The sequence below is a fragment of the Catharus ustulatus genome, chromosome 10 (assembly GCF_009819885.2).
Source record: "Catharus ustulatus isolate bCatUst1 chromosome 10, bCatUst1.pri.v2, whole genome shotgun sequence".
Lineage (NCBI taxonomy): Eukaryota > Metazoa > Chordata > Aves > Passeriformes > Turdidae > Catharus > Catharus ustulatus.
The window spans coordinates 23,834,557-23,906,645 of NC_046230.1; the positions used below are offsets into that span (position 1 = coordinate 23,834,557).

At 41.0% G+C, this 72,089-nt stretch overlaps 1 protein-coding gene across 1 annotated transcript; it reads left to right on the forward strand.

The window, feature by feature from the left end:
• The first annotated feature begins 7,596 nt into the window (after positions 1-7,596).
• Positions 7,597-55,894, forward strand: SI (sucrase-isomaltase). The gene is made up of 48 exons (XM_033068707.1): positions 7,597-7,832; positions 9,329-9,449; positions 10,649-10,722; positions 14,801-14,921; positions 15,850-15,959; positions 16,986-17,137; positions 19,012-19,183; positions 21,056-21,155; positions 21,789-21,901; positions 22,866-22,991; positions 24,543-24,674; positions 24,835-24,954; positions 25,551-25,664; positions 26,054-26,138; positions 26,726-26,843; positions 28,035-28,206; positions 28,757-28,873; positions 29,342-29,496; positions 29,771-29,855; positions 30,538-30,594; positions 30,966-31,090; positions 31,438-31,526; positions 32,749-32,798; positions 34,071-34,241; positions 34,688-34,831; positions 36,033-36,239; positions 37,442-37,596; positions 39,201-39,369; positions 40,234-40,330; positions 40,728-40,840; positions 40,927-41,052; positions 41,758-41,886; positions 41,990-42,097; positions 42,191-42,253; positions 42,500-42,631; positions 43,242-43,326; positions 44,225-44,363; positions 47,440-47,573; positions 48,481-48,515; positions 48,607-48,723; positions 49,912-50,060; positions 50,573-50,657; positions 50,747-50,803; positions 51,402-51,526; positions 51,731-51,819; positions 52,739-52,788; positions 53,997-54,167; positions 55,376-55,894. Exons 2-48 carry the CDS (start codon positions 9,329-9,331, stop codon positions 55,436-55,438), a joined length of 5,421 nt encoding a protein of 1,806 aa, XP_032924598.1. The 5' UTR covers positions 7,597-7,832; the 3' UTR covers positions 55,439-55,894.
• Positions 55,895-72,089: the final 16,195 nt, after the last annotated feature.

The window sequence follows — 72,089 nt, forward strand, 5'->3', positions numbered from 1 at the left end:
GCATCTTATACAGGAATAAAGGATCCTAGCAAAGTTACTGTTTGTCTTGGAGGAAATAATTGTGGCACATTAGTCTGGTTTAATTGCTGTGGTAATTGAAGTGACTTGTGTGTCTTTGCTGTAATTATGGTGTCACTAAAGCTGCAAATCCTATAGAAAAATAAGGAAATGGTGTTTTATTGAAGCAGCAGTTTAGGTAATTATGGTGATGCTCACACTGGAGAGCAGTGGGATTTAATCAGGGCAAGTTTCTGACACATTTTGTGTTTGGGTTTTGCTGTAGTGATTCAGGGTGCAAAGGGATTGGAGCAGAAGTGCATCCACACCAGTCAGAAAAAGGTGAAAAGGTGTTTGTATCCCTGGTGGAGCAACAAGGAAGCATAGATTCCCATGAATTGAGTGATATACTTAATAATTTGAGAAATAGAGTTAATTGTTGAATGTGCATTATTTATGTGACCATCAGAACACCAATGGAAAGGAAAATAAAAGGAATTATTTTTCCTGCCAGGTGTGAGGGAGTTCAGTCTCTCTGGAATATCTTCCAAGCTAATGAGTTATTCCTTCCACTTATTTACCTTGATGCTGTGCATGAGTTTATTCCAATCAGATAATTTTTAACTTTCAGTTTTATCTGTGGCCTCTTCAAAGACTCAGAATATGAGCTGTGTCTTCCCTGGATGTATTTTAACCATATTCCAGGAATCACAACCAGAAAGGAGCAAGGGTGAGCCCAAATTAAGGTTTTGTGCCCACAGAGGGGCTGCTCTGGGATTTGGACACTCAAAAAAAGCAAGTTCTAACTTTGCTTTCACTGAATCCAGCTCTACACATTTTCCTCTCTGTGCCATTTGGATTTCAATGAGCTACAGCAGGGCTAAAATGGAGATTTTATGGCAAACACACGTCAAGAAACAGAACTGACCTCGCTGCTCTCAGCCCTAATTGCCCATAATTATACAACAAATGAGAAAATGGGCCAGTGTAATAAGATGCTGAAGTGAGACTCAGGAATTTCTGTGCTCTGCACGTTTGTCCCCATCAGATATTGTATTTCTGCTAAAAGGAGAGGGAAATAATTGCCTAAATGTAAGCTAAGGACTGGAGTGGAGAAAGCTGTAAAACAAGATAACTGGGAAAATTTAAAAAAGGGAAACAGCACTTCTGTTGCAGGGAAAGCTTCAGGTCTAGCAGAGTGGAGCTATTTAGATGGCAAATATCTAATGGATTAAAGTCTCCTTTTCAAAGGCAGCTGCTTTATCTGGCAGCACACACCTTCCACAGGGCTGTGCAAGCCTTCAAAATGCAGATTCAGGGTTATCATGGTGCTTCCAGTCTTTCCCCATTTGCCAAGGTATTGTTCCATGCATTTAATAAAGATTTGAGGCTCTCCTGACACCAGTGCTGGGTGCCTGGGCTCTTGCTGCCAGTCTGGGAGCAGAGGGTGATGGACCCTGGGACGTGCCACACCTTGGGGACACTCTGCATCCAACATTTTTACTGTGCTCCCCTGGGTTTTTATCAGCTTTTCCCTTTTTAGTTCCATTCTTATTATTTTTAGTGTTGCTCTCTCCATGATCAGAGAATCCATAAATGGAGGAGTTTCAATAATTTGTCGAAGCGACATTTCCGTGGTCTCAGCCCCAAATCTCTGCATGGATTTCCACCCTCATGGTTCAAACCTGACCAGGGCATCTCCATGATAAAGGACTCCTAAAGGAAGCTCAAATAAATGTATATAACTGCTTTTACATAAATAAATGTGTACAAATATTGAGGAGGTGTCACTCCTATGGAGAATCTTCCAGTTAGGAACAATTCCAGTTGGAACCTGCTGGCCCCAAGGCTTTGTTCAGAGTCTGACACTGTTTGATGCTTTCATTCCCACTCAAATTATAAGGAAAAATGTCATTAAAAACCCTCAAACAAAGACATCTTCCAGCTGTTGTGTTTGGAGAGAAAATCTTGGAAGCAGTGTGGTCGGAATCTGTAAGGATTTGTGTAAAACAAAGACATCTAATGGCACAGTTTAACATTTTTCCATGGAGGATTGGAATCCTTCATCCCAGTGATACAAAAATTACCAGTGGGTGCAAGTTTAGAGGTTTTCCCACATTTTGGATGGTTTTGGGATGAGCTGTTCTGTATTAGGAGTGTCCTAACCCAGAGCAGCCTCCTGGGCAGAGCTCCCTGAATTTCCACACACAAACAGGTGTAAGCAAAACACTTTCCTGGCACTGATGCTGTTTGCATCTCTCTGTTGTTATTACAAATATCTGAATATTAAACATGCACCCAAAGCTCCTAAGCCTTTAATCCTTTTGTTTTTCTACAATAACCACCTATTATTTTTTTTCCTGGTAAGAAATGCGAAGCTGAATGATATCCAGCAGTATCATGTCTAAATAAGCAAAAAGCTGGCTGGGAATCAAGAGATAATAACGGTGGCTTTGCTTTGTTTCCTGCTCAGGAGCAGCAAGGAACACAGGAATTGGCTGTTGGACCATCTGCAGCAAGGACAGGCAAAGTCATGGGAGCAGCAGAAAAGCTCTGACAAAAAAACTGCAAAGGGTCAAAGCCCTGATTTCATTAAGCAGCTCCTTTCAGAATTATCTTTTCCTCTCTCCAAAAGCTGGGGCATAATCTGTCATTTCAGCTGTTGTTCAGTAAAAATGTGAAAAATCCCAACGGAATAGGGTAGGAATGGTGGATAATGAAGTTAGGACTTCATAAGGTGCATTTTGAGTGTTATTTACTAACTGGAAGTTTTTATTCCTTTTAGGTTGTTGTCATCATTGCAGATCTGTAATTTCACCTTAAAATGCTTTCTTTTAATTATTATTATTATTATTGTAATTATTAGCCTAGATATTAACCTTCATTAAAAAAAAAACCCTAAAATTTCTGGTTTTTCTGGCCGCAAAAATATACAGTTTTGCAAGGCAAGAATATAAAAGTCCCCAATTTATTGCTTTTTTTTCTTAACTAGCATTACAAAATCCATCCCAGGGTATTTTGCACGTGCTTGATGTATGACTCAAGGATCTTTGGAGCTGGCAGACTCCTGGGTGTCCTGGTGGTCTGTGCATATGTGTCTCCAACCTGGCATGAAGAGGTGCTTGTGTCAATATTTATTTTATGTTCAGGAGTCTTTGGTCAGCCTAAATACAGAGGGGTGATTTGGGCTCTTAAATCCATTTGTCCATATTTGAATTATTGAAGAGTCTCTGCTTTACTTAAGCACATCACATTTGAGTTTAACCTTTTCTAGAAGGCACAAAATTAATGATGTGCCTTGGGATGTTTAAGAGCTTTCCCTGGTTTTAAGGAATCAAAGGAGAAGGAAGGACAGTTTTTAAAAGGATTTAAAACCTGATACATCCTTTCTTAGCCAATTCTTCAACTTTTCACCAGTTAGGTTTCTTAGGAAGCAATGCCCAATTTTTTTGTTCAAAATTTTATTCAAATTTAATTTGCATATTCACCTTGATATGTCCCTATGCAGAAAATCTCTGATGTTTCTAGGTGTGCCAGCAGGAGTGAAAATTCCTTTCTGCTGGTACATTCCAGGTCAGAAGGAACATGGAAAAAAAAATCTGGGAAAAGGAAGATTTGAGAGTAAAACCTGACAGTTGTTCCCAGCAAAAGGACCCCAAAACCAGCACCCACGGTGGGCTTGATCTGAAAAATCAACAAATTGTGAATTCAAATATTTGAGGAGGATGGATAATTACTAATGGATTAAATTTCTTTCTGCTTTTTTTGGGATTTTTTCAGCTTTTCTGTTGTCGTGTTTTCATCCAACTGCAAATGAAGAATTCCTTTCTCTCCATTTTGCCCAAAACAGAGCTGGGGAGATGCAGCTGAGAGTCACTTTCAACTTGGAGCATCATCTGGAACCAGCAATTAGCTGGAAGCAAAAATTAATTGTCCTTTTCCCCTTGATTTACAGGCAGTGAACTCTATCCTGGAGTGAAGATTGTCAGCTACAAATGCCAGGTTCAAATCTCCTGCTCGTAGGATATTTCCATTTTGGAATATCCCTGATGTTCTCTTATTACAGCTTAAAAAAAATCAAAGAGTAGATGATAGATTTCAATCAAGTAATAATGTCAGGCACATTTTGATATTCCCACATATTTATGCACGAATAGCCAAAGGAAAAATATTCCCTTTTTTTGTGCAATCTTGTAATTTCTTTGTCAGTTGAGAAGGTAGATAATAAATATTGGCAATACATAAGACTTGGCTCCACTAAGAGCTACCCTTTGCTATCTTGAGCAGCAGCAGTTATTAATTTTCAGACATAATCAAGTGATTTATATTCATGATTATGGTTCAAACCATCCTGACACTTGTTCCTTCTACATCAGACACCTTCTCGCTTCGTGCTTTTTGTGTTCAGCAGCGATTAAAATAAGAATGAGAGGGTTTGGGGTTTTTCAGGAGTATTGTTGTAACATTTCTCCTCTCATTTCAGGTCTTACCCACTGAGTCATCACCTGAGCAGTGTGTTCTGCACAGACTCTCAGTAATTATTTTTGTGTTTTAGAGACTCCCAGCAAGTCATTTCCTCGTTTGCACTGAGAATTGAAAAATGTATTCCTCTTTCTGTATGCCACAGACCCATTGGAATTCTTATCTTTGCCATCATTATCATGATCACCAACCTCTAATTATCACTGGTCTCTAATTTGACCTAATAAAAATTCATCAATAACACTGGCATTCAATTTTAATGTTCATTGCCTCTGTCATACTTTGCTGTATCAGAAGTGGTATTGGAATGAGGATAAAGATCCATTGTTAAGATGTAAAGAAGCATATTTATCTAGAAAAATAGTTTCTGTGCAATGTCTATTTGCATTTCTTTGAGAACTGCACATACTTCAAAAATGAACTTCAAATATGTTCTGCTTTTCCACTGCAGCGAAATGACTCAGTTGATATTATTTCTCCGTCTGTTTGGTAAACAAAATCAAAATATTTTGGTTGTCAATTACTATAAAATGAAAACTGCTTTTGTCTGAGATGGAGCTCACAGCATCTGATCCTGAATTGTGATGTGCTTTGGGAAAATGACACAACATGGGATGAATCCAAATTCGTTCTCTCCAGAGTCTCTTTGGGGGAAAATCTGTTTCCAATGCATTGGTGAGGCTTCACAGCTCCTTGCCTGGCTCAGCTGAATGTCTGGAGGAAACTCTGGAAATCCTTGGATGCTGCCAGAGGTACCCTGGAGAGTTCCCAGTTTGGGTCCAGCCGTGCAAAGGAGGAATGTGGGAATTGCAGGACTGTGTTCCCACTGGATCTGTGCCAAACATCCTTCCCTCACACAATTCTGTTCCTGGCTGGACTGGTAGTGTGCCAACAGATTCTTACAGAAATTAAGGGCTGTAACTCTAACTTCTATTAAATATTTGACACTGAAACAGTGAAAAAGCAAATCTTATTAAACTGTAGACAAAGCATAAGCCATTTCTATTTCCTAGCATGGTCCTGTAGCTGCAACCCCAATTTTTAGCCCAGCTGACTGAAAGGATGCCAGGGAGCTCACTCTGCCCAGCTAACGAGCTTTGCAAGTTGTGTGTGCTTTAATTAAAAATGGACCTGTTCAAAGCAGAGATAAATGTCTCTTTTTCAATTACTGGATTTTTAACAGTACTCATTTCCTAGATTGCTTTCCTGTGCCATTCTCTACAGCCTAGCCTGTACCCCTGGGGTTCCAGCAATTCTTCTTCCAAGCTTTTTGTCAGAAAAGAATCAGCTCTGAATTCCTGGAAACCAAAGCAGGAGCCAGCAGAGACCACGCTGCCCCAGCTCTTCCCTTAATGGAATTCTTGTTGTTTTTATGACCTCTCAGTGTCCCTGACAGAGGAACCCTCCTCCTTGGAGTTTGATCTCACACCTTGCCCTGGGAGGTCTGATCTTTGTGGAGCAATGAAAGCGCACTCAGCTGGGAATCCTGCTGGGAAACCCTCCCTGGAGAGCTTTGTGCTGCCTGCTTTTGTGCTCTGGAGCAGCAGGGAAAGCGTTCCCTGGGTGATGGATAACAGAGCTCTGTGGCACTGCCAGCTCAGGGAAGCACTTAAGCAAATGGTTTTATTGATGGCAGGGAGATTGTTAAATGGAACCCATGGAATACGCTGCGCTGGGCCCAGCGCTTTCCTGGAACAGTCAAATGAAACAAATAAACTTTGGAAAACAAATATCCATCAAACAAACCCTTCAGGCTTCCCCAGCCATTATCATCCTCATAATCCACATGAAATCCACATTTTGTTTTTTTAATACACATGCATAAAGCAGCATTTTAAGCAATTTTTAGCAATTTTTCCAGATTTTTTTGGACATGGCCGTTGTTCCCATGTCAATGAGAGGTGAGGTTTGTTTGGAAATTCTGCCTGTTGTTCATCTGAGTGCAGGGGAGATGGATGGATGGATGGACAGGGATGGATGGATGGATGGACAGGGATGGATGGATGGATGATGGATGGATGGATGGATGGATGGATGGATGGATGGATGGATGGATGGATGGACAGGGATGGATGATGGATGGATGGATGGATGATGGATGGATGGATGGATGGATGGATGGATGATGGATGGATGGATGGATGGATGATGGATGGATGGGTGGATGGATGATGGATGGATGGGTGGATGGATGGATGGACAGGGATGGATGGATGATGGATGGATGGATGGATGGATGGATGATGGATGGATGGACAGGGATGGAAAGGAAGGAAGGAAGGAAGGAAGGAAGGAAGGAAGGAAGGAAGGAAGGAAGGAAGGAAGGAAGGAAGGAAGGAAGGAAGGAAGGAAGGAAGGAAAGGAGGCAGAGCCCCAGTCCTCTGTGTGTACCATTGATTTTCTGTCCTTAAAGTGCTGACTGAGGAAAAGGGGCCCATCCCCTCTGTGATTCATCAGGAAATATTCCAAGTTTCTAATTCCTGGGGCTCCACAGGCAGAGCTGAGGGATGGAGGAATTGGAGTAAATTCATGAGCATTACAAAAAACACAAGTTGCTCTTCTCAGCCATTTCTTTATTATTGAAAAACACTTGTAATTATAATTACAATAATATTAATTGAAAGCTTTCCTTTGGAAAATGCATATTTAATGTTAGAATCCCATCTATCATTTGTGAGAAAAAGACAAAAAACAGCTAGGTGTGAAGGATTCATATAAAGGTTATGATTGAAGCCTCTTTGCTATAAAATTTTAACATTTCTGCGTTAATCTTTCATCTTTTTCATCTGCTTTTGACATTTATTATTGGCGTCTCCTGAAATCTGTTTATATTGATTTAAGATTAATATTTTATAGTTAATTCCAATAAAAATTTTAATGGTCATAAATTTAATTCTCCCCTGCAATGTGTTGAACAGCTATTTCCCTCATTTGGGAGTGTTTAACGACTTCTTTTGAGGTAATAATACAGAAATAATGCACGAGGAATGTGAGGTTTCGATGAAGGTTAAAGTAACAAAGATATGCAGAAAGCAGAGATTAAAAAACCCCCAGTCATGCACCTAGAAGGGCTGATTGGCATTTCATAGCTGCTTTTCTCTCGATTGCAGAACCTGATGCTTCACATTGAAACAAAATATTATCAATGAGCCAGCAATCCCTGGACTGCAATAATCCCAGTGTTTAGTCCAAAGAGTGTCTGTAATCTGCCTGCAACTCTGGCTGTGCCTGCCATTGGCCCAGGGCTTTGCAAACACAACTGAGAACTGATAACAGCAGCTCATAAAGCCCCAGGTTTGATGTTGAACTTCAGAGTCAGGAGCAGCAGATGAAGGAGCCACAGAAACTTTAAGGTAAGGTTTTCATTTTATTGCTTCCGAGGCTCTGCAGAGCTTTGCCTTGCTGGTGAATGCTCGCCACATCACAGAATTCAGATTTATAAATTATAAGGACTTATTTCCAATGTTTTGAGGTTTGGAGGGTGACCAGGAGAAGCAAGAACTGAAATTCAATGAGATAGAAGGCTTTAATGACAAGAACTTGAATAAAATCTCACTTTTCGGAAAAATTAACGTTAGTTTTTTAAGTTTTAGGATGATATTATTTGGGGCAACACAGCAAAAGGGGATTTTAGGTTGTGATGGGCTAAAAAGGGCAGCAGGAGCGTGCAACAACTTCAACTGTTATTTCACATCTAGAATAGTTAATTTTAAAATATTTTCCACTCCTGAGCATCATCACTAGAACATGCAAAAGTGTTCTGATGTGCCAGTGCAATGCACGTGTGCTCCCACACTTCCTTAACTAAACAGAACCAATTTCTCTGTGTTTAACTCTGTTTTGTGAGGTTAAATGCCATTAACCACAAGCTAAATGCAGTGGTAGCTGCCAGTGTGTATTGATCTGGCTGCTGAGATTCGTTTTAATTAGTTTTAACTAGTTTTAATCAGTTTGATTGTTGGTGCACAGTTCAGTGGTGATGGCTCTGGGTTGTTCTCTGAGCCAGCAAAGTGTGACTTTCTTACCAAAAAAATTCAAAAGGAATTTGGGGAAACCTCGTGTTTTTCACAGGTTTTTAAGGCACTGACTCCACTGAGTTATTTCCCATATTTCAGTTGTGATTCCAGCAGCAACCACTGTGCCATTGTACACAATCTGTTCTCCCACTGTACAAATAAGCAATTTACCTCTGCCTTCCCCACGTGTCCTGGACACCTTCAGAATTTATTCCAGCTTTTCTCAGGTCTATTTTTAACAAATCAGGTTCCTCCTTTTTAAATGAATAGACTTGTGTTTGCTGTAAAGGAGAAAAGCGAGTTTAGAAAAGGAAAAAAGGGGAAGAAGATTTTATTTGTTTTGTTTCAGGAGTTTTAGCAACCTGTGGGAAACTCCATGGTTAAAGTAAATTTTTCTATGTTACATGATTTTCAGGGAGAAAAATACATTTCTCATTAATTATTATAATAGTAGTATATAGACTACTGTTATACATATATAATAGTAATATATATACTATATTATATTAACACGCTATCTACTACTATATATACTACTATACTAGTAGGATATGTACTACTATATATACTACTATTATAATAGTAAAATAATTTCATAATCTACACTGAGTGAATTATCCTCAACTGGAGACTTATTGCTTGTAGTCCAGCATTTTATTTAAGCCTCAGGATTAGGTGATGTGGCTTAAAACCGGAATAATTTACAAATTTCGCTAATTTAATAAATTGGGAATGTGATTTGTAGCGGTGCCAATTTAATAAATTTGGAATGTGATGTGCAGCATTTTTTTTAGTGTTTTGCTGTGCCTGATGGAGTTTCTCTGGGTTTCTAGATGGGCAGGAAGTTCAGTGGGCTGGAGCTCAGCCTGATTGTCCTGGTCACCGTGCTGACTGCGGTGGCTTGTGTCCTCATCGGGCTGTTTGCCACGGGGCAGACCGGGCTGAAATCTCCAGGTGAGTGCTTCCCATGGCTTTGGGGAGCAGAAGATGTGCTCAGCTCTGACTCAGGGCTCCTGTCCTTATCTACATGCTCATATCATTATCCAAAGGTGAATCGAGGCCAGTCCATGCAATCAGAGTTCCCCGTTATGAATGCAATAAAGGAATGAGCTGGGATTTATTGTCCTGGAAAATCTTTTATCTCTCCCTCTGCTGGTTGGACTTTCTTTAGGAGCACAGAGCTCAGATCATTTCCATTTTCTGAGTATAAAAAAAGGATAACACTGAAAGAAATCTTCCTCATCCCTATGTGGGTGTGGCCAAATTGTGTGGAACGTTATTATAATCCTAAAATCCCACAGTGTTTCTTGCTAATGCACTGATAAATCAGGAAACCCTTGTGTTCCAGGGGTGTGAGCAGAGCACCTGCTTCACTTCCATTTCCATTTTTCTGGGTAATTCCATTCCTGAAGGAAGCAAAAAGCCTGGAGGTGAGAAGGGCAGAAAAATAAAAATTATTGCTTATTCAAGGGAAATACCTCTGTGTTTTAGTAAAACTGCCCATCCAGACTCATAGCTGCATTTTTTTCCTGTTTCTGTCAAGAGTAAGAGTTTTCTTGAGCAAAAAGCTCAAGTGAAGATGAAGCAAAGAGGCAAATCTGGGGGTGTGTGTTCCATCTCAGCCCAGGGCACATCCCTGCACTGCAGAGTTCCACTCATAAACAATTCCCAAACACAGAAATTAACCTTCAGTGTTCCCTTTAATCAGCTAAAGCTGCCCACCTGAAATTCAGTGCCTCCAACCTGAAATCTAAAGGAGCACTTTAAAGGAGCTTTAGGCTGCTTTTCCCTGGTGCTCCTGTGGAAAACTCTGGCTCAGGAGAAGGAGCATCATAACAGCCCAGTTTAAGAAAAGTTCCTCCAATTTTAATTTTTCATGTATTTACAATGAAGCAGAGCACATTGAACCATAGGAGTCGCAGAAAAGTGGACTCATGAAATAAAATTGTGAAATCTTCACTGTAAATTTTTGAACCTAGGGGTAATTTCGATATCTGAAATAATCATGTGAAATTTTCCAAAGGTAAAATTAAATCACAGAAGCAATGGTTGGTAGTGAGTTAAATCTCTGCAATTGTTAGGGAAGCAGGTGCTGAGTTCAGAAGGAATCAAATTATTCCTGGTGCTAACCCATTCCTTTATTTCCCTGCCAGACTTTTACCCACAATGTCAGAACATACCAGTAGCAGAGAGGATTGACTGTATCCCGGATCAATTAGCAACAAAGGTCTGGTAACCTTCTGGAAAATATTTGACAAATAGATTTCATCCCATAAAACCTCCTGTTTATTTATAAAAATGTGATTTGTCTCTGCTAAGTCAGGTGTTTCCTTAAGATGTTTAAATCTGTGGTTGTCCCAATGTTTGCAGGGGAGTTCTGCTCCTGCACAACATTTCAGAGGTGGCAAAAATTTTGGTCAGACATCAAGCAGTTAAAAAAGTCATTCTTGGTTTTTAACAACTTTTTCTGAACGGTTTCATTTGGTGTGATGGTCAGAAAATGGCGTTTACAATAATTCAGAAATGATGGGCTTTACTGAGATGTGCAATTTTACAATTCCAAGATGTGGGCAGAATTTCCTTTCAGACCCAGCTGGGATCTCAGAGCCTCCCTCTCCTGGCTGGGGTGTCTGAGAGAGCAGAGCATGGAAAAAACCCTTTGGCTGAAGAATCTCTGAGTTAAAATTCCCAGTGAAAAGCATCACATCAGGCTGGATGAGGCTTGGAGCTGGTGGAAGGAATTGGAATGAGAGGAGCTTTGAGATCTCTTCCTGTCCAAACCCTCCCATGATTTTATGATGCCCTTTATTTTTCAGTGCATTCACACTGAGAACATTCTTGTAATAGTTACTCTTGAAAGACTATTTTTATTGTAATTATTATTGTTCATCTTTGTAATGGATTTTCTTGTTTTCTGGTGGATCCCCTTGATCTGGGGAGGGGCAGCTTAGGAGAAAAAAACCAGTGTGATGTGGGCTACTTCTGTCTTTTACAGAGGTATAAAAATTGTGAACGAGCCGTCTGAACCTCGGTGGAAATTCCCACCTAATTCCAGAGCTGGTGTTGTCAAAGCCTCTCAGGCCTTGGGATTTGTTATGATTTGCAGTTCAATAAAGCCCTGCAGGGGATGGGTTAGGAAAGGTCCAAATCCCAGCCTGTTCCTCCACTCTTCAGGCTCCTTCCCTGCCCCAGGAGCAGGCACAGCCCTGCAGGAGAAGCCATGCAGATCATTTAAATGTGCAATTGCTGCCTGTGAACCATCACCCCACGTGCAGGGAGGGAAGCAGTGCTGCTCTGCTTGCTGCTGCAAGGCTGCTGGAAGGAGAGAATTACAAACAAATCAGAGCTTCCAGCAGAAAAGTTGATGCAGATTGCAACTCTGAGGGTGCCTGATCTGGAATTAGAGGTAAAAGAAATGATTCCTGAATATCAGTGAAGACCAGGCAGCAGATTTGACAGGGTTAGAGATAAATATCACCTTCACTCCATGAGGAAAGCCAGAATCCCATCCCAGTGATTCCAGTCTCTCCTGTGCACATTTTCCCCTGGAAGTGATTTGGGTGTGTCAGGCTGCACTAATGCAGGTAAAACTGCAGTTACCTGCATCACTCTTCTGCTGGGCTTTGTGTTAATGGTCTTCAGAATAAACAGCAGTTGGGAGAATGATTTGGCTAAGCTGGTCCAGAAGGTTTAGTATCTGCCTTGATTAATCAGTGAAGATGTCCAGGATGGAGCCAGAAAATGAGTAGGATTGCAGAAAATAGAAGTAAAGGGAAGAAAGAAAATGAAGGAAAAAGAAAGAGGAAAGAAGGAAAAAAAAAGAAGAGGAAGGCAGGAAGAAATGAGAAGAGAAGAGAAGAGAAGAGAAGAGAAGAGAAGAGAAGAGAAGAGAAGAGAAGAGAAGAGAAGAGAAGAGAAGAGAAGAGAAGAGAAGAGAAGAGAAGAGAAGAGAAGAGAAGAGAAGAGAAGAGAAGAGAAGAGAAGAGAAGAGAAGAGAAGAGAAGAGAAGAGAAGAGAAGAGAAGAGAAGAGAAGAGAAGAGAAGGAAGAAAAGATGAAGGAAGGAAGAGAAAGGAAGAGGAGGGAAGGAAGAGATGCATGAAAGAGAAAGGAAGAAAAGAAGAAAGAAAATAGATTTTTTTTTAATCTGATCATGTGGTTGGTGAGGCTAGAGATGATGGAAGAAAGAAGGCATTTAGGAGCTATTCACTGCTGTAGAAAACTGCCAGGAGGTCTGATCAGACAAGCAGAACACCCCAGTAAAACAAGGATTCCGCTGAGCAGAGCTCATTTAGGCCAGGCTGACACCTCTGAAAGCTCAGGGCAGGGGGAATTGTTGGTTTGGGCTTGGTTTCTGTGCTTTTCTTCCCAACACACCCTGCTGGTGGAGGCCTGTGTGGATGCACATTTTAGCCCAGCACGTGGCCACGCTGCTGTTGGAGCCCTTGGTGCTCAGTTCATGCTGTACCCAGTGTAAACAGCCTCATTCCTAATTAAGCTTTGGATGCTGCTATCTATTGTGCTGCTTTTACAGCTCACAGGCTGGCATCACATCTTTATTTATGGCAGATGATTGCTTTTACAGCAGGCTCCCCAGTGTCTGTGGTGAACTCTGCTCCTTCCCCTGTGCCAGGCACAGCCAACCCTCAACTCCTGTGTTTACTTCCTTGTGCAGAAAGCTCAACATGCCACAAAAACACAAATCTGCCAGGATAAGGTCCAGCTGGAAAAATAGCACTGGGCTGTGAAGGGACTGCTGAAAATAGTAGAGAAGAATTCAGGAGAAATAGCTGGGGAAAAGAAAAAGATGCTTAGGAAGCTGGGATGCGGATGCCTGAACTGACAGGTTTTAGGAAAATCAGTTTATTCTGTTTTTTATGGGATGGTCACTGGTCTGGGAAGGGATGAGAAGATGGAAGGAGCAAATCTGTTCTTGTATTTAGGATATTTCCTTATATATGAAGGAAATGAAGTGAGGGACTAAAGCTGTGATCTCTGCAGCCTTGGAGGGCTTGGTGCTGCCTCTCCTTTAGGAACTCTGCAATAATTCCTAAATGGGAAATGGGGAGTTCTCCTGGTGGGGTCTGGGGCAGTGGGAAGTGAGCCTGGGCTTTTCCCAGCCTTACAAAGGCTTTGTGTGTCAAAGGAGGGAAAATCAATCCCTACATCTCTCCTCCTACCCTTATTTTTGGCTTGGAACCTGATGGAAATGACAGTAAATGTTTTCTGATGGGATGAATCCACAACAGAGAGAAAAACATTTCTGTGTGTGTTCAATCTGGGGTTGATTTGGGGTGATTTTGAGTGTAAAACTAAAAAAAATTTAAAAATCAAATAAATTCTCTGAGACTTCTCCAGCTGCACTGACCAGTTTGGGCTCCCAGACCCCAAAACAAGGAGAGCAGAAATGAAGGTTTTGGGTCACATCCACCTATTCCAACTGCAGAATATTTTAATTATTTATTACAAACACGAAAAGCATTTGGGCACAATCAGATGGAGGCAGAAAGAGCTTCTGGCAGTGGACAGGTGGAAAGAGGATTTTGGAATTGGACACCTGAGATCGCTGATGGGCATCACCCTTTGCCCTCAGTGAGAGTTGTTTGGCCACTGTCCTTTGCCCTGAGTAATGAATGGGGGTTTAAGGAGAGAAAATGGGTGGGAATTTAGTGATTAATTGCTCCAATCTTATCTCCAAACATAAACTTCACACACACAGCATATGAACAAGTTAATTTTTAACGGCAAAGCAAAGGAATTTTGGCTTTTTGGGGAATTGTGTGTGAAGGTTGATGCCACTACACTGAGACAGTGGCTTGAACCAATAGTTGTTGTTTGATTTTTTAAAAAAATTACCTCAATTTGGGGTTGTGCAGATGCAATCTGAATATTTCAGATATTGGAAAATTACATTAAAATTATTGCACACAATGTTCAATTCTGCATATATAGATGCTCATTAGATGTAAATACCACAATAAATTTCACACCCTCTTGGTCAGACCCTGCTGTATCTGTCACAGCTCAAAAGCTTCAATAATTCTTTTAAAATGTGTATTTCACCTGTGGATCTTGTGGTTTTAAGAAAGAATGCATATCCAATCAGCAATCTGAATCCACAAAAAAATCCTTTTTGGTGCTTTCTGTGCCACTGAGCTCACTCAATAATTTTTCAAGGGAGGGCTTGACCCGAGCGTAGGAATTACCAAAGTTTCTGGTGTTTGGGGTGAAATGTGCACTTCAGCTGGTGCAGAAGGGATTTATTTGTGCCAGCCCAGCTGATGTGTGCCCTCCTGCCTTGCTCAGAGCACCTGCTCCAGCCGTGGCTGCTGCTGGAACCCCCAGAATGACTCCAGCGTGCCCTGGTGCTACTTCTCCACCAAGCACGGCTACCAAGTGCAGGGCTCCCAGAGATCCACCCAGGCAGGTAAGCTCTGAGCAGCTGGGACATCTTCTCATGTTTATAGCGTTTATTTCATAGAATTATTTTAGCTTTCTAATAGAAAACTGGGTGCCTTCACCCAAAGTGTGTGCTGTGTTCATTATGGCGCACATTGCTGGGCAATCTTACTGATGTGTAAAACTTCAGAGTGGGTGAAGAGGGAGGCAGGATCCTTGCAGTGGTGTCCATTTTATCAGGATTTGGGGGGGGTATTCTTTAGGATTTTTGGGGGGATTTTTTGGGGAGGGTGGGACTGGGAAAAATGGGATTGGGAAAATGGGAATTTTATTGTATTTTGGGGTTTTTGGGGGGGATTTATGGGGTTTTTTGGGTTTTTTTGGGGGAGGCAGGATCAGGGATAAGGGATAAGGGATAAGGGATAAGGGATAAGGGATAAGGGATAAGGGATAAGGGATAAGGGATAAGGGATAAGGGATAAGGGATAAGGGATAAGGGACAGGGACAAGGACCTGTTCCTTATTCCTGTTCCCTGTCTCTGTTCCCTGTCCCTTATCCCTTATCCCTGATCCTGTCCTTTATCCCTGTCCATGTCCCTTTTCCCTGTCATGTCCCTTATCCCTGTCCATATCCCTTATCCCTGACCCTGCCCCTTTTTTTCTGTCCCTTATCCCTTATCCCTGTCCATGCCCCTTATCCGTGACCCTGTCCCTTATACCTTATCCCTGATTCCTGTCCTTTATCCCTGACCCTGTCCCTTTTCCCTGTCCCTTTTCCCTGTTCCTTTTCCCTGTCCCTTATCCCTGTCCCTTATCCATTATCCCTGACCCTGTCCCTTTTCCCTGTCCCTTATCCCTTTCCCTGTCCCTTTTCCCTGTCCCATATCCCTGGCTGCCCATTCCCACCCCCTGGTGTCCCATCCATCCCACACAACCCCTCCTGCTTGTCTCCCAAGGGTTTGAGGCCACGTTGAAGAGGCTGCCATCGCCTTCCCTCTTTGGGAAGGACCTGCAGACCGTGCTGCTCGTGGCAGAGTACCAGACACGGACCCGCTTCCGATTCAAGGTCAGCCCGGGTCCCCTCCTGCCCCAGCTCTGTGCTCCCCGTGAGCTCTGGGGCTGCCTGAGTGGGAAATGGATTTGTAGGGAGTTCTCAGGGGCTGGCAGGAGGCTCACACATCTGTGTGAAAGCTTGGAGATGAGAAATGCTGACTTAGGAATGCCATGGAATGGGATAGATGCTGTTGAGCTAGGAAAAAGTTTCAAAGGATGGTCTTGCAAATCAGCCTGGATACTTTGGAGAAATAGAACTATGATGTAGTAGAACCCATGAGGGGTGACTTTAGATGATTGGCTTTAAGGCATTTTACAGCATGGATAGGCAAAGAAACACTGATAATATACTGTAATTAGGAAATAGCTGGCTTGTGACTGTGATGGTGTGAATTATAACATCTGTATTGTCTCATCCTTCATATGAGACTGGAAATGGAATTAAAGTTTTTTAAAACACCTCTCAGTTGCCCCATCTAAAGTCAGAAAAGGGCAAAACCCCACAGCCTATGCAGGATTGATGCCTCTGGAGCACTCTCATGATTCCCACTGAAGTTCTCTCCTGCTATTGCAAAGCCTCAGGTTAACAGGCACGGTGGGAATTCTGCAGGAAAAATCACTGAGACCTTTGAAAAGCTCAGCTTTTCTACTGTCTACCATTTGTCCTCATCACAGGAAGATTTGGGGGATAAGTGTATTTACTTACTTTTTGTTTATGGCCCAGTCACCTCTCTCAATCATTTTGACAGACAGTATTAGCTTTTCCAATGGTTTGTTTTCTATGGAGAGCTCAAGAGTCTGTGCCATGGAAGTGGGGATTGAGAACCTTCTGTGGAGGGTTTTTGCTGAGCCAGGGAAAAACACAGAGTTGAATATTCTGAAGAAAATGTCTGAAAATAAGTAATTAAACTTGGAAGTGAATAACAATAAAAGCAGCAGAAGAGACTGGGCTAGAACTGAGCCAGATGATGCTGGAAAATGTCAGTATCAGGGGTTAATCTGCAAAGGGCCAACACCTGTGCTGTGTGGATGTGTGCAGATCACTGACCCCAAGGCACAGAGGTTCGAGGTGCCCCACGAGCACGTGAAGCCGTTCCAGGGCTCGGCAGCCTCCGAGCGCAGCTACGAGGTGGAGCTGAAGCAGAACCCCTTCGGGCTGGTGCTGAGGAGGAGGAGCAATGGCAGAGTGCTGTAAGTCCTGCTGATAGCACAGGGTTAGAAATGTTTCTAAAATCGTGGGAATTGTGTACAACGGATTCAGGGGTGGAAAGAAAGGTTGGGGCTGGTAGGGCTGGGAAAGGGAACCAGGCCTGGGAATGAATGTTGAGCTTTGTCTTTATTGGATCATGTGAAACTGCACCTGTGGAATCATCATGTGATAGATAATATGATTGTTAAAAATAATAATTGTTTGATAATTCAATATATTATTGTTTAATCATAATAAGGATCATGAGAAGCGATGCAGTGGTAACAAGAACCATGAGAAAGGATGTTTGGGGACCTGATGGAAATCACAAGGATCCCTGCTTGGATAAGATCAATGTGTACAATAGAACAATATGGGTTTAGTAATTCATTTCTATAGTTACATAACAAAAGGGTATAAAAACCTGTCCCTCTGGAATCCATGTGGAGTCAGGTTTGGGTTTGTGCCCCTGATTCCCAGAGCTCTGCAATAAAAGCCCTGCAGATCCTCATCCTGGGATGATGTTTCTACACCAACACTGCTGGGGCTCCCTCCGTGCACAAATGGCCCTAAAGCCAGATGCCACCTGTGAGCTGTGTCCCCTTGGACACAGACTCTACTCCTTCCCTTCTCTTGACTCTTGGGATGACTTTGGCAGCAGAGTCTGAGGTGGGGAGCTCTGTCTGAAAGGTTTCAGCTGTGGCTCTCTGATCATGTTCCTGGGGAAATCTCTATATGAGGATTTTTTTATTATCTGAGGGATTCTTTGCCAGTGCTTTAAATCATATGGGAAAACTCTTGATTGCCCCTTTTATCTTCTTGATTACACTTGTGCTGAACCACAAAAACCAGGCTGCCCTTTAGACCTGTGATGCCCAAGGGCAGCTGGTCGTGTAAGGCTGTGTGTGAAATATTTATTGAATTTGAACACTGAATTCTCTCACCCCATTTATTTTCATTTTTAATACTTATTTTAAATATTAAAATTAAATATAAAATTATAAATTAATATTTTAATATTTATTTATATTTTAAAAACCCTTTAAAAAAATTTATTTAAAAATAAATAAATAAAACGAAACCCACCAACCCACAGCTGTCCCAGAGCCCTCAGAGAGGGGCAGTGCCAGGATGAAGGTGCTCATTAAATCAGCCAGCAATGATTACCTGTCACAGGGCTGGCCCACTTGGATTAGCAAGGCTTCAGTTTCATTAATTAAGGGTTGTTTTTTGCTCTTATTAGAGTTGTTTTCTTGCTTAGAATCCTCTGTCATGATTGATTTGCAATTAGAGAGGGCACAGAAGATGGACCTGGCAGTCAGCAGTGCCTGACTGATTAAACAGGTACAGGGAGAGGGATCAGACACCTGTGGGGCCACATTGAATCCATTCTCTGGAATATTGTCTAAATTTCCTTAGACCTTTGTTTAATTTCATCAAAGTGTTTGCATTTGGGTCTCAAGAGAAAAAGTGACAGTGATGTTGGACTCTGAGATCTCAAAGAAAGATGTTGCTACCATGGGATAAGGGAAGACCTCAGAGATGAAATCCTGATAAATTTATTTGCACAAGGTCATAATTTTCCCCAACTCTTAAACAGTTCAACAAAACAGAAACCTCTTTATAAAAGAACAATGTATTACAGTTCATCACCAAAATCCTGATTATTCTGATGAAGTCCACCATCATTTGTTCCACTTGAGGCCCCAAAATAGAGTTCTGATCCCAACAGCAACTGGAAGAAAACCTGAAAGGTTTGGGTGCAGATCTGACTCTGCCCTCCAGCTCCAGCTGAAAGGAGCAGAAACAATCCTTGCGACAGCTCTTGGTAAAATTCTTCCTTTTTCTCTGTTTTTTTTTGGCATGTTTTCACCAGGTTTGACACGACCATAGGGCCCCTGCAGTTCGCTGACCAGTTCCTGCAGCTCTCCATCAAACTGCCCAGCAGCAACATCTACGGCGTGGGCGAGCACGTGCACAAGCAGTACAGGCACGACGTCAACTGGAAAACCTGGCCCATCTTCAGCAGGGACACTGGGCCCTCTGCTGTGAGTTTGGGCTGATTCCCCTCCTTCTTTGCAGCTCTGTGACCCAAATGATTTACCAAAATATGAGTGTTGGTCTAACACTGATACTCAACTGTGATGGACCAAAGGCTCTCTAGCAATTTAAAGTTACAAAGTGAATGTTCATTCAGCCCTGGGCAGCAGTGTGGGGTAACCCTCTAACACACACTGCAAATTACAGGTGGTCACAGAGTCTGTTTATTGATAAAGGACTCAAACAAATTCATATTCATAATAACAACCCCTCCCATCCCTGCTTCCCATGGTAATTAGCTGGAATGGCAATTAAGCAGCGTGGTTGCCTTCTTGAATTAAGTCTGGGCTCATTTTAGTGGGGAGGGGTCTTAGAAGGAGGAAGCAAGGTGAGTCTTCCTCACCCTGACCTTTTCTATCAATGACAATACAAATGGCTTTTGGGGCAACTCCAGTTTTGCAAAGAATGAGTTTCTGGTTGCAATTGTTTGTGTTCTTTGGACCTACCTGCTGGTTTCATCCTTTCCCATTGTGAGCACAGCTGAGCAAGCATAAATTGACAGGAATCAATTATTAAGTTTCAGGTAACTGTCTCAAACCGAGTTTCTTCTAACTTTTGACTAAAATCCTAATTTCTCTAAGATTAGTGTTTCACAAACCTCTGGGGCCGTGAGCACATTTGTGTATCCACTGGATTTTCTGGTTTTCCTTTTCCAGGCACTGCAGGTTGTTGCTCTGTGGTACTGATGGATGCTCTCTGATTTTTGTGTTGGTGTGCAGTGGACAAACCTTAGTGGATGAGGCTTCAGTTTCTACTGATAATCAGAATAAATAACATCTTGATAAATAGCAATGTGCTTTGCAGGGTTCAGTTCAGGCAGCCCAGGCTGCTCCAGCAACATCCTTGGAGCCCAAATTATGGACAAATTCTCCTTTACAACTGTTTCTTTCCAAGATAAAAATATGTCTGTCAGCTGTTATTTGTTTCTAGAGTTTTCTGGCTGTCCCTTTATGAAACAATTTCTGTGACACTCATCTTTTGATAAGATTATTTTCACCATTGCATCACCTTCATAAAGCAACTCATTGCTTTGAGAGAGAACTTTTGTTCCACTGCAATGGGAAATTTATGAACTGAAACCTGAGGGTGAACTGGCTGTATGTGGTTAATTAATAATCTGGAATTTGTACTCACTGAGATTCCTTCTCACTCTTCTCTCTGGTTTGGAGATATGGCTCCATTGAGTGTAGACTCATGAAGATAAAATAACACTGAAAACTAACACCAAGTTAGGCTGATTTCAAATTGCTCAGGTTCTGGTTCTTGTTCATTTGAACAGAATTTGCTTTTTTGGGAAAAAAACCCACAACTATTGCAACAATTGTTAGCATTTCTGAGGGGTTATGTTGCTAATAATAACAACAGAAATAAAAATAGGAATTAGAAAGGAAATGAAAAAGTAACAAGGCACTCTCTTATTTCCATAGATTAGACATCAAAATTATTGCCTTGTAGGATGAATAGAAATACAGATTAGATGTAAAACCTAATCTATGGTGAGAAGGGATGGAAGCTCCTCTCAGGTTCTCCTTGATGAGCATTTTTATTCCCCAGAAATGGAGCTGCAATAGCTGCCAGCCTTCCTGGAGATCAATCAGATCTGTTACCTCTTTATTGGGTAGATTCTTGTTTTAATGGAAAATAAAGGAGAATAACACCAGGAAAAACAGAACATATAAAGCAGGGAAGTGGTTTTAAGGACTTAAATTTCTGCTCCATTTCGATATGTTTTGAGTTCCACCTGTGATATATTTTTAAATGTTCCAGAACAGATCCTGTTATTAGACGTTAATCACCTTGCCTGTTCTCTTTGTTTTTAGGCAATGGATAACTTGTATGGAGCCCAAACTTTCTTCCTGTGTTTGGAAGACAACACTGGAGCCTCCTTTGGTGTTTTCCTGATGAACAGCAATGCCATGGGTAAGAAACCTTTCTCTGTGGCTCTGAGCAGTGCTGTTGAATTTCTTTAGAAATGATCTTTTGGATTGCATCAAAAACTGAGCTGATGTGAGTGTCCCTTCTTAAAAACATCCCGAACATCTGAGGGCAGTCATTAACTTGTGTCTAACAATATTTCAAATACAAGCAGTGAGTAGCTCCCAATTAACTGGAGAATTTTGATGTAAATCTGAGGGTCAGGAATTTACCCAAAGGCTGCACAGGTCTGCACTGGAATAAGAAACTAAAATTGCAGTGAACAGCACTTGGAAGCAAATGTCCTTTAGTCCCTTCAGATAAGTTTATTTATATTTTTGTTTACTGGGCTCTGCACCTCTTTGGGCTGGGAAGTTGTACTAAAAATTCAGAGATAAAAGGTGGAACCATTGTATTTCTTCTGAGTCTCTTCTCTGTAGGGTGTAAAGGAATGGAAATAGGGACATCTGAAGAGTTGTCTGATTTCCCCTCCTTTGCAAGTTCAATGAATGATTTAGTGTTCTTTAGGCATTTTGTTTTTCACTTCAGTAAGTTCTCTACTCAAAAATTAGAAAATGGCAAAGTTATTTTAGAATTCCCCACCCCTCAGGACTGTTTTTGTGCACTCTTGTGTGGCAGAGTTTGTGGTGCAGCCTGCTCCAGCAGTGACCTACAGAACCATTGGAGGCATCCTGGATTTCTACATCTTCCTGGGGGACACTCCAGAGCAAGTAGTCCAGGAGTACCTGCAGGTACCTTCACTTACAGGACTTATGCATTAAATAGGTTTTTTCAAAGTGTAAATATTATTTTATAATATTCTTTTTCTCTGGGGGCTGGAGAACAGACCATGCTCGAGACCCAAGAGCTCCAAAATTCATTAATCTGTGATTTATACCTGGTCATTAGGGCTGGAGATGGTCTCTAGAATAATTTATGTTTCCTTGCTCCTGTCATGAGGACAAATTCCTGTTCATATGGCAATATTATGGGATAGAGAGTGTGTGTACAGGATGTGTGGATTTTATGATCACAAGATCACTGAGTGTCTTTTGCACTTCTTGAGATCTGCCTTGGTTCCAGGGACACCTTAAAGAATGGGCATTGTCCCAAAATACCAATATTTATTAAAATCAATAAATAATAGGGAAAAAAATTGTATTTAGGAGTGGGCTGCAATTTAGTGTGTGCTGTTGGAGTAGATTTCAGAAATTTGGTGATGCCTTATTGAGACTGCCTGAAAACAGAGGCCAGACAGAATTAAGGGAATAAAAATCAGTTCTATTTATTGAATTATTCAGGTACATTTAGGGCAGACAAAACCCCCAGGGGCTGCACCCAAGATGGACAATGGGTTTCACACTTTATAAGTTTGGCCCATTTGCACATTGGGGTTAATCTCCCAATTACAACTCCAGGTGATGAAGCCATTTACCCCAAATTTCCCCCCCAAGTCACTTTTGTTCCCATCTCTGGCCCTGAGGCAGTGAGGTGTCCTTGATTCCCAGCCTGGAGAGGAATTCTTGTGTCTGCCCCAAATGGGAGAGCAGCAATGACACTGGATGGAGTTTAGAGTTACACACTGAAGAGCTGCAGGGTCACAAATAGATGGAAATATAAAAACTAAAATGCTAATGCATCAGTGGGTTCAGGGAACGGGGCTGAGGTGGCACAAGGTGTCAAGCAGCACTTGGGGTTTTTGTTTTCCCCTTTCAGCTCGTGGGACTGCCAGCACTGCCCTCCTATTGGAGCCTGGGGTTCCAGCTCAGCCGCTACGGATACACCTCCCTGGACGAGGTGAAGGAAATCGTGCAGAGGAACAGAGCCATCGGGCTGCCCTACGTGAGTGTGGGCTTGGGACACACATCCTGCACACAGATCTGGGTGGGACACACATCCTGCACACAGATCTGGGCACACACACATCCTACACACAGATCTGGGCACACACACATCCTACACACAGATCTGGGCACACACACATCCTACACACAGCTCTGGGCAGGACACACATCCTACAGCCAGCTCTGGGCAGGACACACATCCTACACACAGCTCTGGGCAGGACACACATCCTACACACAGCTCTGGGCAGGACACACATCCTACACACAGATCTGGGGAGGACACACATCCTACAGACAGATCTGGGCAGGACACACATCCTACACACAGATCTGGGCAGGACACACATCCTACACACAGATCTGGGCAGGACACACATCCTACACACAGATCTGGGGAGGACACACATCCTACACACAGCTCTGGGCAGGACACACATCCTACACACAGATCTGGGCACACACACATCCTACACACAGCTCTGGGCAGGACACACATCCTACACACAGCTCTGGGCACACACACATCCTACAGACAACTCTCGGCAGGACACACATCCTACACACAGCTCTGGGCACACACACATCCTACACACAGCTCTGGGCAGGACACACATCCTACACACAGCTCTGGGCACACACACATCCTACACACAGCTCTGGGCACACACACATCCTACAGACAGATCTGGGCAGGACACACATCCTACACACAGCTCTGGGCAGGACACACACATCCTACACACAGCTCTGGGCAGGACACACACATCCTACACACAGCTCTGGGCACACACACATCCTACAGACAGATCTGGGCACACACACATCCTACACACAGCTCTGGGCAGGACACACATCCTACACACAGATCTGGGCACACACACATCCTACAGACAGATCTGGGCACACACACATCCTACACACAGCTCTGGGCAGGACACACACATCCTACACACAGCTCTGGGCACACACACATCCTACACACAGCTCTGGGCACACACACATCCTACACACAGCTCTGGGCACACACACATCCTACACACAGATCTGGGTGGGACACACATCCTACAGCCAGATCTGGGCACACACACATCCTGCACACAGCTCTGGGCAGGACACACATCCTACAAACAGGTCCTTTTCCATGGATTTGGATTGGGAAACGTGTGGTGTCAAAGGTGGTTGTGCATTTTGATGTTTGACCCGTTATCAGAATGTTGGGTGGCTTAACTGCACTTAGGTTTATTCAAATTCTTTATTGTAATAATTTTTTCTTTAATTTTTTTCCAATTTCCAAAACTCTATCCGTTTTTCTGCTCTTGAATTTTTTTAAATTGTCCTATGGAGAGTAATGGAACCATATATTATTCTTAATTGACAGTCAAAGGCAAAGTGCATTTAACTTTTAAAACTAGGTTTTATAGGACATGAACCTGATGTCTTCAATAGAATAAAAATAATATTAAGCTAATATTTGGGAAGAAAATGGACTAATAAAAATCTTTACCTATCACTTCTCATGGAAAAGCTGAACTCCCTTCTCTTTCAGGATGCCCAAGTCATTGATATTGATTGTATGGAGCAAAGGAAAGATTTTACTTATGACAAAGAGAAGTTTAAAGATCTCCCTCAATTTGCAGCTTATTTGCATGGGTATGGACTAAAATATATCATCATCTTGGTAAGCATTTAATTCCTCTTTTTTCCCCCTTGTGAGCACTTTGATTACATTTTTTTATTATTATTCTTTACTTATTCTATGTAATTCTTGCATTTACAGCTGTAATAATGGATGGAATATCCTGATTTCTTCTTTTTTTGTTGTTTTTTAATTTCTTTAGGATGCTGCTATTAGCACCCAAAATATGCTTGATGGAACTCCCTACGGAAGCTACACCAGGGGATTAGAAAAAGGTGTCTGGGTGAACGAGTCAGATGGAAAAACACCATTGCATGGGGAGGTAAGCATGGTTTTACGCATTTGAATTTGATCTGTTGTCACTTTATGATTTCATTCAGCTCAGGGAATTATCTACCAGGGAGAGCAAGGTTTGTAAGGTCTCTTGTGGTCTATGGTAATTCTCAACCTTTCTTAACCCTTTTTTTCAATTGTTTATATTAAAAGGTATTTTTAAAATAATTATGCATCAAAATGAATATTAAAAAAAATAAAAGAAAAATAGAACTAGAATAGCAATTAAAATTACACTTGTTCACATTAACCCTACTTTTTTTCACATTACTAAATATTTTTGCATTAAAGGACAGTTTGAAGGCTCAAAGGACATTTCATCAGCCAGCTCTTATTTATTTCCAGTAATGTTGAAGATCCCACATTATCCCTCTAATTTCTAACCTTAACTTCTATTGAGAATTTTCTCAGCTGTATTGTTCCTTGTAGAACTCACAAGAAAAGTAATTGAAAAATTCAAAGTTAACAAATTCATACTCTTTGTGTTCTCCAAGCTCCCATCCAACCTGAGCAGGTTTGTGACCCTGTGAGCCCATTTTAATCTCATTCAAAATTTCATTAATTATTTTCCTTTGAATATTCCAGGTGTGGCCAGGGGAAACTGTGTTCCCAGACTTCACCAGCTCCAAGGGCACAGACTGGTGGGTGGAAGAGTGCAGATTGTTTCATGACGTGGTGCCCTATGATGGAATATGGATTGTGAGTGATTCAGGATTTTTTTTTTAATTTTAATTTTAATTTTAATTTTTATTTTTATTTTTATTTTTATTTTTATTTTTATTTTTATTTTTATTTTTATTTTTATTTTTATTTTTAATTTTATTTTATTTCTATTTTTAATTGTATTTTTAAATGTATTTTTAAATTTCATTTTAAATTTTAATTTTTATTTTTAAAATATAGGTGATAGCAGATGTTTATTGCATTGAATTTTTTATTGGATTGAAAGGTGTTTTTGCAATCAGAAAGGAGATGCTGAAAAATAGCTACTAATGATTCCTTAAAGGATGACAGAATAGAGTGGAAGACTTTTTTTAGGAAAATGTACTTAAGGCAACTTTATTACATCCTGCACCTTTCCTTTCCAGGATATGAATGAAGTGTGCAACTTTGTTCAAGGTTCAAAAAGTGGTTGTGCACAGAATGATTTAAATTATCCTCCTTACACTCCCAGTAAGTCCAGCTACTGTAATCAGAGTAATAAAATATCAAATAAAATGGTAATTGCTTTCAAGGACACAACGTGATTTTAGACTCGTCCTTGTGGGTGGGGTTTGGACATTCCTATTGACAGAAAATAATATTTATGTGTTTGTATTTGTACAGTTCATCTGTGGTTTACAGAACTGCCTCTTTTATCTCGTCAAGTAATTTCTGGAAATTGTCATTGCCTTAATTATGTTGATAATGTAACGATCCTCTTGCACTGTCAGTAGTTTTTCAGCTATTTGCAGAGTTAAAATGTTCAGAGTTTCCATGAATAGCAGATTTAAGTAACCTTTGCCAGCCTGCTGTCAGATGGTGATTCAGGAATTTAGAGCACAGCTCCTTGGATGGGTGCAAAGCTCAGGAGTGGAAATCTCACAGAGCAAAGATGAACCAAACCAACAGCCAGGAGCAGCATTTTGAGTCTGGAGTGATTAAACTGCCTGAGAGAAAAGAGAAAAAAGGGGCTTGGATACCACAAATGTGCATTGAAGACTGGAAATATTAATACCAAGGATGTACCTTACCAGTGCTGTTTGTATTCCTTCTTCCAGGGATTCTGGACAGACTCATGTATTCCAAGACACTTTGCCTGGATGCAGTGCAGGCCTGGGGGAAGCAATATGATGTCCACAACCTTTATGGATATTCCATGACCATATCCACTAGGAAGTAAGGAATGCATCCCAAAATCCTGCAGAAAGCTTTCAGAGCAGTGCATGAGCTGTATTTTCCAAAGCACCACGAGGCTTGCCTGCTAAAGGAAGAGATTCCTGGAAAATGCAGTGTTAATGTTTGAACCAACATAGCCAAGGCAAATTCCAGCCTGGAGTTGGTAGGAAAAGCCACAAATTTGTTGTCAGAACTGTGTGAAGAGATTATTTCAAATTAATATCTTGAACTTGGCTAAAACACACCTGCAAAGGGTTCCCCATCCTTGGGAGGAATGATCAGTGCAAATCAGTATAAATCTGCTCTGTTCAGAATGATCAATGTCTGAGTGTCCTGGTTTGGAGGACAGGTGTCTGCTGAGAAAGGCAGGAGCTTCTCTTTGAAATGGAGAATGTAAACACCTCTCTTGAAATTATTATAATTTTGAAATTAAACGGCTGTCAGGCAAAGATATGGGAATAGGAATAACAGTACTTTTCTAGGGAAATTAAAATAGAAATACAGCACTACAAAGAACAAACCCCAAACCCTGACACAGCCAGAGTACAACCTGACACCCGTCAGGCAGGGTGTTGGCAGCAGTCCCATCCCATGGTGGCTGCATCCTCCTGCAGTGACAGATGTGGCTCAGCTGGAGCAGTGCTCCTGGACAAGGTGCAGTTTCCCTCCGGAGCTCCAGTGGGGATGTGGAGAAATCCGGTTTTCCTCTGGAGTCCAGTGGAGAAAGGGACTCCCTTAGTGTCCCAAAACCTCTGTTTTTATCTTGGTAAGAAATGTTGGGCTCTTCCCCCTGGCTGGAGCAACTCCCAATGGGATGCAGTAATTTTATCAGTCCCACAGTGGGACTCAATGGCCATGAGCAGAAAATGACTGGCTGGAGGAAGGGTGGGTTGTGAAAAGATAAAGAACAATGTCCTGCCTGGTTTATAAACCATGGCCATGAACAGGAGATATCCCATGGAGATAAAGAACACTGCCCCAGCTGGTTTATAAACCATGGCCATGAACAGGAGATATCCCATGAGATAAAGAACACTGCCCCAGCTGGTTTCAATGGATGCCCATTAGCAGAATATCTCCCAGGGAGATCAGGATCACTGCCCCACCCTCAACAGATGGTGATAGAACAGACATCTTTGATCACATCCTGGTTGCCTTTTCCTCTGTGTAATTTATCTCATTCCTTTCCAGAGCCATCGAGACCGTGTTTCCAGGGAAGAGAAGCTTCCTGATCTCAAGGTCTACCTTTGCAGGATCAGGAAAGCACGGGGGCCACTGGCTGGGGGATAATGCAGCCACGTGGGAGCAGCTGAGATGGGCAATCCCTGGAATGCTGGAGTTTAACCTCTTTGGAATTCCTTATGTAGGACATCAGTTCCTGCCATCCTTCCAAAACAGATTATCTAAGCAAGCTCTCTCTAAATAACCACTCACATTGGCACCTCAAAATCAACCCTTTCTAGGAAATCTCCTTTGAATATTTCTTTTCAATTATTGATTTTTGATTTAGGCTGTTTATTTTGATTTTGGTGGCTGTGGTGACATAAAAGTGGGTAGCAAACTTATATATCCCAATCTAACTCTTATTTTGGTAATTTTTAAACACTAATGAGGCATGTGAAAAAAATTCCTGTTTTTTTTAATCATTTCAAATTAGAGACATCCACTTAGAAGGGAAATAGCCAAAATCCTTTTTGTGATTTAAATTTTTCCCATTCTGTGCATATGATCACCAAACAGAAAAGCAAAATTTGGAAGAAGCAGAATGATGGGGAGTGTTAGTGAGGGGGTCAGCTTAATTTTTTGGACAGCATAGCTGGATTTGGGAAAACTACAAATATGTTGTACCTTTTGAGGCACAGAACGTTGTACATTCAACACATTCCGATTTTTTAAATTTTATTTTCCTAAAGGTTGGAGCAGACATTTGTGGTTTCAGTGAGAACACCACGGAAGAGCTTTGCAGACGATGGATGCAAGTGGGAGCATTTTACCCTTTTTCCAGGAACCACAACGGTGAATATGTCATGGTAAGTTGTGCTTTCTGATCAAAACTGCTTAGTGTTGTATAACCACACTTCCTTCAACATCACTTCTAATCCTCACCATCAGTTTGAAAACAGAGCCTTTATGAAATTATAGATGGGAGAGGTTGGGTTTGATAAGGATTAATTGAGAATACAGTTATTTGGTAGCAGTTTTATGAATATTGGTTGTTCCTACCAACAAGGAACACAGAGGTCTGTGTGAGCCACCAGACTGAGCCCTGGGAGCTCCCTGGCATGAGCCAGGATCAATCCTGGAATAATCCTGATGGACAGGGAGGGATGGGCAGAGCAAACAGCACAGAGGGACAGGACACCAGGTCACAGCACCAGAGAGGAGAACCCAGCACAGAGCTGCCCCACAGAGCCCCACCCTCTCTGAAACAGCTTTTCACACACTTGGCAAAGTGCTTTTGAGAACCTGGAGATATAACAGTGGACATTTGTTTCCAGCATCAGGATCCTGCTGCGTTTGGACCCGACTCCGTGCTGGTGAAGAGCTCCAAGCATTACCTGAGCATCCGCTACACCTTGCTGCCCTACCTGTACACGCTGCTCTACCACGCCCACAGCCAGGGGCACACCGTGGTGAGGCCCCTGCTGCACGAGTGAGTCTGCCACTTCCACCACCACAACAAAATCTGGCTCATTTCATACCCTTAGGGGACTTTCCAAACCTCTGTCCTGTGGAAATCGCATTGGGATATCTGTGGGTGACTTCCCAATCTGTGAAACCCCATTTTGGTGTCATCAGGAGGTGATTTTTATAAGGCATCCCTTAGTTGTGGTTGTGGGCAATAAGTTCTCTGAAACCTTGGGGTTGCTGCTGATATAAATCACAAAAAAAACTCAATTTCTGTTCTATCCTTCACATTTATTCAGGTTCTACTCTGATGAAACAACTTGGGACATTGACAGGCAGTTCCTGTGGGGCCCTGGGCTGCTGATTTCCCCTGCTCTTGAGCCGGTAGGTTTGGCTGGTGGGGGATCTGAGTCACCAGTTCCCTCTCCTTCATTTATTGCATCCACTGAGAGAGCTCCCAGCACGTTTTTACCCTGCTGAAATGGAAAATCTTGCAGCTAAATCCTACTCCTGTTTTCCAGTCTTATGTGGAGGCAAGGATATCTGGTCTGATATTTTACTTTACCTCATCTTCACAGCATCTCTGAATTTCCTTTGGAGTCAGCTTCTCTTGCTGCATTTCAGCTCCTCTGTGGTACAACAAAAAAACAAAAATGTTGTGGCTTTTTCTGCAGCAGAATCTTGTAAATAATGATTTCTCCTGCCAGCAACACATTTCCCACCGAGAAACACAAAACATTTCTTAAATACAGAATGGGAAAGCGAGAATCTGAAAGGTGCCAGCCCCAAAATTCATGGAAAAAAAGATGATTGAGGGTAGGATCTGGTTCACTGGGTTTGAAGTGTTGTGTCTTTGGGTGGCTTTAATGAGCTGCCACTTTGCAGAGCAGCAATTCAGTTACTCCCCAGAAGCTTTGCAGAAATCGTGCTTGGATTTCCCTTCCTTTTTCTGGACATGATCCTGAACACCAGGAAACAGCAAAGCATAAAAATATCAACGATTTTCTCACAGTTTTATTGGAAAATTGAGTAGAAATCTGAAAGTTGTTTCTTTATTCCCTTTCAGGGTGTGGAGTCCACTCGTGTGTACTTTCCTGATGCACAGTGGTATGACTATGACACGGTGAGGAAATGCAGGGGACTTTATGGGATATCACATCTTTCTCTAAATGGGAATGTGATGAAATAGGATTGTCAGCCCTGATTTGGGGACAGGGACCAGAAGGAAAGGCTTTGGGGTTGCTTGGGAGACAAGGGATGAAGGGTGGTGGGATAAGCACAAGAACTGGTGCCTCAAGAAAGGGCTCAGATTATGACATTAAATCACAGTGATGGGAAATTATTTTATTTTATGTGCCCATTAACCCATAGATATTCACATAACTTAAGCTTTTTTTTATAAGGAACAAATTGATGAAACTCAGCACTAAAGAAAACACTCCCAGCAGTTGGTAACACCAAATTCCTCTTCTCTTTTCCATCCCTGTCCATAAGGGTGAACCAGTCTCTGTTAAGAAAGTGTGGCACAATTTAGAAACCCCAGCAGATAAAATGGGGCTGCACCTGAGAGGAGGATACATTTTCCCTACTCAGCAGCCAAACACCACCACAGGTACAAGGTAGGATCCCAAATGAACACTTTTAATGCATATTTTTTTCCCCCAAAATGGGGCTGAGGACTTCAGATAATAGCAGCCCATTGTAATTAGGATTTTCACCTTGAAATGTGGGAATAACTGTGAGCCAAACCTCGCTTCCACACCTCCAGTGATGATTTATTTGCATAGGAATTTGTAAACTCACCAGGTATTTTAATCCATTTGCATGAAAATAAAAGGAATTAAACTTAATTAAGGCAATTCTTCCAGGATTGTGACCCTGTTGGGTGTTCCAGTCTCACATGAACATGGAGGATGCACCAAGAATGTTCAGATGTTTTTTTGTTCACACAAATCTCTTTCCACAGCCGCCTGAATCCAATGGGACTCATAATTGCCCTGGATCTCAACCAGGAAGCTTCTGGGGATTTGTTCTGGGATGATGGAGAATCTACAGGTGAGCAGCCATCAACACTGAAATAAATATGGATAAAAAAGATTTAGTATGCTCCAATTTCAGCATTCCTGCTGAAAAGAAGACGTTGTAACACACTGCTGCTGCTTGCTCACGGATCAAATCGTTTTCAAGGCTTTTAAGGAGAAATCTGTGCCTATTGTTAATGTAGGCTTGAAGTCACAACTTGACACAAGTAAAGAAAAAACACACAAGGCTCGACTTGAAGGTCAAACCTCTACTTTAGGGTCAAACCTCTGGTTTTCAGGGGAAATCTTTAGACTGCCAGGAGGTGACAGGGTTTTCCCATGGGATTTAGGCAAACCACTGCCCATCCAGGGAGGTATCTGAACATATATTGGAAAACTTTCGACATTCCACCCATACAACTCCTTTTTTTCGTGGGCTATGCCAATCATAGCTCCCAGGAAAACTCCCAAACCCCTGCTTTTTGGAATTTAGTGAAAGTTTGGGATGCTTTTAAGAAATAGAGCAGTGATTCAGCTGATTATTGCTGCCATAAATCCAGCAGGCCTTGGGTGGCTGCTGTGCATGGGGGTGACAGCTCCTTGTGCTCCTCTGGCCTAAAATAACAAAACCATTACTGCCAAACTAAGCAATAAAACATTTCACCACTTTATGGCCTGCCCAAAACTTACAGGCTGCAGTTTTGGAGTTTTACACTTGCAATTTGCTTGTGATGACAGGATTTGTCTTTTTGTATATGGGAAAAAAAAAAAAAAAAAAAAAAAGAAAAGCCGGATTGACCACATTTTGTATTTCTTTTTCCTGGTCATGTTTATTTTGGTATTTGTTATTTCCTCTCTTCTGGTTCCATTATTTTTATTATCATCACCACCATTATTTTTGCATGAAGAATCTATATTTAGTTTATGTTAAAGGATTAGCTTTGATCAAAACTTGTATATTTAAGACAAACTAAGAAGAAATAACAGTAGAATTAAAAAAGCACCGCATTTTAGATGAGCTGATTTCAATGAATTTTTGTGGAAAAAAATTAGATCTCCTGGGACACTGGCCAAAGGAAAAAGAAAAAGGGATATTTCAGTTCCTCATAGAAATATTAGTAAATATTTGCATAGTGCAGCTTTCAATGCAAACCTGAGCATTAACAATTTACTGGTCTCTAGCAGTGGCTGAGCCCACCTTTAATTTTATTCTTTTCTGCACTCCAAGTATAACTTTTTTTTTCTTTACCTTTTAGGTACAATTGAGAATAAATCCTACATCTACTATGAGTTTAAAGTTTCCAATGTAAGTATTTGATTTTAAATAATCTTCTTTTCATTTCTGATTTTTATCCAGTATCTTTCAAGAACATTCTTTTCTCTCCTTATTCTCCTGCAAGATTTGCTGGAAAACAAAACATTTGCCAAAGCCAAGAGGAATCATGTTCAAAATCTCTCATTTAATGGGGATGAAATCTGTTGGGTTTTTTATTCCTTGGTAAAGCAATAACTCCTAAATAACTCCTTCTCCTTCCACATAATAAACTCAGCAGCAATATTTATTGAACAAGAGAAATCTAAGGCATAAGAGACATTTAAAGCAGAGTCAAAAAGGAGAAGCACGGAGTGTTTGTGATTCTCAAAATAGTGGCACTGTAAAAAATGTGTATTTTTATACTGTGAAAATACAGCTGAATGTCTCCAAAGAGTGAGGGAGACCCAGACCTTGCCTGAACCCTCAGAAACTACATCAGGGTTAAGTTTTATTGTGTTATTTTAAGCTGAAAGTGCCTTTGCAGGGTTAATTGACAGCAGGGTGGAGTCCTGATAGTGTTTCTATCCAATATTTACAGTAACTGTTACATAACAAGGGTTGCAAACAGTATGATATTATTTGTACAATAATAATAATGATGACAGCAACAACTTTAATATCAGGTAAAGGTATTCATTCCTTTGCCAAGATGAAAGAGCACAGACCAAGGGAGAGAATGCAGAGGAACACCAGTGAAGCACATGAATTAGTAATTTTTTAAACCATAATTAATCAAAGGATCATTTGTAGCTAAGAAACCCCGGCTGCTGTTGGAATTTGAAACCCCAGTAGCCAAGTCATGGCTTGACTGTGATGACATTTAATTAACAATTAACCTCAAGCTCCCATGGAGGGCAATGAGGAAGTTCCACACACAGCCATGGTGCAGCTCCTCTGCTGGGACTCCTAATCTGGAAATAATGAATTAAGAATGCAATGGGCAGTGGTTTTGTACCAAGAGCAGTGAGAACCTTTGGTTGTTGGAACCCAGGGAGATCCCAGACAGGGGAATTTATCTGCCCTGTCACAGACCTGCCCCAGCAAGGAGAAAAAAGCTGAAACACAACTCTGAAGGTTATTTTATACATGGTAGAAAAGTTTTATTGTGATGACAACAAGCAGAGCAATAATTAATATGTGTGGGAGAAGATATTGGTTTATTTGTGCTCCAAGGTGAAAATCTTCATAGAAAAAAATTGTTAAACCAGGAGAATTTTTGGCAGATTTTTAAAATAAGAATATTACCACTATATTATTTTTCAGAATTCTCTACAAATGACTGCTACACACAGCAATTACGCTGATCCAAACAACCTGAAATTTGAGGAAATCAAGATATTGGGATTGAACACCACAATACTATCAGCCTCTGTGTCTCAGAACGATGTTGTGCAAGATCATATCACTAATGTCACCTATAATTCGACGACAAAGGTAAAGCAATAACAGGAAAATGGAAAGTAAACATATTTAAACTCACATCAACTTTATTTTATGTGTTGCAAAGGACAGTAGCCTGTGCCAATGTTGTTTCAATGAAATACAATGTGAAGTTTATTGCAGAATAAAAGTACAATTGCATTCAACTCTGCTGCATAAAAGTGTATCTAAGTTATGCTTGCAGTGGAGCAGACAGCTTATTTCATGTATTTATTCCTGTTTGCTTCCAAGGAAGCTGTGGAATTAACTCTGTATTTTTAGAGTCTTAATTCTTCAGATTTTATCTGTAAAAATATCAGTGTGTGTTTGTGAGACTGCATCAAACCTTACAAGGTGGGATTCTGTGAATTTTCAATTTTTAAGTGTATTATTCTTAAGGATTTAAGGAAAGCTGATGGGATGTGACATTTAATAACTGTTTATTGTTTCATATTTATAAGGTGGCTGTTATAAGAGGACTTCAGCTTGAGCTGGGAAAATCTTACACAGTCACATGGGCTCAAAATGACATTGAAAGATTTGATTGCTATCCCGGACAAGATGCAACAAAAGAAAAATGTGAACAACTTGGCTGCACCTGGCAAGTAAGTCATTATAAAAATTAAAAAAAAAAAAATCCAGAATAAAAGATTTTCCTTTGTGGTTGTTACAGAATAAAAGAGGTCTGTAAGGTTTAAATAAAATGGAGGCACAGGTCTCAGCAGGACTGTACTGGTGGATTTTATTTACCTCAGTAGCTGACAACCATTTAAATTCCACCAAATTACAGCAGGAGTTGAGGAAAAATGAGGTATTTACTGAAAAATGAGCAGAAATAATATTAGAGTTATGAAAAAGTGGAAGAGCATCTTCATCTGCCCCCTTTGTGTCACCTTCAGTCACTCAGGGACATTTGCAGTCAAATTAAATTCCTCTGCATCTCAGTTTGAGAGGAAATCATTGAATTCCACAAAAATCTTGATTCATTTGTAAACTTGTTTACATCAAGGAGCTATTTCCAAATCTTAATCTCCAACATGAAGTTCTTTAACTCGTGGTTTTATTTATTAGCATTATTAATTATTAATAAACATCTGGTAGCAACATGGTCTGGCAGGGTTGAACTTCAGAGGGTGCCTCCAAGTAAATTATTCCCTGTTCTTCTAAATCTAAAATGCCCATTTTGGACCTTTCCTCCTGGAATAAAATACAAAATTCTGTGCTGGCTGCTCCTGCCCCAGCACCTGCTGAAACAGTTGATGGTCTGCTCTGGTTTTGTTGCACTACCAAAAGAATTTTCTGTAATTTGGGACACTTGGAAATGTCAGGAGATCTCAGATTAGCAGGATGTAATTTTCACTGGCTACATTAAGGATCATTTGTGTGAATAAAGCAGTGGAAAGATCTGCTCTGATGTTGCCTGAGTGTGAAATGGGTTTTGGGCACATCTCCTTGAGGGCAGCAATGGGATTAAAAAGGACAAGGCTTGAGGAATTTCCACAAGCCAAGATTAAACCATGTTGAGGGATTGATCTGAAGATCACAGAGATGGGGGAATTAAATCCTTGTTCATTGCACGAGGATTCATTTTCCTGACTGAACTATTTGTACAGCCTTCACTGGATGGCTTTATTACACCTGAGTCAGGGTAGAGATTATTCTGCATTATTTCTTTATTCAGAATTCCATTAATTTCCCCCCCAAATTCTACTTTTGACACAGACCTGATAAAAAACAGGGTTTTGCTAATATCTAATAAAAATTCCAGCTGACTTCTAACCTGAAACTCCTTTCTGTCTGCACCAGCTGGCAGAAAATTCGGCTGTCCCTGCCTGCTTTTACACCTCCAGCAATCCTTACTCCGTAGAGAATGTCAGTTATTCCAGCTCTGGAATCGAAGCCACCCTCAGTGTGGACAGCTCCAAGGTCAGAGCTAACGAGAATTCCACTGCCCTCATCAGCACCCTGCGCCTGGAGGTGAAATATCACCTCAACAACATGCTGCAGTTTAAGGTAACTCCATCCCAGAATTCCTCAAATGTTTTATTTATGGAAATTCAAAGGGCTTTTTATAGCCAAATTTATATTTCAGACAGAAGCAGCCTCGTGTAAATATGTTTCTCCTAGCTAATTATTATTGCTCCTAGCTTTCATCTTTTTTTTTTAATCCTAGAATTCTAGCACTCAATTTTACAAAGAAATTGCATGAATCAAAGGTATAATGTTATATGGGTATAATGCCAATCAGGAACTTTGAAACTGAAAGCATTTTGTTAATATTCAGGTAAATTTATCTATAAGTGCTCTCACAACTCTACAATTTATTTTTACATCCATCATTGCACTTCTGTTCTAAAATTCTCCATGCACTGTTGTTTAATTGTAATTTATTGCCATGTGTTTAATAATATTAGCTAAGTGGTCAGACATCAAAAATGAACTTTTATGAGCTTTCAAAATACAGAAAACCTGAAAAAGAATCCTAAAAGTTGAGTAAAAGATGAAGTAGAACATTATTTATCACACTTGCAAAGTATATACACTTATATTTTAAATATAAGTGTGTTCTTTAAATTTATGTAGATAATCAGACGAGCCATTCCTGATCCAAAATAAATCTTTAAGCTTTGTTGGTTGGGATTCTCTTCCCCCCAAAACAAAATTCTGTGAAATAACTGGTTCAAGAATACGCATTTGAATGAAAAAACCACAGCAAATGTTTTAAAACTTAGATCCAGATTTCAAAGAACTGGCTTGTTTCACTGAACCGATTTTTGTCCCCAGATCTATGATTACTAGATAATTAGGCAAGCCATTCCTGATCCAAAATAAATCTTTAAGGTTTGTTGGTTGGGATTCTCTTCCCTCCAAAACAAAATCCTGTGGAAGAACTGCTTCAAGAATACGCATTTGAATGGAAAAACGACAGTGAATGTTTTAAAACTTAGATCCAGATTTCAAAGAGCTGACTTGTTTAATTGAACCAATTTTTGTCCCCAGATCTATGATTACTAGACAATTAGGCAAGCCATTCCTGATCCAAAATAAATCTTTAAGGTTTGTTGGTTGGGATTCTCTTCCCCTCAAAACAAAATCCTGTGGAAGAACTGGTTCAAGAATACGCATTTGAATGAGAATACCACAGCGAATGTTTTAAAACTTAGAACCAGATTTCAAAGAGATGGCTCGTTTCACTGAACCGATTTTTTCCCCAGATCTATGATTACCAAAACCCCCGGTACGAGGTGCCGGTGCCCCTGAACCTGCCCAGCTCCCCCTCGGGCTCCAGCCAGGACCGGCTCTACGAGGTCACGCTGCAGGAACAGCCCTTCGGGATCCAGATCCGCCGCAGGAGCACGGGCACGCTCATGTGAGCCACCGCCACCCTTTCTTATTCATTTATTTATTGTTTTATCTAAACACTACAACTGCACCACCCAGTCAGTGCCTTGTCTTAGTTTTCTTCTCTCTTCTCTCAGAGTCAGGATTAAAAACACGAATTTTTCGTGTTCGGGATTGGTTGTTTGTTAAATCTTATTTAATGTACAGAGTTCTGCAACACTTCCAGCTACCAGCTAAAAGTGAGCAAAATGGAGCTGAATCCAGCCAGCTACAAGGTGTTTTAAAGCTAAACAGTCCAAAAAAGGACTAACACCTTTATTATTTATACTTTTGATCCAATAACCAAACTCCTGTGACCTGCAGAGCAGCACTGACTGTCCAACCAAACACTGCCTGAAATCATGGAGAAGAAGGAAGAGCACAGAAAGGAGACAACACCCAAAATCTTCCATCTTGTCCCATACCTATTACTATATTCTAAAAATGCCAAATTCCAAACCCTTTACCATGTGAAATCACACATTTGTGTTTAACTACACACCCATGATTTTAACTCCATCATTCAAATTTGGAGCCTTCTCCAAGGCCTCAAGCCAAAAACAGTGTTCTCCTGGAGGTCAGTGCCAGAAAGCACAAAAAGCTCAGAAAAACCAGATTTCTGTGTTTTAACAATTTTATTTCATGCATTTTTATTAGTTTTTTTTCACACCAAACCTTCTCTCTGTGTACGTGTTGGAGTAAAGAACACTGGCAGCTCCCAAATTTCTGGGAGGCACAGAGATTTTCCATGCTTCCTAAAAATATTCCTTAGGTGGCCACAACACTGCTCATTAATGATTGGCCCTTTGGGTCACTTTTGGGGAATGGTTAGGGAAAAATAATAGAAGGAAGCAGTGTCCCAACTAACTTGAGATGGGTTTTGGTAACATGACAGATGAGATTCATTTCTCCTTGATTAATTCAGAGTTAGAAAACAGAGAACAGTTGAGTGTGTTATGTTTTTTATTAAAAAAAACCAATTTTATTTAATTTTTTAAAGTACTCAAAACTTAATTGCAAGTCAAGTTCCCTTTTGCCAAGCAGAATAACAATTCAACCTGCAATTGAAGCTTCTGGAGCAATGAAATTCTCTGGCAGAGACCATCAGGCTGCAGTTTGATTTCTAACTAGAAAGGTGCTGATTTATAATAAATGTGACCTGTGAATGCAATTTTAGTGTAATCTGCAGAGAAAGTTCAGTGAACTGTAGAAAGCACTTTATTTACTACATTCCATTTTATTTACTACATTCCATGTGGCTCCAGTGCTTGGTCTGGGAGGAAAATAGGATTGCAGTGTGCTGAGATGCATTTTCTCACTAAATTGCTAAAATATGACACAGCTTGCAGTGCACAATTCCTCTCTGAGAGACACAGAGAACGTGGTGTCCCTAAACCCCTCAGCAATTCTCACACACCCCCATTTCGTGTCCTTTAACTTTCCTTGACAGCCACAACAGTTTTTGCCCACTTTTACTGAAAAGTGAGATTTCCAGAGAAAAAAAGAGTGGCCCAGAAGGAAGTGTCTGACAGAAACACAGCCCTGAGGATGCTCTGTTCTTATTTTCCCTCTCCTCTCCTCTCCCCACTCCAGCTGGAGCTCAGACCTGCGCACCTTCACCTTCAGTGACATGTTCATCCAGATTTCCACCCGCTTGCCATCCCAGTACATCTACGGATTTGGGGAAAACGAGCACCCCACCTTCCGACAGGACATGAACTGGCACACCTGGGGGATGTTCTCCAGGGACCAGCCTCCAGGTGTAAGTAGGCAAAGAAGAAAAAAATTTGATTTTTTTTTTTTTTTTTTTTTAACCACTGGCTGCAGAAATGGATTAAAATACGTTAAAATATTAAAATGCAGTGAATGTCTGCTGTTACTGTGAACTGGCTCTGACCACATTTATCAGTTTAAAAATTAGATGGTGTCTCCATGGCAAAAGTTTTCTGTAAATCCTTTATTTGTGACCTGCAGGAACAATGTGGGGAGCTCAGGCCCTCAGTCAGATGTTGGAAGGTGACACATGGTTTAGGAGTAACAGCACGTTCCTCCTTTTTTTTTAATTCTTCTCAGCTCATTGTTTTGAAAATTAGACATGAGTCAGAACAATTCCTGTTGTTGGGGATTAATTTAGTACTTACACAGGTAAAGCAGAAATCTTATCTCTGTTTATTTTTCTTATTTCCTACAAGATAGCAAATTTCCAATTATCAGGGAACGGCCAATGGAATAGCAGCAGCTAATTATAGCTCTAACTTCCAGTTCAGCCTGGAACACATTTTGAGAAAATTAAATGTAATGTCACCAGCACCTCATGAACATGTAGACACCTGGTTCTGTTGGCAAAGCAGGGAAATTTTTGTCCTGAGGAAGCACCTTCTCATTTGTGACATTTAAGTGCAGCAATACCTTTGCTTTCCTTCCAGCCTGAGCAGTCTGGACAAGCCAAATTGTGAAGTTTAAGTGACCTACTGTTTTGGGGTTAGGTAGGGTTTATGTGTATAAATTTAAAGTTTATTTGCTATGTTTGGCAATTGTCTTTTCTTTTATTAAATTTATTACCAAATGTTAATAAGCAAATGTGTGCAATGTTTCCCCAGTAAAAAGTATTGTATTTTATTTTCAGTACAAGTTGAATTCCTATGGTTTTCAGCCGTTTTATATGGCCCTTGAAGAAGATGGCAATGCCCACGGAGTTCTCTTGCTTAACAGCAATGCAATGGGTAAGAAAACCTTCACTTTATCTCATGAAATCATTAAATGGTCTGGGGTGGAAGGGTCATTAAAGCTCATCCTGTTCCAGCCCCCTGCAGGAACAGCTCCCACTGTCCCAGGCTGCTCCAAACCCCATCCAGCCTGGCCTTGGACACTTCCAGGGATCCAGGGACAGCCACAGCTGCTCTGGGAATTCCATCCCCACCCTCCCAGGGAACAATTCCTTCCCAATATCCCATCTGAGCTTCCTCTCTGTCAGTTTGAAGCCATTGCCCCTTGTCCAGCCCCTCTAGCCCTTTACAAACTGTCTCCCTCCAACCTCCTCCACACGTTCCATTTTCACAGTCAGTGTTTGGCACTGGTGGCAAACCCAGGCACCCTTTTCTCCCTTCCTTCCCTTTCCAGATGTGACTTTCCAGCCCACCCCTGCCCTGACCTACCGCACCACCGGAGGAATCCTCGACTTCTACATGGTCCTGGGCCCGACGCCCGAGCTCGTGGTTCAGGAATACACTGAAGTAGGATCCTGGAGAACACTGGGCTTTGATGGGCTGGTTTGGCTTCTCTTCCCCTCCTCACCACCAGCACCTTTTCCTTTTTTCAGCTGGTTGGGCGCCCAGTCATGCCAGCCTACTGGTCCTTGGGGTTCCAGCTGTGCCGCTACGGCTACGCCAACGACGCGGAGGTCTCCCAGCTCGTGGAGGAGATGAAGGCAGCTCAGATTCCCTACGTACGTTGGGAGCAAATAACATTCCATCTTTTGGCCTCCTAGCATTGCCTAAATCTATTTAAACAATAAAACAGCAACCAACAAAAAAAAACCCGATAGAGCTAAAAAAGGTTTTGTGCCACGGTCTATGGGCTGTGTTAAAAGCTGCTTAATTTTCTTTATTATTCACATGACAGGAAGGAGGAGTGATTAAGAAAAACCAGCAGGGGAAAAATATGGAGCAGCATAATTTCATTGCCAAAATACTCTGTGTCAAGTCAGCTGAGATTTGGCCCAGGTTGTTGTTGGGCTAGTAGGAATAGCACCTAGATTTAACAGAATTATGCTATAATTTGAATGTGGCTTCATTTTAAATATAATAATATCAATGTTTCAATAGAGAGCAACTATTTCCAATGTTTCCCTATAAGTGTGGAAATACAGGTGCAGTCTCTGTGTACATACCTAAGGAAAAATCCATTTTTTTCTCTATTTTGTATCAATTTCTCCCCTCAGTTTAGATGCAGCAGTGAAAGGTTTATTTTGTTTTGGACCTGCTCATGGATTATGTAATATTTATTTAACAACTTTAGCCTGAAGTTGTCACTCCTTCCAACTTTACACATTAGAAGTTCCATATTTTACTTATTTTTTGCCAATTTTCAATATTGGGTAAAAAGGGGTAGGAAATAATTTAAAACTAATTGGGGTTTTTTTTAACTTTAGGATGTCCAATATACAGATATTGACTACATGGAAAGGAACCTGGACTTCACACTTTCCCCAAATTTTTCTGGATTACCGGCTCTGATCAACAAAATCAAAGCAGAAGGAATGAGATTTATCATTATCCTGGTCAGTCTGGAATATCATTTTTAAATTCCAATATAGCATGACAAAATGGAAAATACATTCAATGTGAGTTTTGAGCATAAGGTAAAAGTGTTTCTTATTGTAGGATCCAGCCATTTCTGGGAATGAAACCAATTATCTTGCCTTCTCCAGAGGTGTGGAAAAGGATGTCTTCATAAAATGGCCTGATACCAATGAAATTTTGTACAACAAGGTACTGTCCAGGGCTGAGTATTTAAGCCTGTGTGTTGTTGATGCTCAGTTTGTATTTACTGAGGTTTGATTATTTTATTCTTTGTCCTATTAGGTCTGGCCATTTCTTCCCAATGTTGAAGTTGATGAGTCACTGCCCTTTGACGAACTAGTAGAGGTAAATACTGACATAGCTTGATTCTGGACTCAAATATAGACATGAATCAATTAAAATAGCAGCAAACTCACTGATAAATCTCATGGCAGGAATAAGTTACAGAAACTGGTTAAGCCTTCCTAGAAGCCAAAAACTTTAGTGAACAAGCAATTATTTTATTTCTTCTTTTCATTATATTTTTTTTAAATTGCAGAATTTTAGCTATTCAATCCCCTTATCTGTCTTGTTTTCCTCCTGTTTTTACAGAAATTTGGAGCACATTGTGCTTTCCCAGACTTCTTCCGCAATTCCACATTGGAGTGGTGGAAGAATGAAATCCTGGAGGTCTACAACAATCCCACCGCCTCAAAAAGCCTCAAGTTTGATGGCCTGTGGATTGTAAGTGTGGGAAATGCATCTGATTTCTGTTTTTCTCTGCCTGACACTGGTGGAGAGGGTGCCAATTCCTCATTCCCAGTATCTGGAATTAGGCAGAAGCAGACTGTGTTAAATTCCCATCAAGGAAATGTTGGACTTGACAATCTTGGAGGTTGTTTCCCTTGAAACAAAGAATTGTTGAATCACAATATAGTCTGGGTTGGAAGAGATCTTAAAAATCTTCTATTCCCACCCTCTGCCATGGCAGGGACACCTCTCACTGTCCCAGGCTGCTCCAAGCCCTGTCCAGCCTGGCCTTGGACACTTCCAGGGATCCAGGGGCAGCCCCAGCTGCTCTGGGCACCCTGTGCCAGCCCTCTCCACCCTCCCAGAGAACAATTCCTTCCCAATATCCCATCCAATCTTGCCCTCCTTCAGCTCAAAGCCTTTTTCTGTCACTCCATGCCCTCATGGAAAGTCCTTTTCCTGCCTTTTTGTCAGCCCCTTTATGGAAGGAATATGGGATGTCCAGCTGCAGGGGCTCCTGAGGAGTCCTGTGATGCTGTTTGTGTGTAATTCAGAATTTGTGGTGTTCTGTGGCAAACCAAGGGGTTTTGCTCTGTGTTTTTAGGACATGAATGAACCAGCATCTTTTATAAAGGGCTCCACAAGAGGCTGCAAGGATGACTTGCTAAATAATCCCCCCTACATGCCTCGTAAGTCTGATCCCTCCTTAAAACAGTTTTAGGTTTTTCTGGTTCCTACATAAATTCTTATCCGGTATATAAGGCATAAAAGCCAAAATAAAGACGGGTTTATAAACCCACAGCTCCTCACTGAACGTGACCCTTTATTCCTGAGATTATGGGCACACTGCAAGCCCAGATGTTTCAGCAGGAGCTGTGCAGCACTTTGTAAAAGTGAAGTTCTTTCCAGCTCCTTGCTGCATATGGATTTTGATCCCTATTTTGTGCCTAAGTGCTTTGCTTGAGGCATGGCAGAGAATTGAGCTCTCTGTTTTGCGGTTTTCTCAGATGAATAATGCAATTAATTAAATATTTAGAAAATATCCATGTGTCTCCTCTCATTACCATTTATGTGAGCAGTCAAATGCTTGAAATGCTTCGCTTTCTTAGCTCAGCTTTCCTGAAGTACTGGTGTAGTGTAGTACTAATTAGGAATTATTTATTAATGGTTTATTAGCATACTCTCGCTGCTTACTGTTGTATTCAGGTTTCATGAGTGGTCTCTCAGGAATTTCCAGGAAATTAATATTCAGACACAGATCATACCCCCACCACACCCATTTTTCTGTTTATGGGGTTAGTGTGACTGTTTAAAAAGATTTGAGATATTTTCTGGTATACTCTCTTTATTCTTTGAGCCTCTGTAGTATAAGCATCTGTAAATGAACTATTAAAACATTCACAGATACCTGCATAGGAATACTGGAAATATTCCATTTTGGAAATGCTATTTTTATAACTATAAATAAATAAGTAACAGTATAAAGAGACAGAATGCCTAACAGATTATGAAAATTAAGAAAAAAGTAACTCAAGTGATTAATACATGCTTGTTATTAATAATAAATATTTCTTCCCTTTCCACAAGAATTGGGATCTAGGTCAGAGGGATTAGCCTTCAAATCTCCGTGCATGGAAGCTGAGCAGCGCCTCCCAGACGGGACCCCGCTCAGACACTACGATGTCCATAACCTTTATGGATGGTCCCAAACCAAAATCACCCTGGAGTAAGTGCTTTGCATATTCCATGCTGCCTCCAAAATGCATTCCATGTGGATATTCCATGTCCACATTCCCAGGGTCAAAACTTCCACTGGTTGATTTAAGACTCTTGAGCGATCTTTCTCTTCACTATGGTGAGGAGGAAAAAAAATCTCTTGTGAAAATCTGGTTTTTCAATCCAATCCAAGAGGAGTTGGATGCTCCAAGGGCTGGGCAGGTGCTGGAGTTATAACTGGAGTTATTCCAGTCAGGGAAATCCTGACTGCAGGAAGGGTGGTGGGAGCAGAGCTGCAGGAGAAGGAGGGTGTGTGCAGGGCTGAGCTGAGCCTGTGCTTCCATGGTTCCACTGCAATAAATCCCTTCTGCCCATAATTACTGTAATTAAAACACCACGTACTTCTTGTTTCTGGTGTTGCTGGGCTTGCCTGGTTTACATCCAGTGAGGGAAAATTAAGGCAGTTTTTCAATCGGATTCCGGAAGGACTCCATCATGTTCTCTATTTAAAATGAAGTGAAAAGGGGGAATGGTGACTTTTAAAATGCAAAGTGTGAGCACTTTGAAGCATTTCCTTTCCCAGTTCCAAGGCCAATGTCATTATCTGTCCCTCGGAATTGTCCCCAGGCTGCTTTAGATAACGCCCGATCTCCTGATAACAGAGCTGGGCTCTTTCATTTACAGCTCAGCCAGTGAGCAAGGAGCAGATTTCTGTACAGCTCTCAACGACCCTTGGTAACTTGGATATTGCCATAAGGAGAGAAAATATCAAGGCAGGTTGCATTTGGGAGAGGATGCTCCATAGGCAGAGTGCCAGACAAGGCAGGGACAGGAGGGAATGAATGTCTGATCCCTGTGCTGCCAGCCCAGCCTGATGGGATTTGATCATCACAAAATGTGGTGCCCACCAAAAGTCCTCCAAATCTCCCCTCCTCAGCTGGGAAGAGCAGGAAAAGTACAAACAAAAAAATAATGGACTGAGATAAGGACAGGGAGAGACCACTCACCAGCTACTGTCAGGGCAAAACAGCTGTGGAGATCAGTTTAATTTACATTCAAATCAGAGGGGATAATGACAATTAAACCCAAATCTTAATTCCCCCAAGTGTTCACTTTTTGCCTCATTCATTCCCTGTTTTCTCCCTGCTCCCAGCAGAGGCAGAGGGAACATGGAGCAGGGGTTGCAGTTAGTCCATCATTCCTCCCTCCCCCTCTCTGCAGGGCTCCTGCCAGGATCCAGCACAGGGATCACAGCTTTGGGCATCCCCCTGCTCAGGTGTGGGCTCCTCCAGGTGGATTTTTGCTCCCTGTGCAGCAGGGAAAGCCCAGCCCCAGCACCTGGAGCATCTCCTGACCCCTCTGCACCAGCCTGGGGTCTGCAGGGCTGTGCTCCCACATCCCTCACCCCTCTCTCCAGCTGCTCTTGGGAGCAGCATTTTCCCTTTCCTGTTCCTGTTATCCCCAAGTGCTGCTGATGGGCTCAGCCAGGGGCAGGTTCCTCTTGGCTCTGTCAGAAAGGAGGAAGCTTCAGAAGTTTCTCACTGGAGCCACCAAAACCTTTCTGTGCAAACGCAGTGGAGCAGACAAGAATTTGATAGGAAAAGGAATATTGCCATAGTTTCTGTGTTTTAAGTACGAACTGAAATATTCTCCTCTCTTTTTGTGAGGCACTGCAACAGAAATCACTGCGATAAATCTCACAGATATTCTCACCCTGGAAATTTAGAGCAAATGTTATCTACAAAATATATATACACATATATTTCAGTATCAAATTTATTTTCTGGCAGTAACTGGAGGGGTACTTGTGAAACTGAAGACATGCAATAATTTATTTTGGTACTAAACCATCCGAACAGAAAGATTATTTGCGCACAAAACACACAAAAGACTGTAACTGAAAAGTGAACATCAACATTTTATGTAACCTGGTGTCATTTCAGTTCTCCAACTATTAGACACAAAAACAGGGATATTGCCTTGATGCTGTTCTTTTGTAATGAGGTTTTTGCATAGCCAGAGTCCTTATTAGTGAATGCAGGAACTGTTTGGAGGTAAATTAAGCCTTTGTGACCTGAATAATTGTTTTTCATGGAGAGAGCAATGGAGCTGCAGGCCTGAGCCTCCAGCCACAGAACACTCAGGTCTTGAGCAGTTCTACACGTGACATTTGCTGTCTTCACTCCTGAAATTTTAGCTGCCATTTCCAAAGCATTATTGACACAGGGAAAGCAAACAGAGGCTGGAAATGCTGGATGGCATCTTATACAGGAATAAAGGATCCTAGCAAAGTTACTGTTTGTCTTGGAGGAAATAATTGTGGCACATTAGTCTGGTTTAATTGCTGTGGTAATTGAAGTGACTTGTGTGTCTTTGCTGTAATTATGGTGTCACTAAAGCTGCAAATCCTATAGAAAAATAAGGAAATGGTGCCTTATTGAAGGAGCAGTTTAAGCAATTATGGTGATGCTCACATTGGAGAGCAGTGGGATTTAATCAGGGTGATTTTCTGACTAATATTCATATTGATATTCTGTTGCCTTGGCCTTTCAGAAGGGACTACAAATCCCTGATTTATTTATTTATTTATTTATTTATTATTTATTTATTTATTTATTTATTTATTTCAGCACCTTTTAGTCAACTAAACTTATCCTGAGAGGTCCAAAAGTTCATTCTTGTGAGCCTTTTGCTTTGAGTTTTGTTAAATTATTTCCAACTGTTTTCTCAAGGTTTTGGGTACTTCAAGTAAGGAACGACGTGGCCTCACACACATTGTGGAGCCCTTAGAAAAGTTTTGCTACGTTCCTTTTTCCCACAGAGAACTTAGCCTGAGCTGGAAAACTCCTTTTTAATCCCTCCTTGTTTGGCAGTTCTCTTTGCAGCTGCAGGCTGGCCAGCTTTGCTGGGATTGTGTCTGGATCATATTGAATCGCCATAAAAATCACGAATGTGTTGGATGTATATGATGCAGCCCTTCACTGTGATAATACAAACCCATCTATTTCTTTCCAGAGGCTCTTATGCCATAAATCCTCGTGCAGTGTTTCTCCTGTAACTTGTTTGTGTGCCTGTTTCCACTGCAGGGCTCTGCAGGAGGCCACCAAGGAGCGCGGCATCGTCATCACCCGCTCCACGTACCCCAGCAGCGGGAAATGGGCAGGGCACTGGCTGGGGGACAACACTGCAGCCTGGGACCAGATGCACAAATCTATCATTGGTACGTGCCAGGAAAAGGGTTTGCAGCCCTGGTATCACTGAATAATGGAATGGTTTGGGTTGGGAGGGACCTGGTCACTGTTGGATGGACATAACATACTCAGGCACACTTGGACAGAATAACAATGGGGAATCTTTATTCTGTGTGTTCTCCAGTTTATATACTTTTCACAAAGTGTGATCTTAAGTCATTGACTACATCACAATAAATTGTTATATTCATTGGTGCAAAGCAATTAGCATCAATATATTTGGCAAAAGTTTTGCAGAAGTTAATAAGGCACATACACACATTTACATATGCACTTAGTTTAACTATAGAAATCCTTCATCTATCTTTTTTAATCTTCTTCCTTGCTATGCATACATTCAGAACTCACCAACTGCTGTTTCTTCTGCTAACTCAGTTTGGCTTACAGGCCAGCTGTCACCCCCTCCACAGGACCTTCAAGCCCATCCAGTTCCACCCCTGCCGTGGCAGAGGAACCTTCCACATACCAGATTCCTCCAGGCATTGTCCAACCTGGCTTTGATTCTCCTCCATCTCCTTGTTCTTTTGTATTCCTGTGATTTTTTAGCTGAAAAAATCTCTTTCAGCAACCAGAATTTGGGGTCAATTCCTTTTTTACTTTTTCTTCCTATTTCTTTCTGTACCAGGTGCTGGGAATTCCTTCAACTCCCTTGGGACCAGACCTTTCCATGCCCTGTGTTCTGCCACTTATTTTTTTCTTTGCTCTTGTCCTCTCACATCCCATCTCCTTCTGTGGCAGTAAAACACAACACATTAGAGAAACTATGGGGCTTGTATTTGGTTTTTTCTCTTCTGATTCAGTAGTATAACAACATTATCTATGTAACCATAATGTAAAAAAACCCAGCCAGTAACTCCAATTTATTTCTCTTTTCAGGCATGATGGAGTTCAGTCTCTTTGGAGTATCTTATGTAAGCTAATGAGTTATTAACTTATATTTAATTACCGTGATGCTGTACATGATAATACAGTTTTCCATTTGGGTTATTCTGAAAATTTCAGACAGGAGCTGATATCTGCGGCTTCTTCCAAGATGCAGAGTATGAGATGTGTGCCCGCTGGATGCAGCTGGGTGCATTTTACCCATTTTCAAGGAATCACAATGGGAAAGGAACACGGGTGAGTTGCAATTTTTTAATAGTTCTTAGCAGCCAAGCCTTTGCAACACACAGGCAAAACCAGCCAGAACAAGGCACAATTGTCCTGTCTCAAAATAAAAAAAAAGTACACTCCAAGTAAAATGGAAAAGAAAATAATAATTTTGGCTCTTTATCTAATGAAAATTGTCATTATGTCTATGCTGGCTCTGCTGTGAGCCTCCCCATCACCTGGGAGATTTTGTGCCCACAGAGGGGCTGCTCTGAGGTTTGGACACTCAAAAAAACCAAGTTCTAACTTTGCTTTCACTGAATCCAGCTCTGCACATTTTCCTCTCTGTGCCATTTGGATTTCAATGAGCTACAGCAGGGCTAAAATGGAGATTTTATGGCAAACACACGTCAAGAAACAGAACTGACCCCGGTGCTCTCAGCCCTAATTGCCCATAATTATACAACAAACGAGAAAATGGGCCAGTGTAATAAGATGCTGGAGCGAGACTCAGGAATTTCTGTGCTCTGCACGTTTGTCCCCATCAGATATTGTATTTCTGCTAAAAGGAAAGGGAAATAATTGCCTAAATGTAGTCTAAGGACTGGAGTGGAGAAAGCTGTAAAACAAGATAACTGGGAAAATTTTAAAAAGGGAAACAGCACTTGTGTTGCAGGGAAAGCTTCAGGTCTAGCAGAGTGGAGCTATTTAGATGGCAAATATCTAATGGATTAAAGTCTCCTTTTCAAAGGCAGCTGCTTTATCTGGCGGCACACACCTTCCACAGGGCTGTGCAAGCCTTCAAAATGCAGATTCAGGGTTATCGTGGTGCTTCCAGTCTTTCCCCATTTGCCAAGGTATTGTTCCATGCGTTTAATAAAGATTTGAGGCTCTCCTGACACCAGTGCTGGGTGCCTGGGCTCTTGCTGCCAGTCTGGGAGCGGAGGGTGATGGACCCTGGGACGTGCCACACCTTGGGGACACTCTGCATTCAACATTTTTACTGTGCTCCCCCTGGGTTTTTATCAGCTTTCCTTTTTCTAGTTCCCCTCCTGAGGCTGACAGTGACAGCCATGGTTTTCACTTGCTCCTGAGTTGAAGAATTAATAAATGAAGATGCTCTGCTTCAGAGGAGAAATTTCCTTGTATTGCTATGTTGACTTTGAGCTTTCTCAGGCAGTCCAACCCAGCTTCTCTAACAACACTCTTCTCTTTCAGAGGCAAGATCCTGCTGTCTGGGGTGAAGCTTTCCATAATATTTCCAGGAATGTGCTGAACATCAGATACAGCCTGTTGCCTTATCTCTACACCTTGCTGCACGACGCCCACGCCCACGGCAGCACCGTGGTGCGTCCCCTTCTCCACGAGTAAGTGCAACCCCCTGCTCTCCTCACCAAGAATTCCTAAATAAAACTCCTCCAGCTATGACCCCCTAACAACAGAATTCTCTTTTTGTTACATCATTTTCCCCTTCAATAAATAAAAAACAAAACAAGTCTTGGCTGGGAAAAAACCAAAGTTTTTTGTGTGTCACGATTAGATTTTTTCAAAGAAACTCAGAAAACAGTGGCTCAAATTAAAATGTCTGTCCAATATTTTACTATTGTAAATAATAAGTACAAGACCTTCAGAGTTTTGCTGTCCCAAGGTACTGAAAAGCAAAAGCAAAGAAAGGGACAAAAGCCCCAAAACTAAGCACTAACCTGCATTTCTCTAAGGAGTGTCACATCAGGATCTTTGTGCGACCTTTAATTGATCTCTGAATTATTAACAGCCATAACGAGGAAATAGATATAGATGGAGTGGGTGAAATTAGTGACAGGAGGGTGTTCAAGGAGGAATTCTTTGGGGAAGCTCAGCTCTGGCTCTCCTTCCACAGGTTTGTGGAAGACAGGGAAACGTGGAATATTGATGCACAGTTCCTCTGGGGTCCTGCCCTGCTCATCAGCCCTGTTCTGCAACTGGTGAGCTTTTAACATTTATTACTAAATTCAGTTAAATTAAGCTTCACTTTTTGACTTGAGGTGCCTAAAATTTGCGTGTTTAATTGCAGAATGATCGGACTGTGAGAGCTTATTTCCCCAATGCCCGCTGGTATGATTATCACACAGTAAGTCATCCTAAAAGTTGTATTTTAAAACTTATATTTTCTGTCTTTTTACAGACAAGGAGGTGGGAACACTCTCCTGCCTAATTTGCATTTAATATAATTTCTTGGAAACACAAAATCTACTCAACTGATCAAAGAAATAATAAAAATCCTCGATTCCTTTGTAATAATGAATAATAACATGACCAGAGTTATGATAAATTAAAAGGTGAAGTAATACCTTTAATTTAGACTTCTTTTCACTTTTTGTTACCCTCAAATTATACACAGAAAGAAGGTTTTGTAATGGAATGTTCTAATAATGAAAGATAAAACCAGGTTTAGCTGCATAATTTTTCCTGGAAAATAATAAAAGATTTGGAACTGGGAAGAGCAGGATCAGAGCTCCCTTCATTCATCACAGGTTTGACTCTTGGCCCCTTTGGTTCAGCTGCCATCACCCATCAGGCCAGGCTTTCACAGAGCCAAAATTTCAAGGCTTGTCTTAATTAATAATTACTCCTGCAGTAACAACTCCTAATTAACCTGTCTAGAGAAATATTATCACTTCATTCTGAAGGAAAACCCTGTAAAAACTCTTATTTTTTGTTGTGCATAGAACACAGATACTGGCTTTAAGGGACAATTCCAAACTTTATCAGCTCCTTTGGAGCACATCAACCTGCACATCCGAGGTGGATACATCCTGCCCTGGCAAACACCTGCTAATACCACTGCTTACAGGTAGGAAGAAGTGAAAATTTTAAATTTTATTTGGCTTTTTGGTGGTTTTTTTTTTTTCTTTTTCCCCAAATGGTCTTTGGTAGTGTGGGATGGGAAGATGGCTGTTCATTTGGGTGGCATACAACTTTCTATAAAGGAATTACTATTTGGGAAGTATGGGATGTGATTTGCTGAGGAAATGGAGAGAAAATTGTGTTTCCACAGCCGGAAAAACCCGATGGGACTCACGGTGGCGCTGGATGATTCTCTGCATGCAGAAGGACACCTTTATTGGGACGATGGGGTTCGCATTGGTACGTTCTTCTCTCCCTAAAACCCTTTTATTTTTGCTGTGAGAATGGCTGGATACCACCAAGGGAGGCTCCACCCTGGGCATATTCAAAGCCCAAACCCAAGGATGTGAACTGGGGAGAGGGAACAAACTCTGGGATGTCCAAGGAGGAGCAGAGGGAAGGGATGGACTTGTGCCAAAGCCACCCCATTTCTGGGGGACAGAGCTGAACTCACCTTCAGAGGCAAAACTGAAATTAAACCTGCAGACCAACATTACAGAAACAGGATTCTTCCTGATTGAAGCCACGCCACGCTGTGATTTATAGAATTAATACATTGTTTTAATGAAATCCTGCCCTGGGCCCGAGGCAAGGCAGATAACAAAAATTCCTCCTCAAACCTGTGGGAACCCTAACCACAGATCATGTGAGAGCTCTCACCAATCCCCTCCACACGGCCAAATTTAAATTGTCTGCAGATAAGAGACACTGAGCTGTCATTTGTGCTCCCCACCCTGGTAATGAGGAGGAGATTCCCATCAGGAATGCAGGAATGTGCTGTGCTGGTGTCCTGGGGGCTGCTCCAGGGGTCACCTGTAACTGCACAGGGAGTGGAAGGGGATGGGGGAATGACCCTGCAGTGAGAAACAGAAATGTTTTTCTCCTCATCTAAACTGCCCTGATCTTCCTCATGCTGTTTCTTTGCTGTTTTTATCTCTTACCCCTAAAATGTTCTCCTTTTATCCTCATTTCATATTTATATACAGAAGTATTTTATGTCTATAGCACTCAACTTCTCTTTATTTACATGTAAATACAACCCTTATATTTGTAAGTTGTCTATGGACACAACCCTTGAGCAGAAATTTTGATAATGTGTTAAATAAGGTGGATAGCAAAGACATTTTATTCCATTTCTTTTATTCTTTCTTTTTAACAGATGCATATGAAGATGGTGTTTACTTGTTGACAACATTTACTGCTAATCAGGTAATCACATTAGCTCACATTTATTTAATAGTCACTTCAGGTGAATTTTTGTATTTTTAGCTATGGATATTTTAATTTGTCTACTTATCCCAAGCTTACATTAAATTGTGCTCACAGATGATCAGGCTACAAGGAATGTGATTAAACTGGTTAAGAATGAATTTAGGAGTGAATCTGAAGAGTATTGTTGAGTACAAAAGTCAGATTTCACTTCTTACCAAACCAGTGGAATATGTGGAAATAAATTAAGCTCTAATTATAGGGACTTTTGGCTTAAAAGAAAAGCTCTTTCTATTGTGGGAGAAAACACACTTTCTTATTTCATTATTTCCCAGCGTGCCACAATGTCTTCTAATTTTATCCACGCTGTTCTTTCTTCTCATTTAATTCTGTCTTTGTCAAATAAAAGGGTGTTAATTGCTAAGGAAGGGAGTTTGTTTTGCTAACACTCAATATTTGCAGTTGTAAGGAGATTATAAAATAAAAGCACCTTTCCCTGCTCTTACAAAAACCGAGTAAGGAAAAGCCTAATTAAAGAGGTCTTGAATCAACCAGCACTGAGAACCACTCACCCTGTGAGCACTGAGTATGTGGAATTATGTCACAGCACATTTGTGGGGGAAAGAAATCCAAAATCTACTTAAAATCAGAATAACTGAATGAGAGGGGAGGGCTGGGGAGGCAGGAGCTGTTCTGGGAGGGCAAAAAGCAGGAGGAGAAGGGGCTGGAGCAGCACCTGGAGGGTGAGGCTGGGGCTCCTGCAGCTCCTGCAGCTCCTGCAGCTCCTGCAGCTCCTGCTGCCATTCCAGGCTGACAATTTCTTGTTGCTTCACTCCTCACATCAAGCAAGGAAAGGCACAGCAGAGCCAGGATTAACAAAGTGGAGAAAAGCTTTCAGTATTTGATATACAGATAACACACAGGTATTAAGGAAAAAATTTGGATTAAAAAAACCCTGGAGTGAAGGCAGTCAATTAAAAGCTCAAGTGGGCTTAATAAAATTACAGCATGGTTTGGATTGGGAGGGACATTAAAAATCATCTCATTCCATGGCAGGGACTCCTCCTGCCACTGTCCCAGGTGCTCCCAGCCCTGTCCAGCCTGGCCCTGGACACTCCAGGGACCCAGGGGCAGCCACAGCTGCGCTGGGAATTCCATCCCAGCCCTAATCCCAACCTCTGATATTTGTCTTTCCCTCTTCCTTTCAGGGTGTTTTGGAGATCACAGTTACCCATCAGAATTACACTGACCCAAACAACCTCATGTTCACTGAAATCAGAGTGCTGGGGGTGCCCACTGCGGTCACTGGGGTGACAGTGACACAGAACGGGACCACGATCCCATCAAACCACCACCCAGCCTATGACCAGGACAAGAAGGTGAGATGCTGCTGGGAGAGTTAAAAAAAAAATGTTTCCCACCCACATTTGTGCTCTTAAACCTGTGGAGATTCAGCTGTGATACCATATTTAAAATAATTATATTTTTAGAACATTAAAAATATTTAGATATTTAACATATTTTAAATATTTTATTTTCCATATTTAAAATATTATATATTTACAATATTTTAAATATTTATATATTTACAATATTTTAAATTTTTATATTAGCATATTTAAAATATTTGTATATTTACCATATTTAAAACATCTATACATTTAGTATATTTATTTTTTTTATATTAGCATACTTAAAATATTTGTATATTTACCATATTGAAAAAACTATATATTTAGTACATTTAAAAAATTATATTAGTATATTTACCATATTTAAAACATTTTTATATGTACCATATTTAAAATATACTGTATTTCAGGAAGATGCTGCAAGCATTTGTATATTTACAATATTTAAAATATCTATACATTCAGTATATTTAAAATTTTTATATTAGCGTTTTTAAAATATTTGTATATTTACCATATTGAAAAAACTATATATTTAGTATATTTTAAAAAATTAGCATATTTACCATATTTAAAGCATTTGTGTATTTACCATATTTGAAATATCTATATATTTAGTATATTTTTAAAATTTTATTAACATATTTACCATATTTTATATATTTACCATATTTAAAACATTTTTATATTTACCATGTTTAAAATGCACCATATTTGAGAAAGATGCCACCAACATCATCAGGCAATGATTCTTTAATGCCATTTCATGCCACTTTTTGTTCAGCACTTTGCAGCCTGGCAGGTGTGACAGGAGCAAAAGCATCTCTGAGCATTCTCTGAGATTCTGCTGATGACTTTTTGAGGGAAAAAAAAAATTCTCATGCACTGTTGAATTTCAGTGTATTCCAAGTTTTGCTGGCTTTTAAAAAATTCTTTTATTTTTGAAACAAAAGGAAGCTCAGCTGTAAAAGAAGCTGAATGAAGGAAGGGATCAGAGTCATGGTCAGACTCCCAAATCTGTGCTGCTTAAACTGTGATACCAACACAAAGGTAGAAAAAAAGAGGAATAAATTCTTGCAGTTCCAAATGAGGAGCTATTTTCTCTCAGGAACACAGAAACACCTTGGATGGCGAGGGCTCAGTTCCTAAATGTGATTTTTGTGTTTTATTCCCAGCTCCTGACAATCACCGGCCTCCAGCTGCGCCTGGGCCAGAGCTACACCCTGCGATGGAGCTGAAATGGAAATCAGCACCACACCTCTCCTTTCCTCAGATTTTAAAAACTAGTGTTCAATTTTCAAAGTTTTTTGTCACCTTGAATACTTTTCCCTTACACCAGTACAGTCAGTCCACAGCCAGGTATTTTGTGCAAAGCAATCCTGTTCCAGCAGTGGAATTTAGGATAAGTTCATCCTTCAAAGCCAAGAACTGGAGGGAAAAACTCTGTTTTTTCAGAGTAGGATTCTTGTCTGACTTCATATCTGATAAATTTTATAAAAAATTGGATTTGAAGCCATAATTTTGCCTATATTTAACTTAATTTTAATTACACCCATGCAAGCCATTATTATGGAGAAGAATTTAAGGCTGGATAAAGTAGAAGCAAATGTTTTCAGATGACTGATTTAGCATGAAATAATGTTTCAAGCTGTTGGTCTATATAATATTGAGATACTTGAAAAAATAATTTGAAGTTGGGGGGGTGTATAACTTCAGCCAGATTTGTGTTTCCCGTGCTTTAACCTGAAGTTGTAAAATTAAACCCGAAAATTTAAGGTTAATTAATGAATGTTGGTCTCTGTTTCTTTCACTAAAATTGTGTGTTTACCATAATAGTAATAATTCATGTTAAAACCTCTTTTTTTATCCCAAGAGTGCAGCATATGAACTAAAGAGGCTGGGAAAACATATTTACAATTAAATTTGATGGGAATAAGCTGCTGCAGGAGGCAGTGGCAATTTCCAGTGACTGTTCTTTGCTTTAAAATTTTGGGGTACAAAACTCAACAGCCAACATCTCATCATGCAGTTATAGGGGGGAATTTATTGAGATTTCACTGTGAAATTATAATGAGGTTGGCAAAGAAAATGATCATTTAGGAGTCATTTCATACTTTATATTTTGACAAATGAAATTTCTGTTTCTCCAGAGCTGGCAATGCCCAGCTGAGGAAGAGCTGTCCCTTTTGAGGGGGTACAGAACCTTCAACCCACTCCCTCCCACCTTGTCCAACCTTCTGCACCTCTCACCTGACACTGGAAACATTAGGGACAGCCAAAGGCTTCCAAAAAAATTTTTTTTCCTTATTTATTTGGGGAACCTTATTATTGGCTTTTTTTCCAGCTCGAGACCCTTTAATTTTTTTTTTCCTTATTTATTTGGGGAACCTCATTCCTGTTTGTTTCTCAGCATTGAGACTCCCATGTTTCAGCCCCAGGGGAAGGTTTTACTGAGTTCCCAGGACAAGAATTTCTGAGGAACTCACCCAGGCTGAGAAATCCCAGCTCCAAACTCGCCTGGGGTTGCTCCCTTGGGGTCTGTCCCAGCCCACATCCCCTCAGCCCCCCTGGACTCAGCCCCAACGTGTCCAATTTGCAGGAAATCCCAGGAAAATCCATCATCCTGAGCAGTGGGGAAGGTTCCACCAGAATTCAACATCCTGCTCGTGCTGGGATGGGATTTTTTAACTCTCCTCATGGTTTGACTTTCCAACACTTGTAAAATACCAACACCCAGAATTTGACACAGTCCTGCTGTGCATCCCACCAGAAAATCCTCACTGAAGGCACAAAGAGCCATAAAATTCTGCATTCCTAATCCATTTTTCTGAGCTTAACTTTTTGGAGCTCTTGGAACTTTGTTGGAACTCCTGTGGTTTGACAGCAGCTGAAGAGAAATGCCCCTTTGTGGCAGCTAACTGGTGTGGGGAGGAAATGATGGAAAATCAGCTCTCATTCCATCAGTGACATTCCAAAGGGTTCCCAAATGATCCCTGACCTGAAAAGGCTCCTCCTGGAGCCAAATTTTGGGAGTGACTGGGTGGGGTAGCTGTGTGGAACAGGAGCAGATGTTGCTGCCCTAGAGCCATGGATGGCCCTGGAATTACAATTCCACTCATGGAAAAGAGAAAACTGTCACACTTGGCTGTGCTTCTTCTAATGAAGCTGCCACACATGCACAGATAATTGGATTTTTCCTTGGAGCTGGAAGGAGCAGCTGGATGGCAACATCTGGCAGCACAGCTGGAGCGTGGTGGGCTGGGAAAGGGAGAGACTGGCACCTTTTTCTATTTTCCTTTTTCTCTTTTCCTTTTTCTCCTTTTCCTTTTTCTCTTTTCCTTTTTCTATTTTCCTTTTTCCCTTTTCCTTTTTCTCTTTTCCTTTTTCTCTTTTCCTTTTTCTCTTTTCCTTTCCTATTTCCTACCTTTTCCTCCTCTTTCCTCCCCACAAAAAAAACCCCACTTTTTTGATTTTTGTCCTCCCAGCTGAAGAACTTTGGGGGTTTTTTTTCAGGTAAACCAAGAAATCTTTGATAAATGATGCAGAGCTGGAAGTTCCTGTTCACATTTCCTGGAAATACCAATCTCCTGTCATTCCAAGGGTTCAGCCAAGCTTGGTGGTGTTTCCAATTACCCACACAAATCCATTGCAATATGAATTGTTGAATTATGATTATTTGCAAGTAAAATGTTAAAAATTAATCCAATGCAATGCACTTCAAATCAGCCCATGTGGAAAGTTTAAGTGTTTAAATACACATTTGGTGTGTACTGTTATAATTTACATACATAATTCATAACTGCATAACTTACATACTCTATGTGTATCACTTACATTTTTAATATTTTAAATTCTGTTATGTAAAATCAGAGTTTTTTTTCCTTTATTATATGGTTGCTCTCACATTCAGAGTCATTTCAGTTGAATGTTTAATGCATATGAGGCATTGTGCACATTATAATAATTATGGAATAAGAGATTCAGAAATGCTCCCTGACCAGTGGGGCCCTTTTAATAATCTCAGGAGACCTTTTGGGTGCATGTAGAGTCCCATTTCCTCCCCCTGATATAAAACCCACACTCAGGGTCAGCCAGAAAGCAGCTGGTACTCAAATATTCCAGCTTTTTTTAAAAATGGGTACAATTTGCATTGAGTGCCCAGTGCACAAAAGGCAAATAAAAGTGACATTTAAGCAGAATGTCCAAAAAGTACCTGTTAAAAACATTATTGGCAATTTGCTGAGTTTTGAGGGATGGAGAAGAGCAAAGAATCTGATCAAGAGGATCCCTTCAGATCTGTGGGGTTTTGCCAGCATGGGAACAACTGGAAGAATATTTTGTGTAAAAGAGGAAATATTCACAAATCCAAACACAGCCACTGGAATTAAAATCCAGCAGCTGGAATTAAATCAGGAGTTGAGGGAACAGCTTTCCAATGGATATCCTGAATCCATGGACTCAAATATCCTCATAGTGGTTTTTGTAGAACCATGGAATGGTTTGGGTTGGGAGGGAACTTAAAGCTCGTTTTGTTCCAAGCCCCGTCCAACGTTGGGATCTGATAATTTTGATAATTGGATAAAAGTCTAGGACTGAGGAGTTTTGGATTTGGGTGGAATCTAAAAAAGCTGCTGCCTAAAAATGACAGAATTGGCAGCTTTGTGTTATTTTCTCCTGAATTAGAATGTACTGGAGAGTAACAGACTGGGATGTGTTTGAATAAATTCAGCAAAGGGAAACCTGCAAAGAATTGGGCTCTGCTTCAAGTCTAACTTCTTCTAATTGCTTTCACTAAAAGATTTAATTCTATTGTTTATTATTTTAACAGATTAATGAGAAATTAAAAGCCATTTTTATCAGTGTTGACACTGTCAGATAAATATTTAATGAATGTTCTCTGTAGTGACACTTTTTTTTCTTAGAACAGCACAACTCTGGACATGCCTTGAAGACAACAGACACAAAACCTCCTCTCCTCTCCTCTCTGTTTTGATCCACACAAAATCCCTAATACAGAAAAACAGAATTTCCTGCTCTGCAGTTCCTCTGTGCTATTCAATCTCTATCCACCCATGCTCCAGTGCAGAAATGCTGGGAAGGGAATTTTGTTGTTTTCCATCCAGGCAGCCCCTCCTTCCTCAATATTCCAACTCCTTCCATGAAATCCCTCTCCCCCTGCACTCCTGGCCCCCTCAGCTCTCCTTTTTCCATTTTTCCTGCCACCTTTGGCTCTGCTCAGAGCTCTGAGCTGTGACCAGGCTGCAGAAAATGCTTTTCCAGGCTCTGCTATTCCATCCCTACATCAGAACAGGAACCATTTCCAAGCTACCTCTGCAATCCTAAATGGATCTCATTGCCTCTGCCCTCTGCCCTTTATAAACAGAAACATTTTGGAGTGAAAATGGAAATTTCTCATCCTTTGGAGACCCTAATCTCTTCCCACACATCTTTCCAAGCAAGAAAAACAAAGTTTGCCTGACTTTGAGAACTTCCCCTGAGCACAAAAGCCTTTTCCAAGGGTTTTAATTGAAGCCAAGCACCTATTTGGGTTACAATGTCCTATATTTAACTTGAATGGAATAATTTCTTTTCTTGTATTTAACCTTTGATCAGCTGCCTACCTTTGAACTCTGGATATCGATCCCCTCCTTGTTATCCTTGTCCCACTTCTCCTGGAGCTCTTGCATAACCTCAGAAATCAAAATAAAATTTTCTCTTTGCTGAAATAACTTTTTTTTGTTGTTCACAGGGATGGTTTCACTTTGTTCTTTTGGTTTTTTTTTTAATGCAAGCACCACAGAGATCTGGAATACAATAATGAAGATGTTTGTGTAGTTTTAAATCAAATTCAGCACTGGGAGAATGTGTTGTTGCACAAACAATCAAAATCAAAGAAAAACTCAAAACTCAGCATAAATTTCAAAAATAATGTTAAAAATCCTGTCATAGTTTAAATTCTCCTCTTTTTTTTTTTTTTTTTTTTTTTTAGTATGGTTTCAAATGTTCTAAATTATGTAATTACCTCATTTCAAGTGCTTGCATTAAATGATTTGGTGCTTCAGAGTGATGCAGGGGAAAATCTTCCTTATTGGTGCTTGTTTCTAAATGAATTCCAAAGAGAGAAGTGAATTTCTGCACTCAGAGTGCACAGATAAACAAACTCTCATCAATCCCCTTGTCCCCAAACCATTTCACTTTATGAAGTGATTTAGAAATCCTGTGCCACTTGCAGGCTTGGGGCACATCCAAAGGTGGATTTTCCTTTTTTATTTTTTTTTAATTTTCCTTTGGAAATATCCTTTTATCCCACATCCCACCCCACTGGCATATCCCAGATGGAAAGGAAATATTTTCTTACAGAGAAATAAAACTGGTTTTAGTAAGACCAGCAAAAAGCAAATCCTACCCTGAGCAGCAGGAGCAGCTCTGCATTTCCTGAGCATTCCTTGGGCCTGGATTCTCCCAGATTTATTCCAGCACTGAAATCTCTGGAATTACACAGATAAACCCACCAGAAGAGAATTTCTGTTTGATCCCCCTTTTCTCCAGGCTGAACCCCTTCCCAGCTCCCTCAGGAATTCTCCAAACCCTTTCCCATTTCCCTGTGGAATTCTCCAAACCCTTCTCTGCTCCTCAGGGATTCTCCAAACCCTTTCCCATCTCCCTCAGGAATTCTCCAGCCCCTTTCCACTTCCCTCAGGAATTCTTCAAACCCTTTCCCAGCTCCTCAAGAATTCTCCAGCCCTTTCCCATTTCCCTCAGGAATTCTCCAGCCCTTTCCCATTTCCCTCAGGAATTCTCCAAACCCTTTCCCATCTCCTCAGGAATTCTCCAAACCCTTTCCCAACCCCATTCCCTCCCCTGGGAATCCCAAAACCCCAAACTCTCCATCCCTGAATCCCAAGGGCACCCCACAGCCCTAAATCCAGCAGGGATGAGCTGGGAGCAGCACCAAGAGCTGCAAATGAGGGGAATAAAAGTTTGCTTGTAGTGTGTGAAAAACATAAAAACTGGGAAAACTTCTCCTGTCTTTTTTTTTTTTTTCCCCTTCTTTTTTAAGTGCTAAGTCACAGATTTTAACAACAAGGGGCGGGGGGTGGGGGAAAAGAACATTGTTGTTGAAACCAAAGAATTTCAACTTCCCAGCCTTCTTTATTGTTGTCAACTTCAGAAATTTCCAAAGCCTAACAACATCACTTCAAAAGCTCTTGGTCTAAACGAACACCAGATAATGAAAGAACATCTTTTAAGAATATTTCCAGAGACATAAAAACCCCCAGCAAGCCTCCACGAGCGACACTTTGACAAACGACGCTTCCCAAAAAAAATTAAATAAATATAAAAAAATAAAACGCAAAAATCTGGGCACGGAACTGAAGCTGCTGGCGAGAGTGACACTTTCCCTCCTGCTAATTGACAACTTGGGGAAACAAAGCCACAAAAAGAGACACGTTCTGCTGTTCCTCCTGTGCCTGGAGCCTGTCAGGAGCTGGGATCTGCTCCGGTTTGATCTCCGGCACAAAGAGCTGAGAGAGGCAGCCAAGGTGTGTTTGAAGGAGCAGCCAGGGAGGCTGGAAAAGCAGAAATTTTCAATATTTTTACTGTTCTGTGGTTGCTTGTTTAACAGCTTAGTGGGGTTGTCTTTTACAGCTGAGTGGGGAATAATTTCCAGGGGGGGAGTTGGGAGGGTGAGATGCTGGAGCATCGCTCAGCCACTCTGGATTCAGGGCAGTGAAACACATCCAGGAGTTCTGCTGGGAGGAAAAGACAGAGATTTTGGCTAAAAAAGGGTTCAAGGCCAGGTTAGATGGAGCTCTGGGCTATGGGAAGTGTCCCTGTGCATGGGTGGAACAAGAGGAGCTCCAAGGTCCCAAACCATCCCACGATTCTGTGACTCGTTGGTTTTAAATAAATCCTAAATTGTTTTTAGCAATAAATTCTTAATTCCCTCCTAAAAATGGGGATTTCCCTTCTTCTCAGTGATCTGAGATCAGTAATTATTTGATATGCTTGCCATAGAGCTCTCTATATATTACACAGATTTATAGATATAAATCCCACTATTACAGCTGCCAATAGTTTTGTCATGTGCAAAAAAATCTGAAAAATAGTGAGCATTTTACTAACCCTTTTAAAATTCATTCTCCATGCAATCATGAAGCAGCCTTAGGTTTTATAATGGAAATTGCAGCTGAAATGATTACAAATCACATGAGAAGAAATTTATAATTTAACAGTCTTTTATCAGATATTTTTATTACAATCAGAGATCCTATAGCATCCAGATTGGATGCTCTGTTGCTTTTTTCCCCCTGTAACTTAGTAATAATCCTGTGTTTATCTGTACCAAGAGGCCTCTTAAAATTCTACCTTTTCATGCAAGAGCACTGCTCCAGTGGCTTTTTTTCCTCCCCATTTTTTATTTCTGTCTCACACAAAAACCAAACCTCCGTGAACTTGCCACCAGTGAGGCCAATAATAGAAAACAAAATGCACTGTTGGAGATTTTAGTGCTGAGTTTCATGCTACAGTCCACCCTCATGGCTTGGTTAGAGGGGCAATAAAATCTGGCTTTTTTGGGGTAAAATCTGACACTTCCTTTCTATCTCTGAGTCTGAAGGCTGGGTTGAGGAGTTTGGACAATTTTGCCACGAGAATGGTGAGAAATTTTAAGGAAAAATATTGGCAGAAGTTTATATTTTGCATCAAAAAATAATGTATGGAGCATTCAGGTTTGTTATTTGGAATAGTGATCATGCAATTTAGCAAATTACTAAAAATAATGACAACTGCACACCAAATCCTGGCCATTTCCTCTGCAGGCTCAGCCGTGCTGTATTTTATTCCACTTTGCAGAGAATTGTGTTTGGTCTCCTGCAGAAAGATTAGCATCAAATATTAATAGTTTTTCCCTATGCAGAGTCAGAAGATGGGAAGTGTTTGACTGTTTTCCATCATTCTAATAAACTGTTCTGAAAAGAAAGAATTATGGAGTGTCTGAGGTGGTGAAAACATTGCTCTGGCAGTTAAAAAATGAGTCCCAGCTCTGAAAATCACAGCAGAGAGCAAGGTCAGAGGATGATGGAGAAATGTTGGGGCTCTCCAGGTACAAATGCATCTTGTCAATCTTTGCATTTTCCTCAATACCAGAGCACTCCAGACATATTTTTCACCCTTTCACCCATCTCAGAAGTTCTGTGGGAGGCAATTAACAGCAATGAAAGCTACCTTGAGGTTTGAGCACATTGTTTTGAAACGCCACCCACAGGAGTTCACGGTAGATCTCGAATTAAACGAGGTGAATAAAATCCTGCCTTCAAAAAAATGGGCAGAGCCTATCATTCACCAGGAACTTGTCTGCCTTCCCTGCAAATTCAAAATTTGCTCTTTTGGCAGGAATTGTTGACTCTGAGAAGGTGAACACATCAGGTGCACACTCATTTATCATGCATATGTGGGTAGGAAGGAACTCAGCCTCCAGATCCTCCTGGAGTTCTGGGGATAACTCTGTGTCACCTCTAGATCTCATCACCTCTTCCCTGTTTTGGATGCATCTAAAGGCAACCAGAACAAAGTTCAAACAGCTCAAATTCCTCAGAAATATGCATTTCCTTCCTGACAGGCTTTTAAACAAGAGCTGACTGCAGGAAAAGAAGACAACGGCCCCGTTAAAAACGAAGCCGTTCCTTCCGTAACATTTTAGATCAAATTAATGATTTAGTGAGTACAAGTATTGCTGCTATCAGGCTTCCATAGCACTTCCAAAAAAGAAGTAGATGGCTGGAAAAATCCTGTGGAGAATTATTGCTCACACAGACGTGGCAGAACAGAGTTACAGCTCTCGCCAGCGACGAGAGCAATAAAGTCTGGCGAAGATAATGCAACAAACATAATGGTTTGCTGTGCATCTTAAATAGATAATGAAGCAACCAGAGGCAATAGATCCAGCAGTTGGAGCGCTCAGGGCTCCATAAATAACAGCTCAGAGCAGGAGAATTTACTGTGCTAATAAAGTTAACAGACGACAGAATTCTTTTTCTCACCCCGCTGGTGATGCTCTCCCCGTGGAGCTGGGGGGTCACTCCCAGGAGAAAAGGCAGCAGCAAAGCTTGGAATAATGGAGACAAATATCAGTTAGAATTATGTTTTGTGGCTGGGAGAGGTCATCCTTAGGGACTGTGAATCAAATGTTCCCAGAGCAGGTCCCTGGGGTGAGTTCCTTCTCCCAACACAGCTCCAACCCACAGGAGAAGGCTCGGACACTTCTCCCTGTCCTGATCCACATCAGCCTCAATCAATCCATGATTCCATTCTGTGTTTCTGCTGAAGTAACCCATTCTGGGGTTCCCTTCACCTCCTTTTAGCTGCTCACACAGCTTCAAGATGAACAAAGCTCCCCAGCTTCTCCAGCTGCAAGAAATCAGCCATAATTAGAGTATTTACAGTATTGGAGCAAAAATAATTTCTCCCAATTTATGAAAAGTGTCTCAGCAGGAGAAGGGAAGCAGAAGGGCTGCCCAGAAGTTGAAGATTCATTATTCCAAGTGTCCCAGGCCAGGTTGGATGGGGCTTGGAGCAGCCTGGGCTCATGGAAGTGTCCCTGCCCATGGGACTGGAGGATCCTTGAGATCCCTTCCAACCCAAACCATTCTGGGATTCACTTTGGAGAGGGAACAAATTCAATTTGGAGCTTTCACAACAACGGGGTGGAGATAAACAATCACCCAACAGCAGCTGAGGCTCAGGCTGAAATTAAACAATCTTGTACCTAAACGTTCCCTTTCTATTCCCACCAAGAAAATCCTCTTGACATAATTTAATTACACCTAAGAGGACATTACACCTCAGCAGAGGCAGGGAATTCTGAGAATGCTGTGTCAGAGCTGAAGACATTATCTGAGCCACTTTTGATGGGATTAATGTTGTTTAAGGGAGCTGAGGAGAATTTTGCTGCACGAGATAGAACAGCAACAGAACAACAGGTCCAGAGGGTGAACACGACTCTTGCAGGCAGCGGTGGATAATTATGAAATGTAATTATCCTTGGAGTTTCTCAGGGAAAAGAGCAAGGCTTGATAAACATTTTAGCACATTCTTGCTGTTAGGAGGGAAAGAAAGGGGGAAAAAAGGACATTTCAAGGAAATTAAAAACATAAGGCAGCAGGTTTGAAATGCTGAATGCTGGGATTTGACAGGTCATTTAAATACGTGAAAATGTTATTTAATTCATGTAACCTAAAACTGTACAAATAAAAGTAAATAGGAGGGAAGAGGATTGTCTTACAGATGTGTGGGTGGGCATGTAGGATGGGAATTTTAAAATCTAGATCTGATCAGTGGGTAAACCCAACCCAGAGCCCCCCTCCCCTTGCTGCCTTCTCTTCTCCCCATCCCTCAGCAGCTCCAGTATGGGGTGGATCCAACCTGGGTGCAATTTTCTAAACTTTCTATAATGTTCTGAATAAAATTATATTTAAAAAACCCACATGGGAAAGGAATAAGACAAAGAATCCTATTTATTCTCTCCCCATTGCTATTGCACTAAATTGTGAGTAGCTCACACTGGCATTGCCCAAATGGATTTAAAATTCCTTTTTCTATTATTAATTGTGAAAACGAATAAAATAATAGAAGACAGTGGTTGTGACTGCCAAAATCACCAAATAAAGTGGATAAAGCAGCAAAATGTTTGTCCACTCCTTATAATTCACTCGGAAATACTTTTTTTGCACATAGCAAGCAATAAATAATATGAAATGTGCTCTTTCTCTGTCCTCTCCACTTCAACAGAGAGAAAAAATGGGATGGGCATTGCTAAGGACCCTGAAAGCACAAAGAAAGCTGTAAAGAAAAAATACTTTAAGGAAAATATTTTTTTAATAACTCAATTTTAAATTATAATTTTAAAATTACTATCATTTGGATACAGTTGCACTCCAGAAAAGGTGATTCCTCAAAATTGTTGCCAGGCATGGTCTCAAATCCTAAAATTCTGCTCCTTGGGTGTCATCCCAGCACTGTGACTCCGCTTCATCCTTCTCCAATTTAGCACAGGTGTTGTAGAGCCAGAGATGTGTGATGCTGCAGAAACAGATGTGCTCCAAAATGTGCAAATCTGGAGCTGCCTCAGCTGGCAGCTCTCTCTTTTTGTCACTCCAAATCAACATTTTCACCTGTGGCTCTGCATGGCTGGGGCTGTTCTGACCAATCTGTTTCTGATCAGAATTTTGCATATGTGGAAAAGCAGATATGGAATTCTGATCCAGCAGATCAAAATCTCACAATGCAATCAAGGTCAGATTAAAAAAACTTTGTGAGGATCACCAGGAGTGACTGAGGGTTACATCCATACATTTTTGTCATTTGGTGTCCCCCTTAACAATAAAGCCCTGCCAGCTGTCAGCTTGTCAAGGTGTGTTGGCTTCACAACGAGCAAGGGGAGGCAAAACCTTCTGCAAGAGCACAGGAATAGAAATGCTGCAAGAGAAAACTTTGGCTTACCAGACATTTTTCAACATTTACTCAGATCAAGCCTCTAAAAATAAAGATGTCTGCCTTTCCCACTAAATTAGCCTCAGCCAGGGATTCTTGTCAGATACATACATTACATAAAGCCAAAAAGAGTCTTAAAAATAGAAGAAAAATAAATAAACCAAAAAATAGAAAGCCAGCAAATCTCTTGCTTTGAAAGGAGAGATTTGCTTTCATATACATAAATACAAATGAGTCTTTTATCCTGGCATGTGTAGCCCTAATTAGAGTTGGATGTACAGGAATTTCCAGACACTACAGAGGAAATGTCAATACAGATCACAAAGTACATCTGAATGGGTGCACAAAACCCCTGGGTGCAGCAATTCCTGCTGCAGAACAAACATTTGCTCCTTGTTTATGCTCATTGTTCTTAAAAACAAATTCAAAAATCAAGAATCAACCAATCCTGCACTGAGTATTTAATATAGAGATCATTTCAAATAAGTATCTTCTCTATATGGTGATTTTTTTTTCCTATAAATTTATTTATTCTACTAAAAATAATTTTGAAGCCTGTTTGACTTTGTGTAACATCAAAGTGGAATAATTTTTACCATGCTGGTAGATTTTTTACCCCCTTTACATTCCTATCCTTGTTATCCTTGGAACTGGTTGGTTCTTTTGCCCTGGGAAAATTCAGGCACAAATGGAACATTCTGGACTGAGCTCTGTGGGAATGGCAGAAAGGAAAAGCAGAAAAAGGAAGGACAAACAGACAGAGGAATTGCCACAGGAATCGATTTCAGAACTGCAACCTTTCAGAAAGGAAATCCCCAGCAAAGGAAACATTTGGGTGCAAAATATCCTAGAAAATTATTAGAAACTTCTGGAAATCCATCACTTTTTTTTTTTTTTTCATTATTAAAAGCATTGTGAAAACACAGCTGATGGGAATGAAAAGTATTTTTTGAATGTTCAAAAATTTGCATAGGTGTCACCCAAAAACCTTCAAATTTAAAGTTTAAACAAATTTAAGCCCAGTAGGACACCCAACACAAGCAGTGAACATGAATATTCAGAGTTTTAGCTATATTCAGATAATACAAACAGGTATTTAAAGATCTGATCCATTAACAGCAACATTTGCATTCCCATGAACTCCTGTGCCATTCCCTCAGGGCAGGATGGGATTTTTAACCCTACTGAACATGGACAAAACATTTGTGTAAAAATGCAGATTCAGGTCACCAGAACTATTTATATCTAATTCACAAGACTGGCTCATCTGAGAGGGGAAAAAAAAAAAAAAGTGTTGAGTAGACATCAAAGGTTTTGTTTTTTATTTTTGTTTCAACATTTCAAAGCAAAATTGTTGCTGTTTTTCACTTCCCATGTTTCATTTCAAAGTTCTCCTTTCTTAAAGAGTAAAACATGAAGGCATTTGGAAGATTTTTGTTTTGTTACAGGAGCTAATGAAGATAGTTTAGACTGACAGAAAACAAGCCAGGAGCTGTCTGAGGCATTTTGGGCTCACCTGGCAAAACAAGCAGAACTTAGTGATTTGTTTCAGAACTGAAATTATAAAATATGAGAAAATACAGTACAGCACTTGATAGTAATGTAAAATAAGTAAAATAGACTGAAATGGTCATAAATTATTATAATGTGTGTGACCCCTGTCCTCAAATTATATTTTAATAAAGTTTTGATTTAATTTTCTTAGATTTTATGGAATTAATATCAAATAACAGGAATCCTTGCAAACACCTGCTGGTCTGTGCTGGCACTTAGGTATGAGCATTAAAATTATATCAATATATTATATTTAAATGTTTATTATGCACCTTTTAGCATATGTATTCATGTTAAACCAATGCATATTTGCTGTGCACATTTATTTGTAGATAACTACAGACACTTCACACCAACATCTTTACAGAACACCACTGAGGTGTGCAGAGTAAATCTGAATTTCTGAAGTTACCACTCACTCCTGTGCCTTGGCCACAGGGATGGACATGGCACAGCTGGGGAGCTGAAATGGGTTTTTTTTCTTTATTTTCCCTTTCCTCTCGAGATCTTTTCTCCTTTTAAGCTTCCATGACCTATTTGCTCAGGAATTTGCTGTTTGTTGGGAAGGAGCTGCTGGCCTGCCTGGCTCCAACAAAGGCAGCTGGATCACAGCTGCAGTTCTCAGCCAGAAAACTCCCAAAAAACATCATTTCAACACCTTCCTTGGATGTACAAAACCCAGAAATCCCTGCTTCTAACCACAAATAAAAAAAACCCAAGAATATTTGGGAAAGAGCAAATCCAGAGGAAGCACCAATAATCAGAGCGATGGAGCAAATTCCAGGGTGGTTGGATTGCTTTGAAAACCCAAAATGAAATAAAAATCAAGGTTACAGACTGCATTCCAGAAGAAAAATGAAGGAACAGACTCCAAGTCTGTGAGAGTCTGTCTAAAATGGGAATTAGACCCTAAATAAGGAACTGGGTTTTTACAGCAGGACCAAGATTCCAGCTAAATTTCAGGTTGGAGAGTTCTTTAAAGCTCACTGGGAGAAGCAGCACTCCAAACCTAACAGAAAGGAAACAAAACTGAATTTCTCAATTGTGTTTAGACTGAAAAGGAAGAACAGGCCAGCAGGAGACTCCTCCCTAGGATGAGTTTCCAGAGAGGCACCAGCTCCCCAGGCAGCAGCAGAGATCCTGCAGGAACTCACAGCCCCCATTCCACAGCAGAAAATGAATTTTGGTGCTATTCTGATTGTCTCAACTCACTGGGACAGATTTCTTCGAGGATCTCACAAAGATCACTTTGCTGTGGGACCATTTTGTGCAGATGACAGAGCTGAAAGCCAAAAAATAAAGAATTGGAGAGGCTGGATAGCACAGAGTGCAGTATGCATGCCCTTACATGTGTGTACATAGAAATGTCACACTTCAGCTTCTCCCAAATGCTCTGAGAACCAAAATAATTGCAGTTCACAACTTTAATTAAAAGACTGCAGTTTTGCTACTTTTCAACCTTTTTCTTTTTTAAACATTGAGGGAAAAGTGGAGCATCTGATGCAGTGAACTCTTCTGACTTGGGGGGTTCTGGAAATCTCAAGAATTAATTTGAATTTGTGCTTTTTATATTTTCTTCAAGGCTGGTAATGAAAATCTGGACTGTGGATTGCACAGGAACCGTTTCCTGAAGGCTCCTGCTCTGCTGGCCTGGCAGTAAATCTCACTCCTGCAGAAATACAGAGAATTTTTCCTTTTTCAATACTCACCAGGAACACCAACTGAATTTTTTACTTCAAAAACTCAGCCCCTCAACTTTTAAACTTCTCTCAGAGATGCAGGGTGATACCACAACTCATCCAGAAGCCTATTTGGATTTAGGAAATGAATTTTCTTGGGCTGTCCTCAAATCCAGGCCATCCACATTTGGCTTACAGGGTATCTGCTCTGGGGAAAGCACAGAATTGTATTTACCACACAGGTTATTCCTGCAAAGCAAAAGGAGAGAGAAACAAACAGAAATCAACTGAAGGAAGTGTCTTTATAGCCACTGTCACCCACAGCATATCCCTAAAATTATATTAAAAAAAAAGAAATTGGGAAATTTCTCATCAGGATCCACCTCATGCCAGGGACTGTCACCAGTGTCCCATGGAATTATTCAAAGAAATGCAGGGAAAGAGCATTTGAGAGACATTAGCAGTCATGTTAAATACACTAAAACTAAATTCCAAAGGCCTGGAGGTTGCTGAGGAGGTTTCTGAAGCACTGGAATTTCCAGGATTCCAGCCCAGCTCCTGGCACACACATTCTGAGGAAAGCCCCACAGCTTCAGCATTCCTGCCCCACCATTCCTTTATTATCCAGAGGGACAGGTCCAGGCTGGATATCAAAGAATTCTTCCCCAAAAGAGTGACCAAGCACTGGGAAAGGAGTTGGAGTCACCACCCTGGGGTGCCCAAAAACACCAAAGGTGGCATTTTGGGAAGGGGTTTAGTGGGCAGGGTGGGGCTCAGTTAAAATTTGGATAATCTTGGGTGTCTTTTCCAACCTTAACAACACCATGATTGTTCCCATCTGAAGAAAGAGCAGTGGAATAACGTTCAGGATTGTGGCACAACCATCCCCACATTCCACAGAGCCTGAGCATCCTCAGGGGGTGTCAGCACAGCCTTGGAGTGCTGTGCAAAGCCAATAAAACAACAGACACGAAAAAACAACCTGGATTTTATTTACTTTGAAACAAACCAAGCCATGCACCATCACAAATATTACCAGGGAAGTGTGGGGACTGGGAGTGAAGCTTTTGACAGCACAGACTTATTTGCTAATTCAAACAACTCTATTGTGGTTTTTTCCCTTTTAAATTTGTTGTTTCCCTCTTGGTTCTGATCAGAGACATCCCCTCTTAAAGAAAAAGGGAAAATATGCATAAATATCACATATTAAAAAAGTAATAAAAATCCATTTGCCACTTTTCCCCCCTCAAAAGCAGCAAACCATTTGCACAGCAATGCCCAGGCTGTGTTTCTCCTCCCCACAGGCTCTGCCACTACAGAAACATAAAAACCAGAATAAAAATCAATCCCTGCTTCCATGACATCCCCTGATTTCAAATGAGTGTAATTTCCCTGAGATGGATTTCTGCAGCTGGGAATACTCAGCTCAGTTCTTGTCCTCATCCTGGACATTTCACCCATTAAACAATTCCTCTGAGCTCAGGAGGAATCAGCACCATTTGTTTTCCAGGAGTCTGGCTGCTCCTGAAGTGTAAAGAAGCTCGTGGCAAATGGGCAGAACGCAAGGAATAAATAAGAAAAAAAGGGGTAGCAGAAATAAATCTCCCATGATGACTTCTCTCATTCATTTAAAATGGGAAACAGCCTTTGCTGGGCTCACAGACAGCAAATTTGCAAGTTGCAGGGGGAAAAAATGGGTTATCTGCTGTTTGAAATATCAACTGGGAAGCAAAATGAGAAGACACAGGCTCCCACAAACAGCCAGCAATTTGAGGGAATTATATCAGCCAGGGGACAAGAGATGTTTGCTGCAGCCATTTAAACAATAAATTGCTTTAAATTTGTAAGGGAACCAAGGGAACACTGAATTTCCCCCCGTTCTTCACCCCAGCAGGGATTAAATAACACACCTTGTGCTTGATTTTACAAACAGGTTTAATCTCAGTGCTGCCTCCTGAGTGTCTCAAACTCCTTCTGCCCAGGGATTCACCCTGCCCAGGTGTTATTTCATGCTCTCCCCTTGCCTACAGCAGAGTTTTCCCTCTGCAGCTCCATCTGAGGCTCCTCAGGTGAGTTAAATGGAAATGAAAAACCCTGACCTGGAGCCAAGTTCTTCTTGCTGCTCCTCAAACCACCAGGAAGGTTCAGTGCAGGTGACAAAGCT

Coding starts and splice junctions, on each gene's coding strand:
- SI (XM_033068707.1), top strand. CDS start 9,329: ATGGGCAGGAAGTTCAGTGGGCTGGAGCTCAGCCTGATTGTCCTGGTC. Junction 9,450..10,648: donor GACCGGGCTGAAATCTCCAG/GTGAGTGCTTCC, acceptor TTTCCCTGCCAG/ACTTTTACCCACAATGTCAG. Junction 39,370..40,233: donor CCAGGGACCAGCCTCCAGGT/GTAAGTAGGCAA, acceptor TTTTATTTTCAG/TACAAGTTGAATTCCTATGG.